Raw genomic sequence first — 72089 nt, 5'->3', positions numbered from 1 at the left:
ATTTTGATTTTATGTCAAACTGCAATTGTGCCACGCTAATAGATGTTTTTTCTCTTACGGCATCACAAAACTCTAGTGCAATCATTGATGAATCCAACAACACATGATTTAGACTCAGTTTTGAATAAAAACATGTATGTTGCTCAACATGCTTAGTGATCTCGAACAAGCCATGGGATTTTTACTTTATTGCATGAAGTCTCCATTTGCAACCTTCTTCCCACTTCTTACACTGAATTCCAAATCGTCGATGTCGATTCCACAACCTCATATGGTGCATCACATTTAATAGCAAAACATTTGACCGTGTGTTGTAGCATTTCTTTGTCTTGACAAATCATCCCCTTATATAAATTGGGTATTGACAACATTCACATGGGCTACAATTGGGTCGCGTTCTCGAATGCTATCTATTACATTTATATCCAAATCGTTGAATGTATCTGAAAGTAACTCATGTTCACGACCATCAAAATTCAACTCTTCACATTCATCGTCTGTTTCTGTTCTGAAATCTTTGTACTGATTGTTAGCCGTTATATCTTCATCATCACATGACAATGTAACTGATTCCAAATCAAGATCAATACATTGATTTGAATCTTCAAACCGACTAAAGGGTACATTCAAGTTTATATCCAACCTTATCCTACTTACATTTACATACAAATGCACTAAATTCGGGAGTGGCATCGCGATTGAGAACATCAGGTTCATAGCTTGTTTGTTCGGAATAGGGAATGACATAAACCTTACTGATCCTGATGGGTTCTAGATTAGGATGTCTATATATTATTTTTAACTGATTTGTTCTCATATGTATACTAAGTGACATCCCAACAATTTCAATGAATTGTTCAAATACAATTCTACTGTTCACATTTATGCTAAAACCCCCACATGGTGATTGGTCATAATCAACTTCATTAATACCATCAATCATATCACCATTTGTAAACAACATAAATCCCAAACACTTGTCCGTCATTTTCTAAAAAAAAAAAAAAAAAAAGACAAAACAATATATTACTAATTGTTTTACTAATTATCAAACTTAAACAAAAACAATAAAACAATAAAAAAAAAATCAAATATCATAAGAAATATATTTAAAAAATCACAATAAGGTAAACTTTTTTAAACTATAAACATCAACTTTTAAACATAACAATAAGGTAAACTTTTTAAAACTATAAACATCAACTTTTAAACATAACAATAAGGTAAACTTTTTAAAACTATGTTTTCAAAGTTAATACTAAAAAAATCAAATATAAAAAAAATATATAAAAAAAATCATAATAATTTTGTATTAAACTAAAAAATACTAAAGTTGTTAAACTATAAACACTAACTTTTTAAACATAACAATAAACTAAACTTTTTAAAACTATTTTTTAACGTTAATACTAAAAAATCAAATATCATAAGAAATAATTTAAAAAATCACAATAATTTTGTATTAAACTAAAAATACTAAAGTTTTTAAACTATAAACATCAACTTTTAAAACATAACAATAAATTAAACGTTTTAAAACTATTTTTCAAAGTTAATATTAAAAAAATCAAATATCATAAAAAATATATTATAAAAATCACAATAATTTTGTATTAAACTAATATTAAAGTTTTTAAACTATAAACATCAACTTTTTAAACATAACAATAAACTAAACTTTTTAAAACTAATTTTCAAATTTAATACTAAAAAATCAAATATTATAAGAAATTATATTAAAAAATCATAATAAATTTGTATTAAACTAAAAATACTAAAGTTATTAAACTATAAACATCAACTTTTTAAACATAACAATAAACTAAACTTTTTAAAATTATTTTAAACTATTTTTTCAAAGTTAATACTAAAAAAATCAAATATCATAAGAAATATATTAAAAAAATCACAATAATTTTGTATCAAACTATAAACATCAACTTTTTAAACATTACAATAAACTATACTTAAATACAAACAAAAATATAAACAAAATATTAAAAATATTAAAATCTAATAAAAAAATTTAAACATCAAACGTAAATACTAAAAAAATCGAATATTATAAAAATATATATTAAATAAAAAATTTGTATTAAATAACAAAAACAACTACTAAACTTTTTAAAATGTACTAATACTAAAAGAATAACACTAATACTAACAAAATCTAATATTATTTAAAATACAGAAAAAAAAATATTAACATGGTAGGTCTAACATAATATAAATAAGATTAATAAAATATATAGAGAAAAAACTACTAACATCAATATATAAATATTAGTGAATGCAACAACTACTAAAAAATTAACATGATAGATCTACTAAATATAAAAAAACTAGTAATAAATAAAAAGTAAACTCATAAATTCAATAACGTTTTTACTTTTTTCCCTCCAAGTGACAATGGTCCCTCTTTTCTTTGTTATTTGTTATCCAACAACAAAAACTACGAAAAAAATAAAATATTATGAGAATATGGATCTATAACTTATTTTTAATTTTTTAAAGAAAAATGAGTAATTTTGTTAAGTGGACGTTACCTCTTTTCTATTCTTTATTTCTCAAACATCAACAAAAACTATAAAAAGAATATAATAATATGAGAATGGGAACAAAATTTACAATTATTTTTAAAAAAAATTGAAATTTTGTATAGTAAATATACGAACCTCACAATTTGATGGACGAATGTGGGGGAAGAAGCATATTTAGAACCAGAAAGGGAGAATGATTTTTTATAAGTTTTCGAAAGAGAAGAGAAACCGGTAGAGAGAAAAACTTTTGAGAAGTTTTCGAATGAGAAGACGATGGGCAGAGCAGCGAAGGTAGAGAGCAATGGAAGGCAAAGGGAAATTATGATTTGAGAAGCTGAAGGTGGGGTTTAAAAGGTTATAGGTCGAGTTTCGAAAACTCGACCCATGAATTAATATGCATGCAGGGGCTGACGAAGAATGTTGGGAATTAAAGGTTGGAATAAAGACTAGCATTGGGAAGATTAAAAGTACCTGACGATGGGACGATTCGGCAGCTTGTCGAATATTGAAAACTCGACATACAGAAAGCTGAAGGACATCGAGGGTTGAACCCTCGACATGTGCTTTAATTAGGTCGAGGGTTGACCCCCGACTTGTGCTTTATTTATTTTTAGGTCGAGAGTTCAACCTTCGACATAATTTTTTAAACTTTTTTTCCTATCTCAAAATCTTAAAACAACTACAAATCTCTAAATACTTTAAAAACAATCTCATTTTCCTAATTAGTTTTTCAATCACGATATTAAAATAAAACATCCTATGTAACCACTAAAAAAGTCAGAATAAGTAAAAAAGAAAAAGAATATTAAAAAATAAGATATACTTGAAATAGAAATGCAGTAGGCAAATGCCTATACCTTGATGAAAAAAAATTCATAATGTTAAAAGAATAAGAAAAAAAAACAAAGAAAAATGTTGGAATAATATTTTTTAAAAAAAACCTTAAATGAAATAAAACAAAACTTCTATGAAAAACTGGTTAACAAAATTAAAAAAAAAAAAAAAAATAAACAAATAAACAAATACAGCATGAAATTGGAGGTTTAACTTATTTATAGAGGACGTTTCTCCCAATCCTAAATAGATTCAACGATGTGAGTTTATACCAAAATCTATAAGTTTATCAAATATTCAAAATTTACAAGTGAATATATATTAAAAGGGATAAATGGGGAGAATCTTTAACTTCCTATTTTGCCTTTTTGCCTTTTTTTCCATTATTTTATTTTTTCTCTTCACATAAAATGTTTTTAAAGCCTCACGTTTTGCTTTTCACATCACTATTTTTTAAAATCTCATGTCTCTCCATTTTAAGCCCTCTCAAGCATAACCAATTTTTTATAATACGACAATAACTTTTTAAAACATAAAAGTTTCACAAAATTAGTTTTGTTCAATTTCTTCGTTAAAAGCCATTGAATCTAGATTTCTCAAAAGGTTAATGATTTGCTCATGATTCTAGATTTTATTTCAACTTCATTTTTAGTTCGTTGTGAATTGGTGATTAGTTGTGGAGTTGTTACTTTTTTTCTTCCTCATTTTGTTTCCATGTATATATAAGCATTTTGATTAACTTTATCATGTTTAATTTTTATTTGTTTGTTTAATTTTGGGTTTTGAAATTTTTTTAGTTTTGGAGAGGTTTGATTTAGAGGTTTATTTAATTTGTTTGAATTTATAGAGATTTAAGGAGCATCATTCGTTCTACAATTTTTTTTAGGTATTTCGATGAATTTCTTTTTTAAAGTCTTGCATGACAATTTTTTTAAAAACTATTTCGATTTTGTTTTTTAATGGCTCTTTGTTTTGTTTGTGGCGGTTGCGAACAGTCAGAGTCATCAATGAGAGATTTTGTTTTTCTTTGATGGTGAAATTACATTTGTCGACATATAAAAGTAAGTAAATTTTTAATTAAATGGGAATTGGTGATTAGTGGGAATTGTTATTCTTTCTCTTCCTCATTTTGTTTCCTCTATTCATAGACATTTTGATTAACTTCATTATCTTTGATTTTTGTTTATTTGTTTAATTTGGGTGTTGGGTTTTTTAATTTTGGAGAGATTTGATTTAGGGGCTTACTTGTTTTGGTTGAGTTGTAGAGATTTAACGAGCCATCATTCATCTATATATATTTTTAGATATTTTTATATGTGAATTTTATGAATTACTATTTTAAATTCTTGAAGGATAAATTTTTTGAAAACTATTTCGATTTTGTTCTTTAACGCTTCTTTTTTGTTTTGTTTATGGTTGTTGTCACAACAAGAATTTTGGTAATTCTTGACGACATTAATCCCGACGACCAAATAATCGTCGGTAGTTTCGACCTCTCTCGATGGTCTAAACAAGGGGTCGGGATAAAAATTTAATCCTGATGGTCCACGAACAGACTGTCGAGATTTTAAATTCGCTCGATGGTCCCCCTAGAAACCGTTGGGCCTATTGTACTTTAGCCCGACAGTTCTTTCATATCGTCGGACGTTTTAATCTCTCCCAATGGTGTGCAAACACTGTCAGGCATTCTGGTTTAAACCCGATGGTTAATACTCGACCTCGGGCACGATGTGCAGAATCTATTGTGATTTGTTAAGCTTGCCCGACGGTAAGCACGAAACCGTCAGATTTTCATTATAAAGGCTGACGACTCCATGGAACCGTCGGGATTCTAAGCTCTAATATAAATATCAAAAAGTTTTTATGGGAATTGGGGAATCATTGGCCGACGGTGAGACAAGAACTATTGGGATACGTTTAAGAATTCCCGATAGTTTCCTCTAATGGTCGGCCAAACGTTGAACTCTCGACAGTGTTTAGTCAACTGTCGAGAGTTCTAGGAAATATAAAAATATTTTTTTGGTAATTTGGGAAGATTCCACCGACGATTGTGTCAAAAAACTGTTGGGACTGCCTCGTTCACCCGACGGTTTTGAGTGACCGTCAGTTATTATTAGATTTTCGATGGTATTTAGTCAACCATCGGGGATTCTAAGTTTCCTTTTGGGAATCGATAAATTTTTTTCGATGGTCGTGTTAGAAAATCATCGGGCTTGGTAAGTTCGGCCAACGGTTCATAAGTAACCTTCGATTAAAAAATCCCTCTTCTTCCTCGATTTTTCTTCTTCCCTCTCTCACTGATTCTTCTTCTTCTTCTTCTTCCTCTCGTTGTCATTGCTTACATATACCAACGTCGTCGTTCTCCCTCTCACCATCTGCTACCATTCGTTCCCCTCTCGCTGTTCATCGTCATCCGTTCATGGCCCATTGGTTGATCTTTTCATTAACAAGAATCGCCCTCGCCGTCCGTTCATTCCCTCTGGCAGTCGTTCCCCTCTCGCCGTCCATCGCCAATCGTCTGTTAGTCTATCATCTGTTGGTTCCCCATCTTGCCTGTTGGTTCCTTCTCTCACCGTTCGTCGCCACCTTCGATTTCCCATCCGCCAGAAAGGTAACTCTTTTTTACTTATTTACTTGATATTCTTGGTATTCTTGGTATTGAGTACTACCATAAACAAATTACTTGTAATGTAGATTTGTTGTGATTCTAAATTCAACAAAAAAACAGAGGTTGATTCTAAAATAGGAGAAGCTAATGATCTTAGTGATTTGTTAAGTAGAAATAAATTGGTTAGAATTGGATGTTGAGTTTTTGTCTATTAGATGGTTGATTGTAATGTAGATTTTTTGTGGATCATAGAATAAGGGTACTCTGTTAGCTAAAGAACCATCAATTTCATATCATGTGATTTGCTCTATTTTTGTAGATAGCCAATGAACTATGGTAGTTTTTTTTTTTTCCTAGATTTCTCACTAAATGAATTTGTGTCAATAACTTAGGATATTCGAGTTAGTTTATGAGACGATTCGATTAACTCTATATAGCGTTAAGAATAGGGGATGTTTTCTATATTCTTTAGTTTTTCTTTCTTTATTCTTTTTGTGTTTGTATTTATATGTTTTGTTGTTTGAGGAATCTCCCTCCGTTACTCTTGTGGTTTATTTAGTGCAACATGTTTCTATTCTAATCTTAGATAATTTTGTCTGGGTCTTTGAACATTGATTTTATCATTTTTGTGTTGCTGAACTACCTATTCTTCATACATACATGGAGCTAAACATTATCAATTCTTATGATAGGACTTCAACTAGCACTATCATAAGAATGATAGCACTAACATTGACTTTGTCATCAATTTGGCTTCAACTATAAATCTCTATTTGAGTGGATATCATTTGGTTGTCTTTACAATAATTTGGCTTCAACCTCTAGGACTTCAACTAGCATTTTGAAACTATCTTTAAACATCTCAAGCCTTTCTACCCTTAGATCTACTTTTATAAGAGCAAATTGTATAAGATCAAAAGAGGAATAAGGATATGTTTAGGAGTGATTCTAAAATAGTTAAAATGACTTTTATCATTTTCAAAATCATACTTAAACATACTTTTAATCATTCAAAACCACGAACAAGAAGTAAATGAAATGAAATTAAAAATTAGAAATTGGAACTATATGTTCTAATATAACTAATTGTCTAAATCATATAGATTCAATTTATTGCATATATTATTAAGAATGGATAAAGAGTGGATTAAGATTAGGAACAAGTTATCAACTGAGTATGCAGAAGGAGTATGTCGATTCCTTGATGTTGCAAAACTTCATGTTAATAAGTCAGAAAAAACAAGATGTCCATGCAGAAAATGTATGAATGCTAGGTGGGAGCCAATAGATGGAGTTGAACAACATTTATTCATTAATGGAATTTCTCCATCTTATCATCAATGGGTATATCATGGAGACCCAGTCGACTTGTCTAGGGGATACGATAGTCACACATCTCAGTCGACACATGATGATGGATTAAGTACGACAGAGATGAATGTCATAGATGAAGAAAATGAAATTTTGAATAATATAAATGATCTACAGTGTCCAATTGTTGATGTAAATGAAGAAGAAAACAATGATGAGATGCAGACTGCCTAAGAAAGAGATAACAATTCAAACTTATTTGCAGACTTAATGAATGAAGCACGTAACCAGTTGTACCCTGGTTGTACAAATTTCTCATCATTATTATTCTTGGTGAAGTTGATGCATATTAAGGTTCTTAGCGGTTAGACTAACAATTCATTTGATTTGTTACTTGAATTGTTAAAAGAAGCATTTCTCGTTTGAGTATCTATACCTAGTTCATTTTATGAAGTTGAAAGAAAATTACGTCCAATTGCATCCTATGTTGGAAAGAATTTGTTGAAGATACATTTCTAGGCAAGAAGCATATTTAGGTTGTACATTGTTATCGTGTAATTGTGGATGTTATAGAACTCGTGGATTAAGATTGTACATTCAAACGTGTTTTCAATATATTATTACTCTATTATGGATATTTACTTCATTTTGACAATCTTAATTTAGTTGATTGATATTTATAAGATTCAAATAAACAGAAGTATTTAAATCTGTTTTTTTATTTCAAGAAATCATAACGGCATGGAGTCGGGCAAAGAACTCCCAACGGTAACTACATACCGTCTGTATTTAAAGATATCCCGAAGGTCTCTATGCACCGACGGGACAAAGACATTAATCGTTGGGCGTTAAATATATCCCGACGATCCACATCACCGTTGGCATAAAATAAAATGTCCAATAGCAACACAACCGTCGAGATAAAAAAACAAATCCTGACGGTTTAGAAGACCGTCGGGCTTATCTATAAATGTCGACACTCAATCGTCAAGCGAAAGAATAAATCCCGACGGTCGACCGTCGGGCTAACGTATAAATTTCGACGACTGATCGTCGAACGTTGTCTCTTTTTCCCCAACGGTTTCCTTTAGGGTCGGGGAAAATGCTCCATTCTTATCTGTTGAGATAATTCTATTCCCCTACGGCAGGACTTCCCAACCGTCGGAAAAGGTTTCCCCGACGACGGTATCCCGACGGTGTTGCCGACGACTTCTTTACTGTCGAAAAAGGTTGTCCCGATGGTATTTTTAACTTATTTCGACGCCCTCAACCGTCGAGATTTAACCAAATTCTTGTAGTGTGTGCACAGAGATATCAATGAGAGATTTTTTTTTCTTTTTACAGTGAAATTGAATTTGTCAATATATTAAAGTAAGCACGATTTATTCATTTCTCAAAATTTTATGTCGATTTTATTTTTAGTTCGATAGAAGTTGGTGATTAGTAGTGAAATTGTTGCTTTTTTTCGTTCTAAGTTTATTTTTCCATTGTTTGTTTTGTATTTTGATTAACTTTATCATGTTTGGTTTTGCATTTTGATTAACTTTATAACACTTGATTTTGCTTGTTTGTTTAATTTTGTATTTTGGATTTTTTTTGTTTGTTAAGAGATTTGATTTAGGAGTTTATTTATTTTGTTTAAGTTGTAAACATTTGAGGGGCCATTGTGTTTTTTTAAATATTTTGATAAATAAATTTTATGAATTCCTTTTTAAAATTCTTGTAAGAATAAATTTTTTGAAAACTATTTCAATTTTGATTAATTGTTCATTTAACGTTTCTTTGTTGTTACTTTATGATATTTTTTTTTCTTTTAGAAATTGAATGTGTCAAAATATATATGAAAGTATGATTTAGTCATTTTTTAAATTTTATTTTAATTTTAGTTTGATGAGAATGGGTGATTAGTAGGGGAATTGTTTTTCTCTTCCCCATTTTGTTTTCTCACGGTTTGTTTTCATAGGTATTTTGTTTAACTTTATCACACCTTATTTTATAGAGATTATTTAGTCATCATTCATTCTACAATTATTAGATATTTTGTTCTATGAATTTTATGAGTTTTTTTAAGTGATCTTGCAGAGTTTCTAAGTTATTTTATTCAATCTTTTTTTTTTCCTACAATATCATATACGTTTGTTAGTTCTGTTCGCACGAGATTTTAAGAGAAATTTATTTCGTGGAACTTGAACTTTGTATTTGTATTAATTTTGTGGAAAGTGAGTATAATCTCTAATACACAATATTTGATGCTTTCAAAATAAACTATAAACTTTAAGCTAGTTGATCTTATGGGGTGATCGGCCTTTGGGCTTGTTGATTTTCTTGGGTGATCGGCCTTTGGGCTTGTTGATCTTCTTGGATGATCGAGATCGGTCTTTGGATTTATTTATTTTTTTGGATGATCGGCCTGTGGGCTTGTTGATCCTCTTGAAGGATTAGTGTTCGCACGAGGATTCCGGAGAAACTTGTTTCGTGGAGTTGAACTTAAATTGGTGTTGATGTTGAAGTTTATTTGATGCGATGTGGTTCGATCTCTAGTACTTGATCCTCTAATTCTCTCTCAGTTGAATGCGTACACTTGATTTGAGGAGTTGAAGTCTTAGAAGAATACTTGTATCTTCAAAGGACTTCAGTCTTCTAAGAGTACTACTTTAGGAGTCTTGGGAGTCTTCTACTTGTTGATGAATTCTCTTTGGACTCTCTAAATGTAAAATTTCTTGGATAAGGACTCCAGTCTTCAGAGTGTTTGTATCTTCAGTCTTCAGAATACTTGTATCTTCAAAGAACTTCCGTCTTCAGAAGGACTTCAGTCTTAGGATGCTTGTATCTTCGAAGGACTTCAGTCTTCAGGTGTGGTTAGCTTCAGGAGTCAAGGAGTCTTCTGATTGTAAAGAATTCTCTATAAGCTCTCTGGAGTTGCTGACCCTCACAAATGAGGAGAACTCCTCTATTTATAGAATTCTCTGCTGGAATTCATGGGCTTGGGCTTGGTCAATCCATGGGCCTGACTAATTGGATTTGGGCCTTATTTGACATTTTGGTCAAATTAAGCCTATTTATGGGTTAAATTGGACTTTTAGCCCAAATAATAATATCAAATTGGACCGAAATAATTTTATTCAATCCAACGGTTATGAAGGAAACATGTGGCATCATCGGATTTCGCTAATTTATGTCTGCAACTTAAATTTGGGACAAATGTCAACTTCTAATTAGTCTCGACTTCAATTAATTTGCGATTGGTCCAAAATTTCTCATTCAACAAGTTCATTTTTTCAATCTTTTAAATTTGTGTTTTATCAAATTGCAATGTATTTCAATATTAACACACACTCCCATGAAATTCATTTGAAGCAAATAATGTTTTGATTTTTTTCATGAGATATTATGAAAGAGAAATAAGCAAAAGTCGATTTAGGTAGAATGGAGAAAAATAAGAAAAAGAGGGATGTAGAAAGTTCCAAAAAAATTAGGAAATATGGAAATATGGATAGATAAGTTGAGAAAATTGGGGAACATAGGATTTGTAAAATTGATTTAATCTTCCCAATTTTAATTTTAATATTAATCCCACTCTATATGATGAAATATAAGTAGTAACAACCTCATTTTAATAAAATAAAATAAAATAAAAATTTGTTTAACTGAAATATCTTCATATATTTAGAATCTTAAGTTATAGGTTGAATAGATATAGTTGGTGCATACTATATATAATATTTATTTGTTACATACTATAAATTCACTATTTCTTACCAAATTTAATTAAACTACAAGATTTCACATGTATTGTACGTGTTTCTTTAATAGTATATATAATCATACCAAAATCTACAAATTTATCCAATATTAAAAATTTACCCATGAATATACATTTTTAGTGATTTTAATATAAAATTACTTTATATAACCTTGTAACCAATCACTAAAAAGAATAAATGGAAAAAATGAAGGTAACATTTTTTTAGATATAGTATAGAATCTCTCTAATTTTTACACTCTCCCTAATTTTCTCTCTAAAGTCTTATAATCTTTATCTCTAATTTTATTCGCTAATTTTTACTCTTTAACTTTTTTTTGTTACTCAATCTTAGGTCTTTTTCCTCTATTTTAAGTTATTCTCTAAATCAATTTTGGTCATTTTCCTCCGAGAAAAACTCTCATTTATATCTATGTAACTTTATTTTTCTATTTTCAAATTTTCGTCCTCTCTAAAATTTCATAACTCTTATTCTAAGAATCAATTCCAAACATATATGTAGTTTAAGTAATTGAAAATTACTTTTGATTGTTGAGAATCACTTGTATGAAAATCACTTAATAATAAATCAATTTTGTTAAATATCATTTTCTCTAAGTATACTTCTAAACATGCCTTCAATAATGTGGTTTATGGAGTATGTAAAACTCCAATTAGATATAGAAGCTCACTACTTGAGCTTTGTATTGCTAAGTATCGTATTGATGAAGAAATATAAAAAGTCTGTATATATATATATATATATATATATATATATATATACAAGTACTAATAAAGAATGAGATAGGACATTATAACATAGTAATATGAGAATAGATTCATGGTATAGGTGTTGGGCCTGCACACTTGAAATTATGAATTGTGAAAGCCCAAATGATGAAATGTTGGCCCTGTTTGCTGATTCAAATCGTGATCCACCAAGTTATTTTGCCCCAAAATTAAATTGGTTTGGTAGAAAACTTGATCTTCCTTTGTCCACGATTTTCCAGCTGATGTACACCACGTGGAATAATCCACTATCTTTTGCCTGATGGAAGTGAATGACTATTCTGTTTCTGATGGAATTTTCAGAACAATTAATTTCTTTCTTTCTCTCATTCTCTCTATCGTTTTGCAGAATACTTTGCTAACCCTTTCTTTCTTTCTGATTGTTTCGAGCGATTTCCGTGTGAATGAAGAAGATGAAGAGCATGCAATCTTGTAAAAGAAAAGAGAAGGAAGAGATCTGCACAATGATATACGTGGTTCGGCAAATGATGCTTACATCCACGGGAAGGAGAAGAGTTTTTATTCAAGAGCTAAGTCACACTTTTTCGTTACAGATTACTAGCTTTCTTGTAAGCCTTTATATGTTGTTTCTACAAATTGTAAATGATGCTTATTTATACATTTACTTGATACAAGTAGTTACAATAACAAATTGTAAAGAAAAAAAAATGTGAACGACTGTTGAATATATGGTTGAATGTTTGAGCTTATTTTACTTCAAATCTCCACCTTAAGCTCAACATGTAAGTTCTTCTCCTTTCAGATTTGACATGTCTTCACCCTTTTTCAGGAAACTGGAAGTCAATCTGACCAAGACAGTTTGCTAGCTTGAGCTTCGACACTGGTTGGTAAGAATATCAGCGACATTCTCGCTGGTACGAACTTTTAACACTTCGACTTCACCTTTTTTTATTCTGTCTCTTACAGAGTGATATTTAATATCTATGTGTTTGGTCCTTGAATAGTATTGAGGGTTTTTGGAAAGATAAATGGCACTTTGGTTATCACAGTAGATCTTTACTACTGTTTGATTAATACCAAAGTCCTTCATCAACCCCTTTAATCATAATGCTTCTTTTATTACTTCTGGTAAAGCCATGTACTATACTTCTGTGATTGATTGCAAATTTGCTTTCCAACATAATAAATTTGGACCATATAAGAATAGATAACTTGTTAATGATCTTCTGTTGTCTTGGTCGCAAGCAAAATCTGAATCAACATATCCATATAGCTCTAAATCTGTTTCTTTTGTACTTTGGTATGTTAATTTTGACTATTTAGACCAAATTTGAAGGAAATCGAAAACGAGATTTCCATGAGCAGTGGAACAAGACTATTCCAATTTACAATCATGAATTAACATATGTTTATAGTCGACTTCAAACAAACGGTTATACAATTACAATGCAGAAATTACAGCATGAACAAATACCAAATGTACACAGAGAAACTCTACACACATATGCAGAAGCGTCTCCACGCTCCGATGCGCGACCGCTCGAACAACAGTGACCACGAACACTCTATCTACATGACTGAAACACCGCAATGAACACCGCATGAACACTTCGCGCTCATCCTTGACGATCTCCTCGGTCACGATCTCCTCCCAACAGCGAATAGCCTCTAGAAAACCTCGACGATGTCGAGTTGAGTCTGACACCACTAAAAAGGCGACCTTGGTATTTTCGATGTGAGAATCCAAAGGGTGGGCTCTGTTTGGACTTGGTATGAGGCAGACGAACAGAGGAAACACAGATTGTATACACGACTGGGCAAGTGGGAGAAGTTGAAGGCCTATCGTATAGATTGATGCCCAATTGTTTAGATAAAACTATGCGATCGTCTAGAAAAAGCTATGTGATCGTTTAGCTCGGTCTTTCACCTACAGACTCTACACGATTGTTTATCTTGGGCCAGCAATCGCCTAGCAAAACTATGCAATCGTTTAGCTCACCCAGCCATCGTTTAGTAAATCTGTATTTACTTGATGACTTTGTGAGTTTCTTTTCGCGGAGAGAAAACTCAAAAAACCTTTTCAAACTTTTGAAAAAAAAACTTCTTTTCAAAATAGGAAACCACTTTCCTTTTAAACTCACGATTACTATGATCCAATAACCACTCATTACTTTGGTTATTTAAAAGAAGAAGTATTAATTATCTAATAATTAATATTATTATAACCATAAATGATAACCAACTTAGCATACTATATTTATAACCTATAGTTTTAATATTTCATCTCATGAAACATATAAACCATAGTTCTTTTTCTATTCCGTGGTACTTAATGTAAATCTCATTTACATCAATCCTCTACTAGATGTATCTTATACATCATACCGATTATATCAGATATAATCAAAATACCTCTTGTGAATTTGAACATTTCAAATCAACACCAAGAACTGATCCTCAACAGGATCCAAGCTACCAAGGGGACCTCATGGACTTATAGATCCGAAGCTCCAACGGTACATGAATAACTGACTAAACTCTTTAGTCACGGGATCCACCATCTGTTAACTGCTAGGCACTCCACTAAAGACCGACAGCTAAAGTCTCCCCACTACAGATATATTATGTATCCATCTTAACTAATCAGTAGTGCGACAACACTTCACAGATCGCTCGTAAGTACAGCTGGGCCAATAATCATTATGCCCCTGTGGTTAAATCTGTCTCCTTAAGTACCATTGATCCTTTTAATGAACATAAATCATAGTCGTACTATGACTGAATCTTCTCTTCCAAAGAGAAGTTGTGGCCACTATGTTCAAGTCCTGGAATCAGCCCTTAAGGGAGTAATCTCTCTACTTATCCCTGCTTCGGGAAAGGAGTGAATTGTATCTTGTGGATTGAGTTCCCAACTCTCTGATCAGACAAGTCCCCAAAAAAGTAGGCATGTTAAGTTGGCAATCTGGCCACTCTCACCCATACTAATCAAAGGACCGCCCTCAAAGGTAGGAGTTCATAAAACACTCAGGATTAAGGTAGTATCACCTATGAAAGTTTTGGTGAGATGCAAGTCTCTAGTATCAACGGCGTTATATACAGAGTCTAGTCATCTGGTGGTCTAGATCTTATACAAACTTTTTATATAGGACACCCCCGCTCCACGTCTCCACACAAATGGTTAGGATCAACCATCTGTAGTAGTTTATAACACTTACAAACCTCTACAAAGCAAGCCGTATCCGTAGTAGCACCAGGATCAAGTATCCCACCTTAATCCTTATACTACAGACCGATTTAGGTTATCACTTAAGGCATGATCCTCTTATGTATCACATATACATGCTTAAGTTCACATAAGATAACCAAGAAGCTTTGTTTATTGGATATGAGTAAATGTCAGAATTAAATAACATTTATTTTATTCATTGAACAATGTGTATCTTTACAAAACAACGAGACTCCGGGAGAATTAGGACATCAATCCCAACAAAATTAAGTATCTTAAAATCCATTTTGTTGCTTCCCAATGCCTTTTTCCAGGGTTAGACATGTATCTACTAACAAGACTAGTGTTGTATGATAAGTCTGGTCTAGTAGATATCATTAGATACATTAGATTACCTACTACTTGATTGTATGGAATTAATTGCATTTGAGTCAAATGTTCTATGTTTGTTTCCTTTGGTGAGTTTTCTGAAGAAAGTTTAAAATGATTACAATAGGTATAGTGACAGGTTTTGCATGAGACATATTAAATCTATTAATAACTTTTTCACTGTAGCTTAAATGACTAATGGTTAGAATAGAGAAGCCCTATCTCTACGTATTTCAATCCCAAGAATCTTTTTAGACTGACCCAAATCCTTCATGTCAAATTCTCTCTTTAAGAGATCTTTGACATGTTTTAAATCCTCCTTAGATTTTCCTGCTAGTAACATATCATCAACATAGAGTAGTAGATAGACTTTGTCCTTATAGGTTGTTGAATTAATATAAGAACAAATGTCATAAGAACTTCTTTGAAATCCAATACTTTTTATGTAATCATTAAATCTTCTGTACCAACATCTAGGGGATTGTTTAAGACCATATATAGATTTGTTTAGGAGATAGTATAGGTCTTCCTTCCCTTTTTCTTCAAACTTTTTAGGTTGAACCATATAGATAACCTCTTCTAGATGTCCATGAAGGACAGTTGTTTTAACATCAAGTTGATCTAGTTCAAGGTTGTACTGAGCAATTAGAGATAAAAGAAGTCTAATAGAGGTTTGTTTTATTACTGGTGAAAAATTTTCAAAGTAGTCTATGCCTTCCCTTTGGGTAAACCCCTTAGCCACTAGCCTTACCTTGTACCTAGGCTTTTCTTCTTTGGTAGAACCCTCATTTAGTTTATATATTCACTTAGAAGCTATAGGTTTTCATCCTTTAGGAAGAGGGGCTAGGGTCCAAGTATTATTGACAGTGAGTGATTCTATTTCTTCATACATAGCTTGAATCCAAGACCTAACATTAGGACAGTTTACTGCCTCTTCAAAAGTAGCTGGTTCTTGGTCATTAGCAGCTATTGTGACATTTAAGACTAGGTTCATGTAATTAGTTTCAGTATACCTAGCCGGAGGAACTATCACTCTTCTTTGCCTATCCCTAGCCAATGAATACTGACTTAAATTAGGTACAACTTCAGTATTCTCAGTATGCTCATTTGAGTTTTCCTCTTCCTCTTCTTCAGTTTCATTAGGAAGGTTATGACTAGTGGAAGAATCATTAGGTGTTTCCACCTCAATCCTAGCAGTACTAAGGCTTTTAGAAACTTCATAAGTTGTCTTTTCTTTTTGCATAAACATCTATTTTTCTCTAAAAGTGACAACCCTGTTTATGACAAATCTTTTCTCAATAGGATTTCACATCTTAAAGCCTTTAACACCTTCTGAGAACCCAACAAACATACAATTTACTGCCCTAGACTTTAGTTTCCCCTGACTTTGGTGAATATAGCCAACACATCTAAATACCCTTAGATTTTCTAGGTTAGGTGGATGTTTTGTCCATTTTTCTTCAGGAGTTAGAAAGTTTAGGGAGGAATGAGGACACCTATTTAAGGTGTATACAGTGTAGCTTGTTGCCCCAGCCTAATATTTTTTACTAAGGATTGCATCTGAAAGAAGACATCTAACCCTTTCCATAATTGTTCTATTAAGTCTTTCAGCAACTCCATTCTGTTGAGGAGTAAATCTAACAATCCTATGCCTAGTTATTCCTGTTTCTTTACAAAACTTATTAAACTCTTCACTACAAAATTCCAGTCTATTGTCAGTTCTTAGGTATTTAATTTCTTTAGAAGTTTGCTTCTTTATCATGAGTTTCCACTCCTTAAACGTATCAAACACTTGGTCTTTAGTTTTAAGGAAGTAGACCCAACTTTTTCTAGAAAAGTCATCAGTAAAAGAAAGTAAATACTTTAAGCCACTTAGGCTAGGTGTAGGAGCTGGACCCCATAGGTCAGAGTGAATATAATCTAGGATAGCTTTTGTGGTATGTTGTGCTTTGGTGAAACTTTGCCTTGTGGCCTTTCCTAAAACATAGTGTTCACAAAAGGTTAGATTTTCTGAGAGACCTTTAGGTAGAATCCCTTGTTTAGATAGAACTTCTAGGCCTTTAGTACTAATGTGAGACAATCTCTTGTGCCAAACGTCAGCATTTGTGATCTCATTTGTGGTGGCAACATATGCCTGTATCATCATTTCAACTCCTTTGACCACAAATAAGTCATTTATCTTTTCCCCAACTAGTATTACTTTAGAATCTTTTAGCACCTCAAGGGTTCCTCCTTTACCCCTGTACTCACACCCAATTGTATCAAGCATTCCTAAGGAGATTAGGTTTCTCTTAAGAAGTGGAACATATCTCACATTCCTAAGAAGTTTAATAGTTCCATCCTTAAGTTTCATAGAAACAAAGCCAATGCCTTCTATCCTACAACCTTGGTTGTTTCCCATATAAATCATTTCTCCTTCAATTTCTTTAAAGGTGTTGAACCATGGTCTCATTGAGGTCATGTGGTAGGTGCATCCAGAATCTAGGACCCAATCATGTTTTCCTAGAGGATTTACATGGTTGGATTTGTCTAAGGTTGAGGCTAAAGCATCTGAGTAGATAAAGTAACCTTCTACAATAGATGCTTCGGGCTACTTGCCTTTGGAGTCCTTTTCTTTCTCTTGGTTTTTCCTCTTTAGAATAAAACAGTCTTTGATTAAATGTCCTTTCTTTTTGCAATACTTACATTTTAATTTGTGTTTAGACTTATTATCTTCTGAATTATGTGGCTTTCTATCCTTTGAGTGATTTGGTTAAAAGTTTCCTTGAGCAAATAACCCTTCATCACTAGGATGATCATTTTTTATCAATCTGTAACTCTAGCTCTCTAGTTCTTAGGGTTGATATTATAGTATTAGTACTTATACTATCCCTTCCATATTTTAGAGCATTTCTAATTTCCTTATAGGGTTTAGTTAAAGAATTAAGAAGCACATAGGCCTCATTCTCATCACCAAGTTTTTCTCTTAAGGTTTTGAATTCAGCAACAATTTTCTTGAATTCATCTAAATTATTAGTTAAAGATTTTGATGAATCCATTTTAAATGTAAAGAATTTCTCCCTAAGGTACATTTTACTAGGAAGATCTTTGGTAGCATATAATTCTTCCAGTTTAGTCCATATCCTATAGGCTGTTTCTTGATCTAAAACTTGTCTTAAAACACTATCACTAAGGATTAGGACCAACGTACCATAAGCTGCCAGCTCCCAATCTTTTTTTTCTTGAGCTGTCACTGTGACTGGGAGAGTTCATGGGTCAAAGAGAGCTCTGTGAGCCTTCTGTTGGCCGAGAATTGCCTTGATTTTGGCCTTCTATAGGCTAAAATCTCCTTTGCCATTGAACTTCTCTACTTCGAATCTTGCTACTAACATCTTAGAGTGAAAAACTTGAATCTTGAATCTTCAAGAACTGCAATTTTGTAAGTCTTTTGCTCTGATACCACTTTGTTGGGCCTGCACACTTGAAATTATGAATTGTGAAAGCCCAAATGATGAAATGTTGGCCCTGTTTACTTATCCAAATCGTGATCCACAAAGTTATTTTGCTCCAAAATTAAATTGGTTTGGTAGAAAACTTGATCCTCCTTTGTCCACGATCTTCCAGCTGATGTGCACCACGTGGAATAACCCACTATCTTTTGCCTGATGGAAGTGAATGACTATTCTGTTTCTGATGGAATTTTCAGAAACAATTAATTTCTTTCTCTCGTTCTCTCTATCGTTTTGCAGAATACTTTGCTAACCCTTTCTTTCTTTCTGATTGTTTCGAGCGATTGCCGTGTGAATGAAGAAGATGGAGAACATGCAATCTTGTAAAAGAAAAGAGAAGGAAGAGATCTACACAATGATATACGTGGTTCGGCAAACGATGCCTACATCCACGAGAAGGAGAAAAGTTTTTATTCAAGAGTTAAGTCACACTTTTTCTTTACAGACTACTAGCTTTCTTGTAAGCCTTTGTATGTTGTTTCTACAAATTGTAAATGATGTTTATTTATACATTTGTCTGATACAAATAGTTAATAACAAACTGTAAAGAAAAAGAAATATGAACAACTGTTGAATATATGGTTGAATATTTGAGCTTATTTTGCTTCAATAGATTATACCAACACAGAGATTTTAACCATTAAATAAAATGTATTATTACCAATAGTGTAAAGTTTGGGTAAAAATTAGAAGAGAATTAAAAATATAAGCCAAGCCAGATGGACAAACAGGCTGCAAGAAATAGCAATTATTTGGATAAAGGCAAGGAAAGGAAGGGATCTCGTGTGATGGAGAAAAGACAAATGCTCATAATAAGGTTACCAAAGTAATGGAAATTATAATTGGACGAACCATAGTTTTGTTCAACCATGGTAATTAACTTGGTCCCTAACTTTCATATAATTTAACTTCAAATCTAATCGCTTCCAACCTGTCCCTCTCATTCATCAAAATCCCCTTATATTTACACGTGGAACCTCTCAACAAAACAACAGCTTATTTACGTATGGGATCAATCATTCCCTCTCTGCTTTTCTGTGTACAAACACACAGATTCTTCTATTCCACCATACCAAAGCAAGAACCTCAATTACCCAGGCAAACAAACTCAGGAGGGAACCCTAATTTATCACCCACCACCTAATATTTTCATATTATTATATCATTGTGATGCTTCACTTTCCAAGGATATATGAACAAATCGAGATCACATGAAGATGAAAAAGATATATTGAGAATTTAAAAATATCGTTAAAAAAGATTTTAAAAAATTGATCTCGTACATATTTTTTCTCGGTAGCTCAATCATAACAACTCCAAAATTTTTATATATAAAGTTAAGTGTGACCTCCTAAAAATTTACTACGAAGGATATGAGTAAGAACAAAACATATTGAAACAATCTGTGTTGGTTTACTTTCAATCAAAACATGTCGTTAGAGTGTTGTATTGGGAAAAATCTTCCACTACCACCGCAAGAATAAGCAAACAAGATAATAGAAAATTAAAAAAAGAAACCCACAAAACTAGAAAACATAATCATTTAAGTAGGAAATTCAAACTCAAAGAAAAACCAAGACCCACAAGAAAGAAATCTACTATGTGAAAAATTATTACCAATCACACAGAAAAATTATGTACTAAATCCCAATTTAACTAGAATTAGTGCACTCAAACTTAAAAATGTTTCTAACTAATACAATTTGAAACCAAAATTGTAAGCTATTTTTATAATGCTTAGATCATATCACTTCCTTGAACCTTTCAAACGTGGAACAACCGGTACTGTTGTAATATTCTGCAAAACTTATACCAACAAAGATATTAGTGGTGTTCTACTAATAATTAACATTTGCATTCAACTCTGTCTCTCGAGTTGTAGCTTAGACTGATGATTTTCCTTTTTGTCTCTACTTGAAAGGCCAATTTGTCCATTTATACTTTAATTGTCAGCCTTCCAGCTTGTCAAATACATCAGTTTTTTTTAAAGATTTTCGTGCACCCATATGATTAATCATCGCTTTCCTAAGGTGAACTTCCTTTCTCTCTCTCTGCTTTTCGAATCTCTCCCGAATGAGAGCCCATCAAGTGAATATATAAATATACTATATAATGTGAACCTTGTTTATATATACTATTTTAACTAATTATTTCTTCATCTCCCCAAGAAGAAATTAAATGGAGTCTCATCAGATATGGCGTCAAATGAAAAGCCATGAATATGATCACCACCGTCGGTTAATTCATTCAGAAAATCAAGTGGATCTGACACTCCGACTTGGGTTCCCCGATGGCAGTGCCGTTGAACGTCCTGATATTGATCATCATAATAACCCATTCTTCTCCACAGCATTTCATAATATCAACCATCATCCTCTTCAAACTCATCAGGTTTTTAATTTGCTTCTCATTTCTTTGCTTTTGTTTTCAAATATGGTTTTTTTTTTTTCTTTCTCACTCTCGATATAATAAAATAAATAGCGAGGGTAGGATTTGAATTTCCAATTTTAGAACAGGATTAGATAATAACTCCATCCATTTGCTTTCAAATGATCTCGTAATTAATTTGAATCTAGCCTATGCATTTTCCAAAAGCTATTATTGTGCTCTCTCTGCTAAAACCCTAATTAGGTTTTTATTTTTTCTAATTGATGAATGATTTTGATTTGACTAGATTTTATGAATACAGAGTGTACATGATCTCTTACTATATTAATTAACCTTCCATCTTAATTAATACTATTTCTTACCATGATTTTAACTATTTTATATCCTAATTTTTTTCTTTGAAGGTTCCAACCTCTCAGCGATTTATATAGCTATCAATCACACCTCAATTTAGTCAAATTCAAATTTTAATTTAGTAAAGACATGTTTAAGTGTTTAAATAAGTATTTCTAAGTGAAAAAAAATGTTTATAAACACTTAGAACGTCAATCTAAATATGTCCTAAATATCAAATATATATAATAATTAAATATATATATATAATTCTTAAATTTGTAATGTGTGTGCAAATTCAAATTAGAATTATATAGATTTAATTATAAATTTGGTCGTTAAGGTTAAAAAAAAAACTATAATTTAATCTATGTGATTTTAAAAGTTTTGAGTTTAATCCTTATCGCATGATAAAATGTTAAATTTAGTATTTATGGTTTGATAAAATCTCATACATGGTCTCTATCAAAAGAACTATTAATGAAAGTTTTATTGTATCATAGGAATTAATTTTTAATTATAAATTATAGAAACTAAATTCTAATTTTCTCTATGTATTATTAAATTTATCATTTAACCCGTGATATTTTACTGATTGATCTAATACAATATTATATTTAACCAAATTAACCCAAATAATGGAATGAATTAAATCAGGTGATGGTGGACAATCATGGGTCGGCGTCCTCCGGAGGCAGAAATGGTGAGATGATGAGTGAAGCAAATTACAACCCTCACCAAATTGTATGGTCAAAAGAGCTGAAAACCTATGTTCTCAAGTCAAATGATTTTGGGCAGCTTCATCCAAGTTCATACAGTAATACTCATCAAGCCAAGCCCATTGCCACCACTCCAAATAATTCCCCCAATCTTCCTCTTCCAAAGTACAATAATGACCTGTACACACTCCTAAACCCTGCTTCTAGAATAACAGATGATCACGAAGCGGAAGCTTCCTCCGGTGGTCGGCGGAGAGGTTCCCGACGGCGCCGAGTTTCGGCCAACAACGATGCCGAGAGGAGGTGCACTAATTACAATTGCAACACAAACTTTACGCCCATGTGGCGTAAAGGCCCTCTTGGTCCCAAGGTATCCGTTCACGTTTGGAAGGGATTTTGAAATTAAAATCACTTTAAAATAAATATTTAACTACTCAAAATCAGTTTAATATTCATTTAATACTTTTAAATGTGATTTTTATATCACTAAAATTGGTTTTTTGATAATAAAGAGTATTTTTGAAATCTTAGAAATGATCAAAGGTGATTTTAACAATTTCAAAATTACCACCAAACATGTCTTTAATAATTCAAAGGTTAATTTTGATGATATGAAAATTATATTTAAAAGTGTAAAATTAAATCTTCAATTTATTTTACGTGGATTTCGAAGTGATTTTAAATAAGAGAAGATGATTTTAATTAATTTTAAATTACTGTATGTATTTACTATAATAATAATGATAATGGAGGTAATATAACGGTGGATTAATGAGTGTAATAATATTTCAGAGCCTTTGCAATGCATGCGGCATAAGGTATAGAAAGGAAACGCTGAATAGGGAAGCAATGGCGGCAGAAAACAGCAGCGGCTAGCTAGCCAACAGTGGGAGCGAAATGGGGCAATCAGGGAACCTTTTTTCTTGAACATTCGGCATTGCCTCGGGTTCTTTTTTTCTTGAAGTAATGCATATCAAGAATTAGGTGTCAATTGGCAAATAATTTGATTTCTCTCTTCATCCGTTTTTAATTGAAGCTCGGTTTGGTTAAATGGATTTGTCTACCCTTCAATAAATATTTATTCATTATTAGCATTTATATAAGGGGATTTGCTCACTAATTTGAGTAGGATTGAGTTGGTAAAAGTCATAACTTAAATGTTTGACCTACCAATTCAAATGTTGATGAAGTTAAGTTGGTTATTTTCAACCAACTCAATCAAATTCGCTCTAACTCACTCCAATTCATCCTGATCTCTTTCTTCCTCCGATGTTTGACTCACATGCTGACCACTATTGCCAACTATCGTCGTGCACCACCTCACTTTACCGTCCAACTTCGATGACCACCTTCATGTGTCCAACTATGGTGACCAGTTCCGACAACCACCTTCAATGATCAACTCCCACAACAACCAACTTCGATGATCGCCTTGAGTGACCATCTCCGATTACCAATTTTGTCGATGATTTCCAACGACCAACAACTCTAACGATCATCTTAGCGCCAATCATATAGTTAAAAAGAAAAATGCCCTATAAAAGTGTTTTTACATACAAACTTAAAATTATTAATCCATAATGTTTATGTTTAATATTAGTCTTTTATAATAATTTGACATCAAACACATAAGAAAATAAAAATGATTTTTTGATAAACATCTTTCTTTCATGCAATTGCCCTAATTCAATATATTTTTTTTTTAATGTTAAAAGAATATCAAATACCATGTTAAAAAAGAAGGGGAAAACAATTTTAACCATAAGCTTGACAGGTTTTATCAACTTTAGCCATAAAAACTTTCAATTTCATCAATTTAAACTTTAAATTTGGTGAAATGTATCGGTAACATTAAACTTTCAATTTTATCCATTTAGACCTCAAATTTTGAAAACTATATCAGATTTAACCCTAAATTTTCAATTCTATCAATTTAAACCTCAAACTTGGATAATTGTATCATTGAAAGTTTAGGGATAAAAATTGATATATTTTTGCCAAGTTTTGAGGTTTAAATCGATGAAATTAAAAGATAAGAGTTAAAATTGATACAACTTGTCAAGTTTAGGTTAAAAAAAATGAATTTTTTCTATTAAAAAAAAAGAAAGAAAAAGAACATGCATTTCGTTTTTTTTTTTTTTAGGACAATTGTATTAGGTAGAACTTTTAGGGATAATAATTAAGTGCATGTCAATAGAAAAGGGGCTTGTTTAGGTTACCAAAAACTACATCAGATATCCCTCGAGTCCCTAATAATATAACTCAACCCAACATCTCAAACACACAAACTTTCTAGCTTAATTCAACTCAATTCTATACTCTAAACATAGACTTTTTAATTTTACAGGTAATCATTATCAACTCAACTCATTCTATCCATCGAACATCTCTTCAATTTCTTGTTATTGCTTATATTTTATGTTTTATGAACTTTTTTTTATGATATAATCGAAATGTTGATTTATCTATCACGTTGATGACAAATTCATGAATAGGGTTGGAAATTTAGTTGAACAAATGATTAAGAATAAAATATCTACAAGTAATACCAATGGAGAATCGAAGTATATAATTATGCATACAACATTGCATATTTTATAGGATAAATCCTACACAATTGGTGTGATTATGATGCATAATTAATGTTTCTACTAATTAATCGATAGTTTTAATAAATTAAATCCATTACTATTAAGGGAACTAACCTACTTATAAATATAGTAAAATATCATTATTTATCAGTAATAGACCGCGATAGACATTTATCAGTATCATTAATAGAAGTATATCACGATTTGTCACTGATAGACATTGATATTTTCCTATACTAGAAAATATTTTCAGCAATTTTACTATCACTACAAGAAATATAGTCTTCAGGGATGAAAATAATGTCTCTAAATTTATTTTTTTCATTGCAAAAAATGTTCGATGACGAAAACTTCTCGTAACATGCATTCATTTCTAAAGCCTAGTACTGAAAGGTTTTTGCGACGTTTTATAAAAAATATTGCAAGAGGCGACAAATTCTTTAAACGTCACATTTTTCATGACGTTGCAGGATGCGGCGTTTATCCAATATGTCGCAGGTTGCGACGTTGCATTGTTCCTTGCATTCGGCAAAATAATCTTGCTATGTTTTACGTTTCGTGGCAAATTTTAATAATATTAAAAAAAGTAATATTTGTTTTAGACATTTTTTATAAATATTATCCCTAATAACACTTCTGGTGCAAATCTGTATACAAACCACATGGAATTAAACAAATATGAACCAAATATCGTACTATATTAAAATATGTGTATAAAATTTTTAGTTCAGTACAACAAAAATAGGTTCCAACAAGGTTTGAATATTGCTACCAACAATTTCAATTTAGTCTCCAAACAGTAGAAGAATTTTGGGCTTTAATGTCTGTTTTAAACCGACATTAAAGATAGTATTATTAAAGGGCTTTACTACAAGTGAAAAAATTTATGAATAGTTAATGTCGGTTGACATCCTCGAATTGCTGAAGGCCAAGCCTTTTATAGGCCTTCAACGTTGAACCGTAGGGAGTGAAAAGGGGCTCTTCGCCACAGAACGTGCGCAGACGAAACAGAATGGGCGGACGGAACGGACCGTTTCCTCCTTTTTTTTCAGTTAATAATAATAAAATAAAATAAAATAAAATTTTTATTAAAACTAATCATCACACGCGCCTCGCCTGACCAGACGGACGGCAGCACACGTGTAGGACGTCCACCGAACCCACATTGGTCTATCTCCCCACTTCCTTCAAAACATGGGTACCCCTTGGAACCCAAACCCAAAACTCAAGATTTGAGTACATAAAGGAGACTTCCAACACCAAATTTTTCAATGTGGGATTCTCCAACTAAAAATATTAGTTCCCTCTTATTGTGAAAGTTAAATTTTCACCCAATAATCCCCCACTTAGAAATTTAAACAAAAAGGAAAAAAGAGAGAAAAGATTTTTATCGAGCAGTTTCAGTCTATATAACACTGTGTATAAGCAAAGGGGTCTTATGACTTGAACCTTTACATAGTGTAGATGATTCAGAATATATTAGAATAACCTTTTTGGTTTTGAACTCTATCTCTAACAGCATCTCACACGAAGTGTTATTAGGGTGTAGTATGAAAGCCCGTGCTTTAAGGCCTAGCACGTGAATCCCGATTTAGTGAATGCTCTAGAGAGTTTGCCTAAAAACTCCATAGGAAGAGGCCCTCACTTCCACATTCACACAGGTGAGTCTATCAAGAGTACTCCTATAGCTAGGTACCCCACTTGTCATCAAGTATAGATCTCATTAAGAACTGAGTTTAACCTTTCTTACGCTTCAGGATATCATGCTCAGACTTTAAGTCATAGGAATGGAACTCTGTGTTTGGTTTAGCATGATTCACTATATATCACTCATGATCAGTTATTACCCGTTGAACCTATTCTTGGGATCTCCAGTCTACAGGTTGGGTTTTCCTTACTGTGATTCATCTTTCGATAGATATGAGTCCCATCCTTTCTGAGGCTTTGAAAATCTTTTCTCTGGTCAGACCTTTTGTCAAAGGATCTGCTAAATTTTCATCAGTCTGTATGTGATCCACTCTAACTACACCAGTAGTGAGAAACTCTCTAATGGTATTGTGTTTACGACGTATTTGACATCTTTTTCCGTTATAGTAACGGTTCTGAACTTTTGTGATTGCTGTAATATTATCGCAATGGATCAATATGGCTGGTACCGGCTTTTCCCATAAGGGAATCTCTGATAGCAGACTTCTAAGCGAACCTGCTTCTTCACTAGCTGTCGTTAGTGCTATCATTTCTGACTCCATCGTAGATTAGGCTAAAATGGTTTGTTTCTTGGACTTCCAAGAGACAGCCCCGCTAGCTATATAAAGATATAGCCACTTGTAGCCTTTGAATCATCTAAAAGAGAGCTCCAATCAACATCGTTAAACCCTTCCAGGACAGCGGGAAACTTTTGATAATGTAATCCTAGGTTTTGGGTTTTCTTCAAGTATCTCATGGCTCTTTCTATATCATTCCAATGCTCTTTACTATGTCTGCTTGTAAACCTGCAAAGTAATCCTACAACATAAGCTATGTCAGGCTTAGTGCAGTCAGCAGCGTATCTAAGACTGCCTATGATGCTCGCATACTCAGATTGATTAACACTGTCACCAGTGTTATTGAACAACTTGACATTAGGGTCATAAGGAGTACAGGCTGGTTTACACTCAAAGTAATTATATTTCTTTAGAATATTTTCTATATAGTGAGATTGATCCAAAGAAATTCCCTTTTCAGACCTATTTACTTTTATGCCTAAGATTACACTAGCTTCTCCTAAGTCTTTCATGCCGAAGTTCGCACTCAATATTGATTTTACATCATTTATGACGTGCAAGTTCGACCCAAAGATCTAAATCATCTACATATAGACATAAGATAGTGTAGAGTTTATTATCAAACTTATGTCACTTTCATTGACCTTGAAATCTTTAGATAGGATAAGGTTGTCAAATTTTTCATGCCATTGCTTAGGAGTTTGTTTTAGTCCATAGAGAGATTTGTCTAATTTACACACCTTATTTTCTTGACCATGGATAAAAAAACCCTTAGGTTGTTCCATGTAAATCTCTTCTTCAAGTTCACCGTTTAGGAAAGAGGTTTCTACATCCATCTGATGTACTACGAGGTTATAAAGGGCAGTGAGAGAGAACAGGACACGGATAGAGGTAATTCTAGTGACAAAGGAGAAGGTGTCAAAGAAATCTACGTTTTCTCTCTGTCTAAAGCCCTTCACTACTAACCTGGCTTTAAACTTGTCGACAGTCCCATCAAGTCTAAGTTTCCTCCTTAAGATCCATTTGCACCCTATTGCCTTACATCCTGGGGGTAGATCTACTAAGTGTCAAGTCCTATTTGACTCAAGTGAGTCTATCTCATCATTTATGGCTTCTTGCCATAAGTTTGCATCTACTGAGGACAGAGCAGCTCTCAGATCTTTAGGGTCTTCTTCTACATTGTAGGTCAGGAAGTCATTTCCAAAATCTTTGGCAGTTCTAGCTCTTTTGCTTCTTCTAGGTTCTGGGTCAGTTTCCTCTCTAGGGTTAAGATTTCTAACTAGGGTTATACCACTTGATCCAAAGCCTCCATTATTCCTTGATTTAAAAGGAAATCTATCTTCAAAGAAGTCGACATCATTTAACTCAATGATCACTTGGTTCACTAGATCATAGAACCTGTAGGCTTTACTATTTAAGGCATAACCTATAAAGACACACTCGTAAGCTCTACTAGCCAACTTTCTCCTTTTTGGGTCTAGAATCCTTACAAAGGCTAGAAACCTCATGTTCTAAAGTAGGACAAGTTTGGTTTCTTATTCTTGAGAATTTCGTAAGATGAAGTTTTATTTTTAGATTTCGAGATTCTATTTAGGACATAACACACGGTAAGGATGATTTCACCCCTCCAATAAGACACAGATCCTAAACTAAGTAAAATAGCAACTACTAGCTCAGCTAAAGTTCTATTTTTCCTTTCGGCTTTTCCGTTCATTTCAGGAGAATAAGGTGCGGTCTTTTCGTGTATTATTCCATGACAGTTAAAGAACTCATTAAAATTGTCCAAGTCGTACTCGGTTCCCCTATCACTATGAAGTCTTTTAATCTTTCTATTAAACTGATTCTCTATTTCATAAACAAAAAGTTTGAAGGCTTTAAAAGCATCACTTTTGTTTTCAGCAAGTATACAAAAGTAAAATCAGAGCAGTCGTCAATAAAATTAATAAAATATCCTTTACTGTTCATCAACGTAAGGAAGCACATCATTTACATTTTGAATGACATAAAGATGAGCTTGATCCAACTCATCCTTACTCGGTCTGATAAAAGAAGTAGCTGACAATGCTCTATCAATGTTTGAATTCGCTTTCTTTGTTGATGAGTTTAGCCCAATAAAATGAACACCAGATAAGAATTCAGAATAAAACTCTATAGTCTTTTCAACAATATAATTTTCTCCAAAACATCCTTATGATCGATTTCTATTTCGTACATAAGTTTTCAACACTTTCATGAATCATTCTCTTCAACAATATAATTTTCTCCAACACATCCTTCTGATCGATTTCTATTTCGTACATAAGTTTTCAACACTTTCATGTATCGTTCAAAAGGATACATCCACCTCAAATAAACAGGTCCACAAAACTCAACTTCTCTTACGAGATGCACACAAGGTGTACCATTATTGTGAAGAATGATGGTGGAAAATACTTCTCTGAGAGGCATAGAGTGACAACGATATCCTCTTGCATACCCTTTAACTGAGATGAATCGATCTCCTTGCAACATATAGCATTAAAAAAGAAGCATAGGCGAGTAATTGTAAGTCTTACATGTTTAGGTAAAATATCACAAATGGCTATCGATAATAATTGTCACATAAGAACGTGATGGTCATGCGACTTAAGTCTGTAAAGTTTTAAATATATGAGCGACACTAAACTTTGAATGTTCGATGAATAGCCTTCAGGTACTTTAATTTCTGATAGTACCTTACAAAAGCTCAATTTCTCAGCTCATGTTAATGTATAACATGCAGGAGGTAAAAAGACTTTTTTCTCTCCTACTTGAGGGGCTAATTCTGATCTAATGTTCAGTTCCACCAAATCTAAACGGGTTTTTATTCCATCCTTCGTTTTACCAGGAATATCAAGCAATGTACCAATAAGATTTACACATACATTCTTTTCAATGTGCATCACATCTAAACAATGTTGTACATCAAGATACTTTCAGTATTCTAACTCGAAAAGAATAGATTTTTTCTTTTAATAAGTTGAAGTGCTATCTCCACTGTTCTTTTCCTTGATAGTTTTCTTACTAGATGAATATTGATACTTGTTTCTGCAAGAATTTATTCCCCACTCAATGGTTTTGGACCAAATTCTAATTCTTGTGCTCCATTAAAAGCATTCTTTCATTGCCTATATGGATGATGGCAAGGTAGAAATTTGCGATGCACGAGATATGCCATCTTTTTTCTTTTTGGTAAATAAGTGGATGAAGTATTCTCTCCACAAATTGGACATGCATGATATCCTTTAACTGTACAACCACACAAGTTACCATACGCAGAAAAATCATTAATGGTCCATAATAAAATGGCTTTAAGCATGAAACGTTGTTCTTCATATGCATCGTAACATTCTACCCCATCTTTCCAAAGTTTTTTCAAGTCATCTACTAACGGAGCTAAATAAACATCTATGTCATTTTTCGATTATTTAGGACTAGATATTAGTGCAGTCAACATAAAAAAATTTCGCTTCATGCACAACTATGGAGGTAGATTGTATGTCACTAACATCACTGGCCAACTATATCTACTACTAAGATCTCCATATGGATTTACCCCATCTGTCGAAAGAGCAAAACGAAGATTTCTAGGTTCTGACCCAAACTCTGGCCACAAATTGTCTATTTTTTTCCACAATAGGGCATCTTTTGGATGTTTTAATAAACCATCTGTTTCTTTTTTTTTTTTTTTTAAGCATGCCACGTCAATAAACTTATTGTTTCTATACTTCAAAACATTCTTTCAAATCTTGGAATTGGGGGAAAATACCACATGACTTTTGCTGGGATATTCTTAGCCCTTTCATTTAAATTTTTTTGAAGCTTCCATCTTGACGTACCACAAATGGGGCATACATTTGCATTAAAGAGTTCTTTTCTAAACAAGCAACAATCATTTCTACATGCATGAATCTTCTCGTACTTCATTCCAAGAATACCCAACATCTTTTTTGCTTCATAAGTAGAAGTTGGAATTTCATTAGGACTAGGTAATATGTCATGAATTAATTCCAACAACTCAGTAAAACTCTTATCGCTCCATCCAAATTTAGCTTTCAAATTATATAAATTTATCAATGTAGATATTTTGGAAAAAGTTTTACAATTTGGGTACAATGGTTTCTTTGCATCATCTAATAATTCTTCAAAATTATCGGATTTTCCACTAAAATAGTTATTGTATGCAACCTCAAACATTCCAATTCTATCATCAACATTAACATCATCCTCATCAACTTCATCTCTTTCACTAGTAGACACATTTTCATTATTTCTCTTAATCAGTAATGATTCACAGGGAAAAATCCATGTTTGATAACTTTGATCTATACCATTAAAAAATAAGCGATCTCTTATTTTGTTCACATTTAGTCTTTGCATTCACACACTTCAAACATGGACAACTCATGACATTCGGTATATTTGAATGTTGTAGACCATTTTTAATAAACATCTCGACCTCTAAATCATAATCAGCTGACATTCTATTCATTTCCATCCATTACTTATCCATGATTGTAAAATATGCAACTTAATCTATAAAAAAAAACAAAAAAAAAAAACAATAACAATGGAAAATTTAAAAGCATAAAATTGTGATTGTAAAATATGCAACATCAACAAATTTAGAACAAATAGAACAAATAGACTTTTAAGATAAGCATCTTATAAATATTACCTTGTACTTGTTATTAATGTTGTTATGAAGTCCTTTTTGTGTTGGGTGCACCTTCTTCACTTGTCAACCTTCTTAAAACATGTCAAATGCAATCTTCCTATCTTCCTTCCAAATCCCCAAGAATCAAAATTTAGCCTTACACGTCAAACTTGAACTTAACAAATGAAAAACTTCACTCAAAATCATTTCATTATTGCTCAAATGAGTTGGCTCAAAGATTCTAATTCAACTACTTTCCTAAAGAACCTTACTCTGAAATAGTTTAATTCTTATCTTAATTTAACATATGCAAATAATGAATCAACAATCCTAAAAAGAAAGTCTAAGAATTTATACTATCATGTAATGTTTGCCCAATAATGGAGGGCTTGAGGATAATTTGTTGTCATGAACCTGCATATAAGAATCCAAAATCTTTCTAAAGAAGAAAAATGCCTTATTTTTTCACAGATTTATATATCATGATGGTATTTGTCAATAATTCACAAATTCAGCAAACGGTCTCATGATATCTAGACATGCTATGCGTACATCCATCAAGGAAGAAAGACCTACATTAACCTTTCGGAGTTCAGAAAACACAAATCAAATAATCTGTTGTAAGTTAAAACCAATTCATGTTTAAATGAATACCTCTTAGGAGCTAAGGATCCGTGTAAATCTTATAATATCAACAGAGTACTTGATTTGTGGCAGAGATGAGCAACGTGGCAGAGATGACCCATGACAGAGATGACCCACAGTAGAGACGACCCACGACAGAGACGACCCACTGGTAGAGACGACTGACAACCCACTGGCAGAGACGACCCACTGCTATAAATCTGAACATTGACGCAATGGAGACTGACGGACGTATTGGATTTTATGTCCTAAAACTCGTAGTTTGTAAATTAATAAACATATTCTGTTTTGTTTTTCGATAAAGTTGTTATTGAAATTATAATCTTGAATCCAATAAACTAAGGTCCTGAGGCTATTTAATGTAGTTTGAACTTTATGTAGTGACATAAATGTGGATCAAGTTCAAATATATAGCCAAAATGATCTATAGTATATGAATAAGGTTGGGCGTCTTATTATGGGGACACTATGGATGCGGCCCACTTTGTAGTTAGTACAAACAATATGATTCTGAATCATTCATATAGAGATATGTGAGTGGGGACATTCTATGCAATGAGTTTGCATAAGATTGAACCATGAAATAGTCACTTTTTACGTTCTAAATGTCGTTTTATGTATAAAACTGACTATTTCGTTAATTGATGACCTAGGTAACTTAATCTTAATCCTGAGCTAACTATGAGCTCCTGTTCGCTCGGAATTATCCTTAGATCTGCATAGATGAGGGCAACTCATCATCACTAGCCCAATAAGCCTTCCATTTCAAGGGTAAGATCAGGTAGATAGCTGGGAACATAGGGTGCAAGATGGAATTCACTCCTACCCGTTATAGGGATAGTAGATAGGTTGTTCCCTTTAGTACTGAATCCAGGTCTTGAACAAGGGGCCCCACCCTCTCCTTGGCCTGGGAGGGGTTCGGTTTATAGGTTGGACCTTAAACCAATTGTTCATTAGAGGATCAGTGGAACTTAAGGAACAAGATGTAGTCTTGGGGGTAAAACAGTTTTTATGATCCAGCCGAGATTACGAACAACCTGTGAAGGATTAACTTACTGATTATGGTTAAATCAGATCGACAGAAATATATCTACAGTGAGGGGAGTGCAACTACGGGACTTTAGTGGAATGACCCGTTAATTAATAAATGTTGATTAATTAGGTTAAAGAATTTTACCGGTTAATCTCGGATTATTGGAGCCCATGATCTGTAGGTCCATTAGGTTCCCCTACTAGCTCATATGGAATAAACTTAGAACAGTATGATAGAATAATTCGAATTATTCGAATTAGGTGAAGAGAGAGAAACCGACAAGTATATGTGATATAGTGGTCGATTTTTCAGTTTAGAGATACAACTTTAATATTTAAATGTGATTTAAATATCAAGAATATGAATATGTTCATATTCGGAAGCTCGGAAATAATGGAAATGGTCAAAGATGTAAAAAGTCAAATAGTTGACTTTTGACTTTGAAAAGTCAAACTTTGACTGACCTTATATTCAAATGTGATTTGAATTTCGAGAAAATGAATGTGGATTCATGCTCAGGAGGTCAAAATTAGTCAATATGGGAAAAATTATAAAAAGTCAAAATGTTGACTTTTTGGTCAAAGTTTGACTTTGAGAAAATGACTCTTTTGCCCTTTGACTAAAGTTAGTGGGAAAATCCAAACTTTTGTTGGATAATTCCACTAACAAAATAGTGGGCTAGGTGTTGGCTTATAGTGGAGACATTAAGCCAACTTAGATAGTGGATTCTAGGTGTTGGGTTTTTATGAATTTGTTTCATGCAATTATTGCATGTTTTTTTTTCTAATTGGGCTTTTGAATTTGGATTAAAAACTTTTGCCATTTTTGTAAAAATTGGTTTCACAAAATTGGGCTGAAAAAAATTAAAAACCCAACCCAAAAAAATCTCCATCTTTTTTCCATCTCGATTTTCTTCATCCATCGAGTCCTACAACCCGGTTCTGAGTCCAGAGGATAGTAGGTCAATTCTAATGGTGGTCCGGAAGAGTTTGAATCAAGATTTAGCGAGGAAAAGTGGTTTTCGGGAGCTTCAAAGGTAATTTTCTAATTTACTGTTTTTTCCTTCAATTGTATGTTTTTTTTCTTTAAATTAAAAGCAATTAGAGTGTAATTAGATTCTTTTTTCTGCTGCGTATGTCTCATGTTCCATCATGACGAACAAAAAACGTGATGGAGACTAACAGAGACTGACGGACCGATGGTGGACAACCACGGACAGATGGACGATTCACATGGCCAAGGAGAGATAGGGTTTGGGTAAGAGAGAAATGAAAGGGGGCCAGTGCATGCAAGATCTGTCGAAATATATATAAAAGGGATTTTTTTATAAAGTAAGAAAAAAAATAATTAGACCTTAACCGACATTAAAGCCCATCTTCAATGTCGATTTTAAACCGACATTAAAGATCCATTTTTTTTAAACCGACATTATACATCCGATTTCACTTTTTCCAACCGACATTAAAGCCCAAAATTCTTGTAGTGAAAATGTATTTTTCTAAAAAGATTGAATATTGTCACCAACAAGTTTTGTTTTAGTCCTGCAAATATAAATATACACATATCATAATTATTTTTAAACACAAGTCATATATTTTCAAACATATCAAAAGGTAAATATTAAACTTAAACATATTCACCATCAACATAAAAAGATTTATCCATTTTTTAATATCAATCATAAGTTAGTCTAAAATATAATTATATAAAAAATATGTGCAAAATATATATAACTTTCAGCATCATAATGAATAGAATAATCATATACATTCAATGCAATGCAAGAATCTACAAACTCTCAAGGAGCTTAACCAAGAATAAAATCAAACTAAGGATTCCACACAAATCATGTAGTCTTCTAATGTTCAATAGGCACGATAATAGTATAAATATCATAATTTAATTTTACACAAATCATCTAAAACAAACTTTTTTTTTAGTACAACAACTACGGAGTAGGGGATTGAACCTCCGATCTCTAAGTTTGAGGTAACTCCAATACCACCAAGCCAAGTTCAACATAATAGCTCTTTATACTATATACACTTTGAACACACAAAGTAACTTGATCTGAAACCTACTTCAAACATATACAATTTAATTACACAACCATTCTCCAAAAAAAATATAAAATAAACTTAGATATCCTATATAAAAATAGCCTTTAATAGCATCCAAATCACCCTTTAAATCTCTCCATAACAAAGTTTCAAGGACCTTAATTGAAAAGAAAATTAACCCTTAAATGAAATCTCTGAACATACGAATAAGTAATCATAAAATCCAATAAAGAGAACAACCTCTAATCACACAATAAGCTCCATATGAAATTTTGTTAACACACATAAACAAACTTCAATTTTGAATTTATGCTCTGTGGAATGGCCTTGTGCTAAAAGAACAACCTCTATTCACACGGTAAGCTTTAACTTTGTGCTATGTGGAATAACATTTAAATATGCCATTTGAATTTCAATTTTGATTCAAGACATGCCACCTCCCATCTTGTTAAAGTCAACCAAAAGAGTACAAAAAAGAAAAGAAATGGAGAGATTACAAGAAATCCACACTAAAATCTCGAACTAATTCATTAACTTAGAGAATATGATCAATGATTAAAAAGTAAAATTTTTATATTCAATAAGTTCAATAAGATGAAAATCACAAAGCAAAATCAAATTGCAAGATTAGAATCAAACTTTAAACTAATCACACATTTGAACTTTAACATCATGAATTAATTTATACAAACCACACTTAAAATCATATAAGTAAGCTCCAAATCAAATTTTAATTACATAAATAACCTCCAAATATAATTAAATAAACTACAATTTCATCAATTTAGTCCAACAATAATTTCGAAATGAACATAAGTCATATGCAACTAAAATTGTTTCATGCATGTACACTGCAATGAATTGAATTTTTATCGCAAGAGTTGCGACAAATTTCTATTTCATCGCAATTTGTTAGCGTCAAATTCATGTTTCATCGCAACGTTGCAACGAATTCTATTTTTCTTGTAGCATTAAAATAATTACCCTACTATTAATTTGATGTAGTTTATTTGTAAATGTTAGGATTTGTGCCCTAAAGTCTCTTAATTATCTCTTAATTATGATTAATTTAATATTAATTATGAAATATTAGTTTATCAATTAAACAAAAAAAATCAAGGTTTTGTTGCATGAAGTCTTGAACAATCTATGTACTTGACATATAGGTGGATCATATTCAATAAATAACCTAAAAGTCTATAGTATATGGATAAGTTTGAATGTCTTATCCTGGTGACACTATGAATGTGACCCATTTTGTAATAGTTACAAATAGTTTGGTCCAAACTGTTCTTGTGGACACATGTGAGTGGGGGTATCCTATACAAAGAGTTTGTATGAGACCATATAGGACCACAAAATAATTAATCTCTTCCGTTAATTGATGAGATTAATATTTCATAGGATGATCGTGTGCGACTTAATCTTAATCCTTGATTTATGAACTCTTATCTGGGAGGTCGGTCTTTTGATTTGCATGGGTGAGAGCCATCTGAGTTGTCGACTTAATAAGACTACCATTTTGGGGATTTGACTAAATGGGGAGCTGAGAACATAATTTCACAAGATGAAATTCATCATTTCCCATATAAGGTAAGTAGATGAGTAGTTTCCTTAAATGCTGATTTTAGGTCTTTCCTTCCCATATAAGGTAAGTAGATGAGTAGTTCTCTTAAGTGTTAATTTCGGATCTTAAACAAAGGGATCCTGCCCTCTCACTGGCTCAAGAGGGACTTAGTTTATGGTTGGATCATAAACAAATTGTTCATTAGAAAAATCTGTGGAAGTTAAAGAAAAGATGTAATTATAGGGGTAAAATGAACATTTTGACCCAGTTGTAATTATAAACAATTCGTGAAGGATCAACTTACTTATATTGATTTATCCATGGACACAACTTGTCCTATAGTGCATAAGAGTTTGATTACGTTCATAGTGGTTTGCCCTGTAGTCAATGAATAAAGATTAATTTAATTAAAAAGGTTAATTAATTAATCTTGGATCACTAGAGCTTATAATTTGTACATCCACGAAGTCCCTTTGCTAGCTCATCTGACCAACAAGGATCAATTATGATTGAAATTTTTTTTAAAATGTTCAAATTTTATGATGGAAAATATCAATTGTATTGGATACAATTAATTACATGATTTATTATAAACTTTATTTGAATGAGATTCAAACTACTCTATTATATGGAGAATTAATTTATTTGAATATGATTTAAATAATTATTTATTTATTTGGATGAGATCCATATAAATAAATAAAGTATTTAATTTGAATAAGATTCGAATTAAATAAATGATGGGACAATTGATTATTTGAATATGATTCAAATAATTAATTCATTCATTTGAATTAGATTCAAATTAAAGAGAATTCTACCGATAATAAATATTTAAATATGATTTAAATATTTTAAATCATTTAATATGAGATATTATTTGGGTAGATATTTATTAAGGTAATTGCAATTGGTAGCATCTTTAGGAATAATAACCAAGTGTATAACATCGTTTAAAAAAAATTGCAAATATAGCCAAGTCTATCGGTGATAGACTTCTATCATTGATAGACTCTCAAGTCTATTAGAGGTAGACTTCTATCGTTGATAGACTCTTACCCATGAAATGGTTATCACTAATAGACTCCTACCAATAATATGGTCTATCACTGATAGATTATTGAAATTTAGCCATATTTGTATTTTTTTTTACATTATATTATATCTGCTAATACTTTGGATTTAATGTCTATATTTGCAATTGTCCCTGTTTATTAATATCAGATATTATTGAATATTTAACTAAAATTTTTTGCATAAAGGTTATCTTAGTAGGATTGGGAGTAACCCATAGGAATTTCCAATAGAGTTTTGTAAATAATCTATACGATTACTATCAAACTCTCCCTTTAGATTATTCTAAAAGAGTTTTATAAATAGGTATACACTCTCTATAAAAAATAATCTATACATTACTATGAAACTCTCCCTTTAGGAATTCTCAATTTTTTTTGGAAAAGTTTTAATAAAATTCTTCTTTTCTATTCCCTTTATGCCAAAGTCGTAGCAAGGATCTTGTTTATTTGTTTTAATTATTTCAAGAAATCAAAAAATACGCTTCCATCGAGATTCAATTCTTTTCGAAAAAAAAAAAAATAGATATTCTACCTTAACTACATCAATATTTATTATTTGGTTACGGTGGAAGAATTTGATGAGGTATTTAGGCAAAATATACTTTAATTGATTTGGTTGCCCCCACATATTTTGTTCAAATTGGTGAGTTCTTACACCAAATTATTACTTTGTTAATTAATGAACATTTAATAAGTGATATTGATAATTGAACACTAAAAAGGTAAAAAACAATCATCATTAAATTAATATTAAAAATTGATACTATCAATAATAGACCTTATAATCATGTCTATCACAACTATAATTAAATTTTATTATTTGTATAAATATTTGAAAATCCTTCTTAAAAAACTATTAATTATTTTAATTAAATCAATATCATTAATAATTAATTACTAATATCACATTATATTTTTAGAATTATTCTATTTATAAGAATTTCCCGAATATTTTTGTCACCAATGTTTGTATCGTTTTTCAATTCCAATGCAAAGAATGGACGCACAATCTAACAAGAACTTTCTACCCTTTTTTTTTCTTCTTTCAATTCCATTGCAAAGAATGGACGCATAGTCTAACAAAAACTTTCTACTTTTTTTTTTCTTCTTTTTATTTTCAAAACCAAGCCTTTTATTATCTATTTTAGATTTTTATTTTCTTTTGATTTCATCCAAGATCAAACTAAGGTTCGAAATGTCGATGTTGATGAAAATAGCAAGGTCTTGATTTTATTAAAATAAATATTGATATCGATGAAAATTTTGAAAAAGATTATGAAAATTGATGGAAATTATTATAATTAACTAATGAAACTTTGATTGTGGCTTAATTAGACCATAATTGACCATTTTTAATCATAATTTTTATAAAGTAAGACAACATTTAGATGTCTATTATAAATGTCTTAGTAAATGTTGATGCGAGAGCAAAAATTTTAAATACAAATAGAAAATAATTACAAAATAATATAAAGTTAGAAATGTTTTAAGATGAAAGGATGTGAAAATTAGGAAAGTTTTGGATGATTAAAGAAAAAACTCACATTAATTCAATTTTGAGGTGAAATGATATGAAAATTTAATGAAAAAGTTTGAATGAGGTTAAAAATAAACATATGTTATTTTTGTGGTTTTTTCAAATTCAAATTTTTTAGAAATGAAAGTTTTGAGTCGAAAATAAACCTAAAAATTGAGAAAATTTGGAAACTAGAAAAAGTAACACATGAAAAAGACTTAATCCTAGGTTAAAAATGACATTGACATGTGAAACTATAAAATTATTTGGAAAACTTGAATGGAGCTAATGAAATGAATTAAAAAAATCGAAATTTTCTCATATAACAAAATTTCATTGAAACGAAGGAATCATAATGTTCTTCTCGAAATTTCGAAATTTCGTCGAAATTGGAAAAAATGAAATTTTCTCCGATCAAAATTTTGAGGCTATTGAAATCTTGAAATTTTGAGATTTTAATGAAAATTTTAAACCATGGATAAAGCACAATTTTAGATGCACCCATAAATACCCATAAAACCAAGGATGTTTATGTGTAAGATACTATCAATATGTCTTAGGGAATATTTTCCACTTCTTTTTATTTTTTTAAAAAAGAAATGGTAATGAAAAAAATAAATAAATAAAGATTTTCAAAATTTTAATATTATTTAATAGAGATTAATAGAAGTCTATTACTATCTATTAATGATAGAAATTAATTAGAAATGTATTACTGATAAATACTTATAAAAATCTATCAATATCTATTTGTATTTTTTTCTATTTATTTTATCCGTAATATTTTTTTTCAAAAATTAAATATAATTTGTGATTATAATATTTTTTATAGATAAAATTTCAACCAAAGATGAATCAACACCAACGTGAGCATAGTTGTTATTATAATATCAGGGATAATTTGAAAAATTAAAAAAAGAAAAAACTAAAAGCGGAAATTGGGAGCATAGTGTATGCGCGATCTACTTTGAGACTGTCGACATCTTCGAAGCCCCCAACCCTTTCCATCATTGTTATCATCGAAGCTCTAATAAGCTGCTACTTCACCATTCTTGTTTCCAACCCACCCTTTCCTATTTCATTCCTCTTCCTACCTCTCGGGGAAACCCTGCTTTTTAATTGCTGCGAAATCCCATCTTTCTCTCTACATTGGCGTTCTCTGTCGCAAAGATGTAAGCAATTTCTTTCTCTTCTTCAACTCTAATGCCCAGCTTTTCACTGCTCCAAGAAAGAAAAGCTCGTTTCCCCTTTTTGTTGATTTATTTTCGTTTTATTTTCTGGCGCAAGCTTAACTGCTAGATCTATAGGTTTCTTTATCATTGGAATTTTCTCGCTCTCATGAATTTCTGTTTCCCAATGCGAGGCATGCAATGTAGATACATTTTGTTGTACTTCATTGGAAACCATGAGCAAGTCTCTTGTTCATTTTAGCTTACCATGACTAATTGCTTTGCGTGATTTGTTTACTGAGCGATCTAGATTTGATATGCCCATTTTTATCTACCATGGCGATGGAAATATTTAGTTTCCTGGATAATTTTGTGGACAACGAGTAGTTAAGGATTGGAAAACCCAATGCCATAATAAAATTGTGTCTTCTTGTTTGGAAATGAGTCTTTTACATATCGACATAAACAGGTTTCGTCCTTTTTTTATTAGTCAGGGCCATTAATACATAACTGGAACTGAACTTGTTTGGCAATTCTTGTTGCGTCTTGTTAGTTCGGATCCTGAATATTAGTTATATTAGTGGTTTACTTTTAAGAATATGTCAAAAGTGAGTTCCAACCACCAACTCTTAAAACAACTAAGCAGAGCAAGAAAAACCAGAATCTTGAGTTTTTTTTCCCTTTGTTTTATTTGACGTTCTGTTGAGACATTAAAAAAATATACAAGACAAACTTCATATAAATGTAATGGTATTTTATTTAACATTTGAAGCTCGAGTTCCTTATTGTTCCCATGATTAAAATTGGGCAGATCTCATTTATCATCTGCGAGATACCAGTTCCTGAAGATGGCAGCAGCAGCTTCTAACCTTCAGATAGCGACACTAAGACACTGCCAATTGCCCTCTAGGAAAGGCTTCGAGCCATGTGGAACAACCCTTGGCGGCAGTTCTAAAGTATCATCATGGGCTAAGCTTTCAAGTTCTAGCAATATATCATCCTTACCATTTTTCCAGCGGAAGTTTTTCTCGTCTTCTGTGAAGAATGAGAGAACGGTAACCAAAGCAATGGCTGAAGCTAATGATAGTAAGCCTGGCTCTGGGCTGTCAATTGATCTAAAAGGTTCAAGTTCTTGCGATTTATTTTTCATTATTTTGTATTCCTGATTTACATATGCTTTGTGTACTTTTATGCTTCTGTATTGGTTTCAGTCTTCTCGGTTCATTTGCTTTTAATAAACTGTGGTATTATCCATAGTGCTTCCCCCGGGATTCTTCCGCCACCCCTCTAAACTGCAACATAACCAGATTCTATGAATTGTACTCCCTTTCTGTGGGTGGATTGGTTTTATTTATTTATTTATTTTTATTATTTTCTTTTTTTTAATATGCCCCTGAAAACCTTTTCATTTCTCTCCAGGAAAGCTTAGTTTTTTATTTTAAAAAAAAAACTAGATTTTTTTAATTGTAGGAACAACTATTATTCACATTATGATATACGACCCTGTCACATTTGATGTACAAAAAGAATTTTGGATTTGCTGTTACTTTATTTTCATGTTGTGTATCTGGGGTTATTCTTTCTCATATCTAGGCATGAAATACTTGAAATTCACAATTATATGAAAGTTTTCAATGAACCTAGTTTTCTTATGTGTAGGCAAGAGAGCATTTATCGCTGGTGTAGCTGACGATAATGGATATGGTTGGGCAATTGCAAAATCTCTTGCAGCGGCTGGTGCTGAAATTCTTGTCGGCACGTGGGTGCCTGTAAGTGAAATAGCTAGCACAGATTGTTAATGTTTCTTCTTCTTTGCACTTCTTCCCAAGGAAAACATAAATCTTTTTGGTTCTCTGTTAGGCCCATGTTTAGTATTAGAAAATTTTCTTGTTCAGGCCTTGAACATTTTTGAATCCAGCTTGAGACGTGGAAAGTTTGATGAATCACGAGTGTAAGATATCATTCTTATTTTTTACCATATTTTTACTAGAATAAAGTTCTATTTTCATCCTAACATTTGTTGGATATTCCAGACTGCCTGGTGGATCTCTTATGGAGATCACAAAAGTATATCCTCTAGATGCAGTTTTTGACAGTCCTGAAGATGTTCCTGAAGATGTAATTTAGTAATCTCTAATTGACAAGGTAATTTTTTTACACTTTGATTTTGTCTTTGTTGAACATGTCTGTTTCTCCCATCCATGCAGATAAAAACAAACAAACGCTATGCTGGATCCTCAAATTGGACTGTAAAGGTATACACAACTTCCCTTCAGAATCCCAATGCAATACTTCTATATAGAAGAGCTAAATTGAACAATATGGTAGATTGTCCATGTGAATGAATTCGAAGTATCGTTATCTATAAGTTAGTGCTTCTCACAAAGCCAAAAGCCAAGTAGAAAGTATCTGTTGTTTTATATGCATGGGAATGTCCTTGAACCAAGTGTGCCGAAATTTGATCAAGTCTTTGAGTCATTGTTTCATTGAACCTATCTGATGTATTTGCATAGCTGCATGCTTCCATTTTAATGATTTGGCTACTCTTCAACCACCCTCTTGCAGGAAGTTGCCGAGTCTGTGAAGCAAGACTTTGGCAGCATTGACATTCTTGTGCACTCCCTTGCTAATGGACCGGAGGTATTTAGCTAGGAGGTTGCGTTCAATAATAGCTTTCCATCTCTTGCTGGTCTTCTTTAAAACAAAGTTGCTCTCTAAATAGGTAATAAAACCCTTGTTGGAGACATCTCGGAATGGTTATCTAGCAGCTTTATCCGCATCAAGCTACTCTTATATATCTCTACTGAAGCATTTTGTTCCAATCATTAATCCAGGCATGTTAAAATATTTCCACTAAAGACTTCTGTTTTTACCTTGCACACTGTTGTCCAATCTTTTATATTTCCAGTTATTTGTTAGGTGAGGCAATGAAAACAAACATGTAAAGGAAAACTTTGGTTTTTGTTATAGGTGGTTCTTCATTATCCCTCACATACATAGCATCTGAAAGGATCATTCCAGGGTATGTATGTAACATGTTTGCTTGGCAACCTATATTCAAAGAAAATATGCTTGGCCTTCTCCTTTTGCTCATTTTACAACTCTTCTCGAGTAGACTACAGTTCTCTTATAAAAAGTAATGTTTCTTTGGTGGTTTCTATCATAAAAAATTAACTTATATATCACTGTGATGGAATTCTTATTTCAGGTATGGAGGTGGCATGAGTTCTGCCAAAGCTGCTTTGGAGAGTGATACACGAGTAAGATATTCTCCCTCTATTCTCTCTTTCTGTGGGGCTGGAACTATTCGTTCTCTCCATGATGAGAGTGTTTTATGTTGGAATGTGATTACTATTCTTGTAGGTACTTGCATTTGAAGCTGGAAGAAAACACAAAATCAGAGTGAACACAATATCTGCTGGTATCTTTATTATTATTATTTTTTCCCTGAATTAAGTTGATAGTTTGTGTTTGTGTTCCTTCTGGGAATCATAGTATGACTTAAGTTGCTATATGTGAATTTCTACGTTGAATCTCTTGAAGTCACTACTCTAATATAGAATATTTGTTTCCTGCTTGTGCTCAGGTCCACTAAGAAGTCGAGCTGCAAAAGCAATCGGATTTATTGACATGATGATTGACTATTCATCAGCCAATGCACCTTTGCAGAAAGAACTATCTGCTGGTAAAAATTCCCTCAATTCTTATGTACATATTCCTTTTTTCACCTTACCATTTTTGGTTCATGCTGAACATGCTACCTTTTTTAAACAGAGGAAGTGGGGAATGCAGCTGCCTTCTTGGCATCACCTCTGGCTAGTGCCATTACTGGAGCTGTTATCTACGTTGATAATGGTTTGAACGCGATGGGCGTAGGAGTTGATAGTCCAATATTTAAGGATCTAGATATTCCAACAGACAAGCATTAGATTTGCTTGCAGATTGGAACGCTCAGCTAGTTCAGTACTCTTATGTTTTTTTCCCTGTTGATGGAATTGGTTCTATGAGAATTGGCTTGGGCAAGTTGCCTCGATTTTGGATTTTTGTTTCTAATTATGCTCTATGTATTCTTCACAAGGGTAGTTCAGAATCGCTCACATCTGGATGGCTAGCATTGCTATTATACGTTACACTTTTGAGAGTAGTACATCCTTGACGTTCATTTTTCTTTATTTGAGGTATCCTAGACATTCTGATGACTAATTAGAAACGTTTATTTATAACTTCTGGATTGATTTGGCTACAAATCGAAATGGGTATTTGTAGATTTTATCAAAATATCTTGGAAAATCTGAAATTGTTTCGTATTAGGCAGAAGCCTTTTAGCATATTGAGATAGTTATTCCAGAAGAAAGTACGGTTCTATGAGATGGCATTACTGCTTCGCGTAGAGTTTTTCATGCGATCAGTTTCGCCCATTAATTCTTTGATACTACTTTTACGATCTTATTCAATAATAATGGAGTGGTAAGAAATCTGATCTTATACACATGTTACATGAATAAAATAATAGTCGTCTTACAGCGACAAGAATCCATTTTGAAAACTCATTTTACTATTTTATTATTTGCGAAAGAACATTTATTTTATGTGGGTCATGATTTGGGTAAATTTTTGTTTGTTGCAACTCAAATGTTCCCTGGAAATATTTGAAAAGACATAATATTTCATTTTTAAAAGCCTTCTTTATTTTCTTAATCATGTCCATGATTGCAATCTGAAAGGCAAAAGTGAGCACGCCTTTTCTTGTTTCTTTTATTTTATATAGGTGTTTGAAGAGTATAAAAACCAGCAACCTATCTACTTATCTATATTATGATACAACAATTTATTATTCAATCACCCAGAAAAGATGATGTCAACTCTTATCTAAGTTGATGTCTAATTTGCCCTTATGATTTCTTCTTTCATGGCCAAAGAGAGAGGTGCAAGACTTGCTTCACTCTCCACTCTAACTCCAGGCATGGCTATTGCTCTGCTACCCACAAAGCCACCTTCTCCAATCTCAATAGTTCCAAACTTGACTTTCCCTCCTCCTTCATATATGTGTCCAAATAATAATGCTTCTCTTCCCACACTACCACCTCTATGGATCTTCACCATTTCAGGATTCAACAAAGCTCCCATACTGTCTACATAAGTCCCTTGCTCCAAATCCACATCTGAACCCATCAAATTCATTATCAGCACAAATATGAAAGACCCACTTGTCATTTCCATGAAATAATCTCCCACCACTGTTTTAATGGCCTGCCATATTGTGTCCATGAAAATCCTTATGCTCCAAATCCCTATTGTTTCCCCTTCTTTCTTCTTCTGCACCAGAACCCATTTTGCTACAACACAACAAAATGCAGCTATTATCCCAGAAGACACCCACAACAATGGAAGTGACCAATGCAATAGAAGTTTCTTGTTTTCCTTCAGGTGCATAACATAAGCTAGTGGAAAAAAGATGATCAAACCCATGATGAAATAAGGCAGAGCTGTTTGTAATAATGGTTGAAAGAATGTAAGCCAGAAGTTCTGATACCAAGTCCTGTCAAGCGCTGCCTTTTCATTGCCCCTTTCCTTTAAAACTGCAGCCACTGGACAACCAGAGAGATCTACTTTTGTATCTGATTGTTGAAGGAAGATTTTCCAGGCTTCTGGAAGAGGAGTTCCATTTCGCAAATGCTGGCAAATCTCATATATCAATGAACGGCCATGATCGATTGAAGCACTCTGGGAAACTGATGTAGCTGAAATGACATCAACCTCGTGACACCGGAGAAAGGGGTTGAATTCCAGTGCTTCAGATTCTTCTTTTGATAGACTTTGTTGGATTTCAATTTCTCCAATGTCTAGACATGGAAACTCAGTTTCATCCCAGGTTTTGGTGCAGTCAAGTGCTCTGTCTTGTTCAGCCTCATCTTGTGGAACTGGACGAGTTTGAAGCTGAAAAACGTAACGAACACCTTCGCGAGAGTTCACACGATTAAGGAAATCTTCAGCCAAAAACAGCAATGGGCGTTTGTCATCATCAGCTCTAGGAATTGCACCTGTCTCTGGTGGAAGAATTCCAATCGGCTCAACCTTACCAGAATCCTCATTGATTGTTTTATCGTAAGGCCTCAATTTTACCTTCACATACATTTCTTGTCCATCATTGAATCGGAACAATCGACATATGTTTGAGTAATAATGTAGCTCTGAATATGAGTTGGTTAATCGGAGAGAATTCCATACTGCATTGCGGATATGTGGAACTTTCTTGACATGCTGTTCTCTTGCAGGAAGTCCACACACTAGCCATGTTGCAAAGTCTGCAATGGTTCTTGCGTAGAATGCATTGCCTGTTTTCAATGTCAAGTCAAGGAGTGGGGTAGTGTCTGATCCATCTGAAAATATTCTCAATGCTGCTCCACGAGCATCGATTCTGGCATCGTCGTCGGCACTCAAGCTATTGCTATGTCTGATGAATACAGGATAACTCTTCCCAGGAGAGAATATCTTGTGATCAGGTAAACCCTTAATATTTTCATAAATTTTCAAATAACCCTTCCCACTAACACCAATTCGATGGAAGTACCTCGTTTTGACTTTCAACGTTGTAGCGGCTAAATTTGCAGCCAGGTTGCCAACTATCTTCTTGTATATCATGTCCATCTTTTCTATTCTTTCATCTAACATGTGCATAGTATTCTTGATCATGACTGGAGTTCGAGAACCAACATAAACACCTCCCCTTATGAGTGTTGAGTTCATTGGGGAAACTGAAAGTGCACCAAGAACAACGTCTTCTTGAATCACTGATCCAGGAAGGACTATACTTTGACTGCCTATAACAGAATTTTCTTGTATCTCAATCTTCCCACGAGTAAGGCCAGTCGTTGAATAGAATCCAGAAATAATCCTGCTGAAGTCACCAAGATGAACACCAGTGCGAATAGAAATTAGTTCTGGATCCGATACTGGATTGATGGCTCTGATTGAACAATGCGTGCCAATTACTGCACCCAAAAGGCGCAGGTATATGCAGAAGGCTTCTGTTCCAGACAAGAGTTTAGCAAATCTAAGGTGGCTGGCAGTGATAATTCGATGGCAAAGCCAAATTTTCAGGGGGTTTTGCTCCATTTTGGGTTTGTCGGTGAGAATATTTTTCACGACAAATGTGAGGATGCAAAGTATAATCCCATGAAATAAGTACATGGAGGAAAACAGGATGGCAAAACTAATTGCATTTGATGGAACTTCAGCAAATACGGTAGCATAAGCAATTACACTGAACGGTATCCAGTGGAAGGCTCCAACTAAGCAAAGAAACGCAAAATGTTGAAGTGAAGGAGAGCTTTGAGATAGCCAAATGTAGAAGTAGTAGACAATAGCTGCAGAAAGTGAGCCTAGAAAGCCAAGTATGTAGATTCCTAAAAAGTGATAAATGGCCTTGTGTTCCTGTCTTTTGCCAGCAGTACTCCGTGGCTTGCTACCCTGCTATCAAGTTGTTTTTTTCAACGAGGAGCTTATATCAGTACTTTAGCATAGAATAGAAATTGAGAGTTGCAAAATGTAAGATGCTATTTGATTGTGCAAAGCTTGAAAGTAAGATAAGTACTAAGTATTGAAGTAGGGCTTGATGTCAAAAATCTAGAAATGCAATATAGAATGAAATTATGTTGACCTGCTTAACTATATGACAACATAATAAAAAGAAATAAAATAAAAGGTATATGATGGAACTAATATCTGATGCAAAGAAAATTTTTACTTTTCTTGATATAGAATTAGTAGTAACAGAGATGGTTTTTCAGTTTTGCATATCAAATAATGCTTATGCATTATTATCAAGAAAAGATGTAGGTTAATCAATGTTTTCTTAAATATTACCCATGTAGAATAACTAGGCAGATGATAGTAGTTATTTGTTATGCATTGTACTAAAACAACTTTAAGATATGCTATACCTTTTCAAGACTTCTGTTACCGGAAGTTGTCACAATGCCTTCAATCTTTTGCAGAGCTGGAACTTCAACTTCTTCTCCTAAAATGGCACCTTTGTGGATTGAAGCATAAGGTCCCACCGAAGAATTTTGGCCGATTCTAATTGGAAGAAAGCTCAAGACTCCATTTTTTACCTCATGGCTTTGAATCAAAGCCCCTTCTGCAATAACAACTCCATCACCAATAGACACTAGAGAGGGGTCAGTGATATCTACGGTATCAAGAATAACCGAGGATCCTATCCTTGCTCCAAACATTTCATACCAGTATTTTAGGAACACGGTTCCTCTTAAATGCACAGCTAAAATTTTAGAAGAAACATCTTGTGCTTTATAGAGCGCCCACCACTTGACAAAATCCACTGACCAGATGGAGACTTCAGGGGTGAGAGCATAATTTGGTCTCAAAAATGAATTTCCAAAGAATGCGATGCAAATGCAAGAAGAAACTATGCAAAGGACCCAAGCTAGAGGAGCTAAAGTCAAAGGTAATAGATAATTCATGAAAGGAATGTCATCTGTCAAGTTGTGGAGAATAGGCAAGGAATTTATGAATGCTGAAATTGATAAATAAGCAGGAAAGGTCAGCATCATAGCAACAAATATGAGAGCCAGAAGTTGGAAAAACCAGATACCGAATTGGTGAGTCCAGGAAATATTCTCCATCCCAATCAATGCATGAGTTGTTTCAAATGTTGGATTATCTGTATTTTTTGTTGATTTTGCATGACTCTTGGCCAAAATATTTTCGGAGATACTTGCCAAATCTGCAATGCAACTTGCTGTGAAAATATCCACAGCCCCAACTGGCACTCCTAGGAAATTAGAAAGTTTCTGGGCTGCTCTAACCACAAGAATGGAATCAATTCCATATGACAATAAGCTTTCTGTGGCACAAATCTTGTTAATTGGAATATTTGTCAGTTCAGATACCAGTCCTTTCAAAAACTCTTCAATATCCTTATTACTTATTCTGGGACCTGGTTGAACAGAAGGCTGAACAGAAGCTCTTGAAAGATTAGATAGCTGAGGACGAGGTGTAATTCCCTCCTTACATGTCCCTGTACTGAAGGATCGAAGAAAAGTCCTCCTGAGCTTTATTGCTTCTGGTACTACATTAAGAGTTCCATCAACAAACTGTTTGAGGCATTCAAATCTCTTTATTTTTCCTGATGTTGTTTTACTGATGGTCCTAGGCTTAATCAACTTAATTGAAGCAACGCTAACCCCATGTTCTTCTGCAACACGATTCTGAATTTGGTCAATGATATCCTTAGCAACAGGCTTGCCATCCTTAACTTCAGCAATCACAACCAGACCAACTTGGTCAGAACAATCAGGAATTTGAATACCCTTTTCCATCAGGATTTCTTCTGGAACACCAATGACTGCACAACAACCCGGGCGTAGAAGATCGGACGAGCTCTCAACCGTCTTTTCAACATCTGCTGGATAGATGTTTCTTCCTGCTGCAATAATGAGATCCTTTATCCTTCCAGTTATGAATAACTTCCCATCAATTACTCTTCCCAAGTCACCAGTTCTAGTATATCTGCGTTCAGGATGGTTTTGGAGCTCATTTCTGAAAGTCTCTTGGCTCAATTCTTCCCTTCCCCAATATCCAATTCCTGCACTCTGACTACTGATCCATATCTCTCCTTCTTTTCCATCTTCAAGCTCCTTGCCAGTCCCTGGATTAACTATTCGTATGTCAATATCTTCATTATCTTGATCTACATATCCACAACAAACTCTCCCTTGCCAATCTACGAAGACGGGAATTCCTTCTCCAAAAGCACAACTCACAAATACACAGTTCTCTGCCAATCCATAACCAGGAGCCATCACCTCTTCAGTTAGGCCAAAAGGGATAGTTAGCTCAAGAAATTTTTTCAAGGTAGTTCTCCGAACAGGTTCAGCAGCGATCATGAGGAAAACCATGGAAGAAAGGTCATATGTCTGAACTTTGCCCTTGTTAGCCTCTAACCTTCGAGCCACTAACTCAAAGGCAAAGTTGGGACCTGCACTATGAGTAGCTTTATATGTGCTCATAGTATGTATCCATAAAAGGGGATTTTTTATAAATGTCAATGGAGAAAAAAGGATTGCAGTTCCACCACTCACAAGAGCAGTGAAAAGTCCACCAATCAGCCCCATGTCATGGTATTGAGGTAGCCAGCTAACAAGTACTGTCCTTGAGGTACTCTTGTATCTTCTGCGCATCAACTTCACATTATGAATGAGGCCACCATGTGTAATCATGACTCCTTTTGCATCACCTGTTGACCCAGATGTAAATTGCAGAAAGCTTACATCATCTGAATGAGGTTCAGATTGGTTAGCCATCACATATGGATCCAAATTAGCGAAGTTCTTTATCCAACTATCAGTGTGCATCCATGGAAGTTTAGGCCAGACAGCTGAAGATTTTCCATTTTCTCTCATCAAGCCAATCATGTTCTTCACCTTGCCTACTCTAACTGCTGAATGATAACTAACGGTTGATAGAATTGCGACTGCACCACACGATTTTGCAATGTATTCGGTTTTGAAAAGTGCTTGGCCACCTCTTTGCAAGGGGTCGGGAGGAAGAACTGGAACTGGTAAAACTTTAGCTCTTAAGCATCCAAAGAATGCATCAATGAAGTCGAGGCCAGGAACATATACCAGAAGAACTCGATCCCCTGGTTTTATTGGAGGCTTCTGGTTTGACAGCAGCTTATGAGCAATGCAAGAAGCATTGAGATGAAGCTCTCTGTAGGTTCGCTGGGCTAAAACTGACCCTTGTTCATTAAGCCAAGTGTAAAGTACTCTATCTCGAGTGATGTGATGAGAACCCCAGTGCCTTAAATAGCCATCGAGTGAGGACAAATCAGGAAACTCCACTCCTGGTAATTCGCCTAACTCCTTGGCACCCCTTTCTTGTTTTGATTTTACGAGAAACATAGGCTGCAAATGTGACATAGTTTAGTACAGATAAAAAAGAAGGGTCATAGAAGTGTTACTTTTTGTTTATTCAATTGACATTCATTATCGCGATCACCTTAGCATAAGAAAACGTTGGAGACGAGTTGTCATTTGCGAAGTGCTTGCATACTAGTGCCATGGCATATGAAGAATTTCTCTCTGTAAGTTCAAAAGCCATAAGCCCTCCTGTGTAATACGTATTCAATGAACCTTGTAGCTCCAATTCCAATCTCTTATAGAATCCATCCTCCATATCTGCGCAAGAGCTTCAACATATTAGCATCTCATCTTGAGAAGTGGAAAATTAATTAGAAACAGCAAATAGATCCTACTTACCTTTGCTACAAACATGGGGGAAATATTTAAATCTTCTTTGTAGAATCACCTTCTTAACTTCTCCTCCCATTTTCTTAACTGTGTTGACTGCCAGCTCAGTCACATTTGGGCCTGTAATGTCGGCCGAGTTACCATAAGACCAGAACAGGAAAATATCAGTGTCTGTGTAGAACTTCTGCATGGCAACTGGATATCCAATTGTTTCCGGATTGTCCATATGTTTCCCAAAGTAATAAAAACCAAGCGGTAAATGGTTTAGGCCATCTATCTTCAGAACTGTGGTGTAATAGTCAATCGTGTATACTTTACTGAACAACTCTTCTTCGAGGTGGCTCATATCCATTATCTCAGCTCCTTCTTCTGCAAGTAATGTCAATAGAAAGCCCATTAAGAAAAAGGAAATACAAAGGAGAAAGGAGAGATGGACAAAGCTAGTTGAAAGTAATCCATTCAAAACCTGATAGTTTTGTGGTTGAGGATCTGTAAGTTCTACAATTTCTAAAAGGGAATGAACCAGATATGATAATCTTATCAAACTCCAAACTTGTGAGATTTGTGTCGCGGTCCATGACATGAAGAGTTACACTTTTAGAACTCCTTCTGACAGACACAACTTCAGTGTTGCATTGAACTTTGATTGGAAGCGACTCACTGATCCTCTTCCAAAGGCCTCCATATCCACCTTTGAAGCGTCGAATTTTACCAGCCATTGAAGTGCGGGTGAACTCATGCACGTAAGCATAAGGCATATCTTGTACAAACCCATAACCAGAAGCAGTGTAGCCATAAGCCACAGATTTTGGAACAGTCGTCAGTCCATGAGCCTCAAGATATGCAGGACTTAAGTCAGATGCAAATGCACTCACAGCATGAACCCCAATATGTCTTGAATCCTTTGCTTTGTCCTGTACGGACAAACTCCAATTTACCACAATAAATAAGTGTAGTAATATTCAAGATTCAAACCAGAACCAGCCATAGAGGAAGCTAACCTGGAGTTCTAAGGTGAGTGAGATAATGGACGTATAATCGTCTGCAACACGTATGTCTTGATATTCCCCTGAAGTATCAATGAGAGCTAGCTTATGAGAGTCCAGTTCTTCTAATTCAGAGCCTGTTTCTTTGGCCAGGTGAAAGATTGTTGGAGCACTATTTGCAGCAAGAACTTGACCTCCCAAATCATATATTTTACCTGTAAGAATGGTGAATGCTTGTTGTTAATCAACTTCAATCTCCTAACAACCATGTCAACGTCATTGACTGTTAAATAACTAGTACCTTCAATTTCCACCGATTCGCACATGCCCCCGACATCCCGATGCTTCTCCAAGACTGTTACTTCACTGTAACCAAGCTTGGCCAATGCATAAGCAGCTGACAAGCCACTTGGCCCACCTCCTATAATCCCAATCCTAGTATTCAAAGGAAGAGAAGGGTGAAGTTTAGAGAACTGATCTTCTATTGACTTGCCTGTATCCATAATCACAGACAATATTCACTTCAACCACCAAAACAAGTCTTTACATTTCTTTTCAACTACCAACAAAGCTTGCTCAACATTATCATACTTTTATATACACAATTTTAAGGCAACCCACAAGAAGGAACATGAATTGGTTAGTTAAAACCTGATGACTGTCTTATTCCACAAAAAGGGTCATTTAAATAAGTGCCAAATGGCCAAGGACAATGGGAAAAATAGTTTCTTTGATGGTGACAACTTAAAATAGAACAATCTACAGAAACTAAATGACGAATCATAACTTTCTCAACTACTTTGGACACTCCGAGAATTAAACTCCAAATATTCTCTCATCTAATACATATCCGTTAGTTGAAAATGTTCCTAAAGAACAAATGGAATGAAGGATCGGCAGCGACAAGCACAAAGCAATCGTCTGCCCATTTGGCACTTTGCTCCCTCTTTCTTAGAGAGAATTTCTACTTCTGCCTTATTACATATCCCTTGTATTAAAATAACATTGATATTAAAATTGTATTAACACAATGGTTATAAATTACACATTTCTATTATATCATAAAACAATTAATACAAATATAATATAGATAAAACATTTTAACTGAGTCCTCAAATCATATTTAAAACCTCTAATACTGACGTATTAGGAAAAATGGAAATATTGAAAATTTTTATAGTCTGTATTTATTGGACACAAAACCTCCGTCAAGGTAACAAATCAATTAACTAATAATTTTTTAGTGCGTAAGGGAGGAGCAAGAGAACAAAGAACACATTGAAAAGGACAAATTTTGGTCGACTGCATCATCCAGTCTCAAAGGAGATATCCCTCAAGCCAAATCTCCGTCACTTATGCACTGATTCTATTTAAAAGTTGAGCTTTGTAATTTAAGACCCATTTCTTAGACCTCATCGACAATATAATATCCAATATTTATCTCTTTTAGAGTAAAATATTTCTCTTTCCTTTTCTACTTTTTTCCATTTTGTGTTGCTAAGCTTATGTTAATTAAATTGATTTAATAAATGCAATTTAATTTAAAGAACATGAATGTTTCTACAAGAAAGAAGAAGAAGGAGAGAGAACATGAATGCATCTATTAATTCTTATTATTAATTTTAGGAACTAAAATAAGTCTTACACTCCTCATAGTTTAGAATTTCTTGACTCATTATTTTATTTTATTTTATTTAAAAATTTTCAAATTTACTTGATAATAATTATATAATTTATTCAATTTTCTCAAAAAAAAAAAAAAATATATATATATATATAATTTATTCATTTTTCTAAAAAAAAAAACAATGGTAGAAACACCAATAAAAATGAAAATAAATACCAATACGGTGTCAGACCACTGACAATTCGATGTTCAAGTTAGTTAAGAGCTAAGACAAGTGAAAGTAGAAAGTAGTCGTGAGCATTTTCAACATACCTTTGACGAATGAATTTGACTACTTATATAGAATTGATATTGTGTGTTACAGGTGTCTTGCTTTATATTGATCCCTTTTAATTCAAAGCCACTGAATCGTTACATTTAGTTATAATGCTAATGCCACTCAAGTTAGTGTGGAAGTCTAATGGTGTTGTGGAGTACTACCACTATTTGGGTACCATTAAGCACTCCATGGCACCACTAGGCACTACTAGGACCTTCATAGTACTATTACCTAGCTAGTTCCTCTATGGTGGGTCTTCTGAGTTATCTCCTAAGTTTTCTGAGCTACATCTAAACTCCATACGGTTCCTCTAAGCTACCTCTAGATTCTCTCATGGGTCTTATGAACTACCTTTAAGCTCTTTGTTGGGTCTTCTAAGTTATCTTTAACCTCCCTCATGGGTCATCTTAGCTATCACTAGCCTCCCTCATGGGTCATATGAGCTACCACTAACCTTCCTCATGGGTCATCTGAGCTATCTCGAAGCTTCCCATAGATTCTTTGAGCTAACTTTAAACTCTCATAGGTCCTTTGAGCTACCACTAGGCTTCGTCATGGGTTCTCTAAGCTATCTTTAAGCTCCCTAAGGATCATCTAAGTTAACACTAGCTCCCTCTCATGGGTCATGAGCATTCCACTCGGACTAGTTTCCTAAAGTCATGGGAGACTATTGGTCGAATGTGGATCCCCCATTGGCCTTGGTCTATCATCTCGGGCCTCTATTCTATCTATAGGCTTTCTATCTCTCTAGACTCTAAATTTCAACCTATCTTGGTAAATATTCCCATAATAACTTATATTAACAAAATTTAAATGTTGCTTCCAAATTTTTTTTTTTTTTTTAATGTTATAGTTTTTCATTTTTCAAAAAGGAAGATTGTATATTAGTAGTTTTCTATTCTACTTTTCATCTTTTATAGTTACATTCAACAATTTTACCAAATTAAATGCCAAAAAAAAAAAAAAAGCATTTTTACCAAATTTCAAAAGTAAAAAGTAAACTTTAAAAGCCACACTTTCTTTTGGTTTCTAAAGCCATATATATATATATATTGAAAGGTGGAACAAATTACTTTGACCATTTGACCTATGCATAATTGGTATTTATTTTGATATGTTTGGTGTTCAACGTTGAATCAAACCAACTGCAATGACAAACTTGTTAGTTCCAACCTAGCTCAACAATTAATAAAATAATAAATAATTTTCGAAAGGCAATTTTTGGACAATCATTATTAATTTGTACTACTTAATTTGCTATTATTTAAAATTATTTAGAAGTAAATGGGTAACAAATATGATTTAAGGTTGGTTGAAATGGCATCCTCAACGGAAAGAATTTTATTTAAGTCATAAATCAATGACTTCATAGACATGGGAGCAACAACTTTTCTTGTAATCGTCAAAAACCAATGATTTCATATTCCCGTGGCTGATTCAAGCTGCTAGCATCACGTACTAACAATTTTACAATTGTATAATAACAACTACATTAATGATGATATACCTTAAAAAACGTCATGGAACCATTGAAGTTTGGACTGAGTTTGTCCGTCTCTCCAAATCTATTGAGTTTTTATTTATTTTATGAACTTATGATTTGCAAAATTATTTGGTACGAGTCTCCCTTTGTTAATTTCGGATATATTTGATTTAACTTTTTCAAGTGTTTAATTTTGAAAATGTGTAGTATTTAGCAACCATTCAAAATAATTTTCGAAACACTTTTAAAGTTTATTTCAAACAATTGTTATCGGAAGAGTTTAGATAAAAACGACTTTTACATAAAACTTTTCCTCTAATCAATCCAAAACAGTCAAGTGGGTCAGAGTAATTAAAGCATTAATAGAAGGAGACTGAAACTACTTTGAACCATTCTTCAACAATAACAAACAAACACATGATATATAATTAATTGAATGTAATTATATACCAATAAGTCAAATGGAACAGAAATTCAAATGAACTTCTATTCACAACAAGCTGTCTGATCTTGCAGGCAATCTCCTAAAGAAGGTTGAAGGAACTGAAGGAAGTTTATGGCGAAATCTTGGATGCCTCAGCACATAAATGCCTCCAACTAGGCAAATAACTTGAAATGGGGTCACGTAGAGAACTATAGCAGCAATCAAGCAAAACGTTACAAAGAGAGCGCTTGCTCTTGGATCTCTCCAGCTCAATAGTGACTGAAATCTTTCTCCTTGAGTTGCAAGATCCCCCACCACGGTTTGCACCCTCCCGGCTATGCTCCGTAGGCGGTCGTACCTCATCCGAACGATATCGGTAGATCGGGATGTAGGGAAGGTATCAAATTCTTCATCTAGTTCATCAGGATGAGTTGCATCAGCATGAGACAATCTGGTGTCCATGTGCTGGGGGTGTCTAGGCCTACGCCTGAAGTTCCAAATACCGATAACGAAAAGATAAAGAAAGATGGTTGGAAGTACGAGCTCGGGATAAATAACTAATATGATGAAAAGGATATGGATTAGTATTGTTGTAATAGGGTTCTTCCAGTTGCAAATATGATCAAACCATTTACCAAGTGCAATCAAACCACTTAAAACTCCCATTATTCTGAAGAAATTGGCTTTGCTTCTCCTCATGCTCCACATATGTGAATCCACATCCAACATATACTCCACAACCTCTTTCCTCAATGCAGGCTCGGCACGGGCTAGTCTCATCGAGACAATTTGCATAGCCTGGTGCCTTAAGCTATCAAGCTGAATCACGGATAATGGATGAATGTAATGCATTTTTGGCAACAATGGGTTGGAGTACATATGCAACATGTTAATCAAAGATGAACAAGTAAACCTTACAGCTAACTGCACTTCACCCATTTTCTTCACTCCTGAAGAATGAAGGACCAGAAGTGGATATGAATAAGTGTAAACCCTATCAGTTTCAAGGGTCGATAAACGAATCCGCACCTTTCCAATCCTTGAATCTTTTACTCCACTTCCTCCACCTATATAACCATTATCAAAGACCCCAATAGTAACAACAGTACAGGGATCAAAAACCTCCCAAGTGTACTGTTCATTCCATTTTGGAGCGAAACTGTCTACAACAGTCCTCGTTCGAATCCATTTCTGTCCATATTTTGCAATGCAGTACGAGTCTGTCGTCCCTCTGCCATCTTTGGTCTTCATCGGCATCAGCCCTTGAGCACTTAGAATCCCTAATTCAAGAATCCCAATACTAGACTTCCACAACTGTTTTGCAGTAGGCCTAAGATCACTACTGTAGTGGGTTGATTCATCCAACACATGATAACCACCATCCAAACAAATCCTTAGATGAATCCTACTGGCAAACTTGATTTCTTTTTTCTGTTCACCATCTGCAATAATGTGTTTCTCAAGATTGAACCATCTAGTGTTTACAGGTTTATGATCTAATCGCCTCTGAACATTTTGCAGGGGAATCAAACACCTCCCTAGAATTTCTTCTTTGTTTGATGCTACCTTGTCTTCTACTGTCAGAAGTAGTGGCTCTTCAAATGGCTCAGCAGCCACAAACATCAAGTCCTCATTCCACATTGGATTTATAGTCTTGCTTTGAGATATCCTAGTTCTTAAAGCCTGAGCCCCAAGAATAGCTTTCACAAAAACTTCTGGATACCGACTCTTATCACTTGGTAGTAAATCCTGAGCTTCAATGATATTTACTCTAACATACCAAAGTTTTGGAGAAAGATAAACCTTTGATCTGATGCTAGCAATGGTCTCAGAGCCCACAGTTGCAGCATCTGAATGCCAGGCGTCAGGAAATGCTTCATCTGCTTGAGTCCCCATCCACACAGCCAACATAAGCTCTCCTTTGACCTTATCCCCCTTTCGGTCCTCCAGCCTATACCACTGGGGTGCCAGTGGGCTATCGGGTGGGACACGTTTTGGAACATCATTGAGATCGAAAATAGCCCGTCCCATAAAATCATCTATTACAAAATCCTTGTCTTTCACCACCACTTCCAGAAGAGACGCTTGGATTCGTTCCCTTGAGAAAGCGAAAACTTGTTTCCACTCAGGGTTGGACTTCTTCTCGAAGTGTTTGGTTGTTCCTTTATAGTTTCCAAGCTTCACTTCCACATATGGATCACAACTACCAGTGACATCTTTTCCAGGTAAATCTTTAGCTTTGACGACATAAACATAAAGATATTGCATTTGCTCCACAAGGTCATACGTGCAAGAAAGCTTGTCTCCCATTATTGAAACCGCACCTATTTTAGGATAGGTCTCCTTTAGAACAAAATCATGATGTTGAAGAGACTTCTGCATCTCTCAACTCTGCCTAATGTCAAAAAAGCACTTAACTTTTAGACACTCAGAATAAGTATAGCCTTTTTAGTAAACTCAAATTCTACCAATCTCAATGCAACTATAGACACTCAACTCTTGTTCATCAAGAATTTTTAGGCGACATTTGTAACGGACCAACTTGAGGCGAACAAAACTTAGCAAAGGGATGGAATTCTAGAACACTCAGTTACCCTCAGTGGGATCTTCCAACTCTGTTGCACAATCACCTGCAGATGAAAAAACAGACCTCCATACTTTTACCATTTTTGATGTTGCTCACAAAAAGTTGAAAAAAGCACATACTCATGGAATTTGATCAATTCCTAGTGTAAAGTGCACTTGCAAATTTGTCTCCTTCACACTTTTTTCTTGGTAACCAAAAACAGTACACAGAGCCAATTTGCATGCTAAACATGAATCGCAATTTGTTGAAGTCTATTCCAAGACAAATTAGCAGCTTCAGTTTTACAACTAATGGGTTTTGTATGGCTAGAAAAATCCCAATAAGTTTAAAACAATAAGTAAGCTCCAAGTCCAGGGAAAGACACTCATTTTGTTTCAACACCTAATATTAGCCAGAACATGAAGAAAACAAGACCTCAAAAGTTAAGAGATTAGCTACAACCACTAGAACCAACCTGATAAAACAATAACTTGAAGGAGAAATGATGGGTTGTTGAGGAAAAAGAAGAAAAAGCATTTGCCTTTGTTGAACAGAGATGAAATGGAGTTGAAGGGTTGAAATGAAAGGTGGGTAAAGAGTGAAGTGAGTTAGAAAGTGCAAGCAATATCATGAAGAATACTGAATCTCTGAAAAGAGCACAGATTTAGCAACGAGATGCCAAGTTTTTTTTTTTCGATGACCAGCTTTTGTTTCCCTTCGGACTATTGCAGGTGCAGACAAATATCATAGCGCACTTATGGAAGGCTGTGGTCAGTTTTGGCACGTGCGGAGGAAGGTTGTCTGATGTTGTCCATTGGAGTATCCTCTCCAAAAGGGAAGAAGTTGCTAAGTTCCAAAAAAGAAGAGACAATAAGATCTCTAGCTGAGATTTTTATCCATATTACTTATCAAAAGTTAGTACAACTAAACACTGTAAAATATCTTTAGATGTCACCTCTTGCTCAATGTCAATACTTCAGTTTTACGGCTCACTATATTATCCAAGGATGTGGATTAGGCAATTCTCTTTATAATTGTCATTTCTATATATATAAATAAGTGATCAAATGAATATTTATATGAAAGGAAAAGATTTTAAGCCATGGTTATTTTCTCGAAGACATAATCCATCGATAGTAAAAATAAACAAGGATTAAGCATGTAAAGAGAGAAAGAAATACAACATTTGTAGTTTCCACAAGTAACTTCGTCTCCACGAGCAATCGGCACCACCAATGGTATATCCTTGCTATTCTTAGATTGAAGAACATGGTTGTGGGACCGAAACTTTAGCGAAAGATATGGAATTTCACTAATTAAATTGGAGAGTGAAAGAAAATTTGTGGAAGAAATATATTGAATATTCAAAGGAAGCATTAGTTTTTAAATTTTGAAAAACAAAACCTATTTATAAACAAAACACATGCAGAAACCCTTCTTGCATAACTTCCACCTCAAACTCCATTAGCATGAATAATGTAGGTGTCAAGCTTAGCATAAGCCACTTCAAAACCTACTTAATGGGAAAATCCAACAATTGGATTTTTCCACTAACTAATTTTTTTATTAAAATAAAATTATAATAAAATAATTTTTGACAAAAAATATGAAATACTATTTTCATATTTTAGAAGTTATTTAATTAAATAAAATAAACAAATTTAACATCACATATTAAATTGTCTTTGACATCTAGCTTTTGATTAATCACATTAATCAATTTTCAAACACTTTCATGCTAATATTTTATTTAAAACATACTCTCCAAAAATAATTAATTATATAAATATGAATTATATCTCATATAAAATACAATTTTCCCTAAAGACCAAATTTGAATATTTCAAATTCTCACTTCACCTAGTTCTTCAATTTTGTCCGTAGTGGGCTAGCAAGGAGACTTGATGGACCTACAGATCATGGGCTCTAACGATTCGAGACTAACCAGTCAAACTTTTTAACCTAGTTAATCAATATTCGTTAACTAACATGACTATCCATTATAGCCTGTAGTTGCACTCCCTATTGGGATTGATGCCCTAAAGTCTCGTGTCCTGTAGTTTGTAAACAGTTTGTACGAACGCTTGTATTGTATAATATGATATTTACTTCACATTTTGATTTTGCTCAGTTGTATGTTTTATTTACTTTACCACAAACCAATAAACATAAAATCCTTGGTTATCTGTATGTGGTGACATACAAGTGGATCATATCTTGAGTGATAACCAAAATGGTCTGTAGTATATGGATAGATAGCTACACAATATGAAATTCACTCCTTCCCCGAGGCAGGGGCAAGTAGATAGATAACTCCTTTAAGGGTTGATTCCAAGGCTTGAACAATGTGGCGCAACACATCTTCTCTAGGCCCGAGAGGTGTTCACACATAGTTGGACTATATTGTATTGTTCACTAGAGGAATAAGTGGTACTTAAGGAGTGAGATATAACTACAGGGGCAAAACAGTAAATTGACCCAGTTGTACTTACGAGCATTTGTGAAGGGTCATCGTACTCATGATTGGTTATGTCCGATGGACATAAAAATATTTCTGTGGTTAGAAGAGTTCAGTTGTTGGTATTTAGTGGAATGCCTGACAGTCAACAGATGGTGGATCTTATGGCTAAAGAGTTTAGTTAGCTATTCACGTACCGTTGGAGTTTCGAGCCACAGGTCCATTAGGTCCCCTGGATAGCTGGGATAAAGTCAAGAATCGATGTTTGGGTCAGTTTGAAATGTTCATATTGACAAGATGGAGTTTGATTATATATGATATAATTGAACTAGTTAATTATATATGATATAATTGGCTAAATGTATAAGATACACTAATTTGGAGAAAATTAGATACAAATATGATTTATATCATGTGGAGGAGAAATTACTATGTAGATATGTGATATCAAACTATAGGGTAAGAATATAATACGATTATATTCATTTATTATTAAATTGGTTAATTATGAGATAATTGGCCATATTATTCTCCTCAATCGTGCATTAATGGGAGCAGCCGCATTTGGTTATGGTAACCGACGAATAAAATGAAAATTGGTTTCATTTTGCAAAAGTTTGAAAATTCGCAATCAATGTGAAAACGTAAATGATTGCCTAGCTGGAGAGCCTATACGATAGTCTCATCGTCTAAACGATTGCACACCTGCATCTAAACGATCGCACGCCTTTCCCTAAACGATCGCTTAGATTTCCTAAACGATTGCATAGCGTGTTGCATTTTCTAAATGATCGTATATATTTATAGATGATTGCTTAGTAAAACCAACACGATCGTGTAGCTTTGTCTAAAGGATAAGCATTTCTGCTATACGATAGTTGTCTTCATCTCTCCCACTCGCTTATCGTCTACACGATCTGTCTTTCCTCCTATCTCTACCAAATTCACCAAAGACGACACTTTGGATTCTCATTCCGAGAATACCAAGGGCTTCAACTGGTGGTGTCGTTCCCGCTACTTACTTATTCATGCTTGTTCGTGTTGCTGCCATTCGTGTAGACGATCGTGCTGTCGTAGTCGACTGATTTGCTGGGTGATAGTTCGTGTAGAGGTTCTCCGCTGCTTGGAGTTCGACGTTTGAAGAGAGTCTTCAACAGGTATGAGAACTCTTTCCCTTGTGTTTTATCTATCTTAGCATGCCATTAATTTTTGTTAATTTGCATAACTATATGTTAGAATGTATATGTTGGATTTTGGTCACGATGAAATCGGATATATCCGAATGCTTATGGATGCTCTTCATTAATAGTTCCTTCACTCCCCTCACTGTAGATGTATTATGTGTCCATTTGATATAACTGTCAACGATAAGTCGATCCTTTATAGGTTGTTCATAACCTTAGGTAGGTCAAATACCGTTTTACCCCTAAGTTACATCTTTTCTTCTTAAGTACCACTGTCCCTCTAATGAACAATTGATTTAGGATCTTAATCACTAAATCCATTCCTACTCAGCCCAAGGGATCAACCCGTAAGGGAACAACCTTTCTACTATCCCTAAAATAGGTAGAAGTAAACTCTATCTTGAAAATTCTATGTCCCTAGCTATCTACCCAGTCTTAGCTCTGAAATGGAAGGCATATTGAGCAACGCTGTTGAGCTTACCCTCACCTATACAAAGTGATTGCCAGATGCATGTCTAGAACAACTTCCAGATCAGTTAGAAACTTCCTAACCTATACTGCTTCTTTGGCTGCTTCACATACAACAACATATTCTGCTTCCATTGTGGAGTTTGCAATGCAGCTCTACTTAATACTTCTCCACACTATTGCTTCTCCATAGTGAACACCGATCCCGATGTAGATCTTCTAAAGTCTATATCGATTTGAAAATCAGAATCAGTATATCCTGTAATGATCAAATCCTTATTTCCATATACGAGCACAGAGTTCCTCGTTCTCTTAAGATATTTGAGGATATTCTTAACGGCATTCCAATGTGCATAACCAGGATCCGACTGATACCTACTAACAATCCCTACCGTAAAACATATGTCTGGATGAGTATATAGCATTACATACATCTGACTTCTGACTGCTGATGCATAGGGAACACGTCTCATATCCTTAACTTTTTAAGGTGTCTTAGGACATTGTTCCTTTGACAAATGTATCCCATTCCTAAAAGTTAAAAGACCTCTTTTGGAATCCTGCATCTTAAACCTAGACAACACCTTGTCTATATAAGATGTTTGAGACATAGCTAGTGTTATGTTCTTTCAATTTCAAACTATTTGAATCACAAGAACATATTGTGCCTCTCCAAGATGAAATTGGGCTGCTAGCCAATTTTTTATGTTAGTTAGGTATCCTACATTATTCCCAATAAGTAGGATATCATCTACATACAAAACTAGAAATGCTACAGTGGAGTTGATGATCTTTTTGTATACACACAACTCATCAACATTTTGTTCAAAGCCATAAGATTTGACTGCAATATCAAATCTTATATTTTAGGACCTGGATGCATGTTTCAATCCATAAATAGATCTCTTCAGTTTGAAAACCTTTTACTCCTGACCCTGTTCAATGAACCCTTCTGGTTGGACCATATAAATACTCTCTTCAAGATTGCCACTTAAAAAGGCAGTCTTGACATCCATTTTCTAAATTTCATAATTATAAAAAGTGGCAATGGACAAGAGTATCCTTATTGATTTAATCATAGTAACAGGTGAGAAGGTTTCTTCATAGTCCACCCCCTCAACCTGGGTATAACCCTTTACTACTAACCGGGTTTTATAGGTCTATACCTTCCCCATGTAGTCTTTTTTACACATGTAGATCCACTTACAACTTATAGGTCTTACCTCATCAGGTTTAACTATAAGTTCTCAAACTCAATTAAAGTACATAGACTCTATTTCAAGGTCTATGGCTTTGATCCACTGATCTCGATCAACATCGTCCATTGCTTGTTTATATGTTAATGGATCCTCTAAGCTATCATCAGATATGGTGACTTTGGTTTTAGTTAAACTCATAGCAGTCAAGCTATCTCACAACCCTTCCACTACATTGAGGCTCTCTCAACTCTTGAGTAGGATGTGATGGACTAGATGTCCTTGATCTATCAACAACTCTTGTTGATAAGCGAGCCTGATAAAAAAACTTTTGTTGATCCGTCTGTAGCATCTTTTGAAATCTCTTCCAATACTATTTTACTGCGAGGTTTATGATCTCGTATATGGTCTTCCTCTAGAAATATGACATTTGTAGATGCAATTACCTTATCATCCTGAAGATCATAAAACTGACCACCTCTCTTTCCTTTAGGGTAACCCACAAACCGACATAATTTTGAACGATGTTCCTTCTTAGGATTCTATACCATTACATGTGTCGGACAACCTCAAATCCAGAAATGATGTAAACTAGCTTTACGCCTTGTCCATAACTCATATGTTGGGCAACCCCATGTCTAACAAGGTTCTGTTTCTTCGTTCAGATACACCGTTTTGCTGAAGCATTCCCAAGGCAGAGAATTATGACTAAATCCCGTGTTCTATCATATAGTCTTAGAATTTCAAGTCCAAATATTTCCCATCTCGATCTGATCGAAGTGCCTTAATAGATTTACCTAATTGGTTCTCAACCTTGGTTTTAAATTTCTTGAACTTTTCAAGAGCTTTAGATTTATAATGAATTAGGTAAATGTAACCGTACCTTGAATAATCATCAATAAAACTAGTGAAATATTCATAACCTCCCCATACTTTAACACTCATCAGTCCATAGAGGTCCAAATGCACGAGCTCTAAGGTTTCTCTGGCTTGATGACCTTTTTTCAAAAAAAAAAAAATCTTTTTATCATTTTTCCTTCAAAACATGACTCACACAGTGGTAAAGAGTTATCTTCTAACTTGTTTAGAAGTCCAGTTTGAACAATTCTCTCAATCCTATTGAGATTAAAGTGACCAAGTCTCAAATACCAAAGATAGGTACATTAAGAAATGCGTTGCCTTTTTCTTTGAGTTTCAGTTGCTTTAAACATTTTTGTCTTATATACAGCTTCAACTTTATATGGTTTTAACTTGTATAAGTTACTTTCTAAGTTTACGGAAGAGATTTATATACCTCTTTTTGTAATGAACACTTCATTATAACCAAACTTTACATTGTACAAACGTTCCAAAAAACAGGAAATAGATATCAAAATTCTTTTACAAGAAGGTACATAAAGAACATTTTCTAAATAAATATATCTATTTCCAAAGGTTAACTTAACCATTCCCACTACTTTTGCTGAGATACGCTCCCCTGATCCAACCTGGAGAGTAATCTTATCTTCTTCAAATTGTCTCCAGGAACTAGTTTCTTGAAAAGAAAAATAAACATGATTAGTGGCCCTTGAATCCAATATCCAGGTAGAATCTCCATTCTCCACTATACATGTTTTAATAACTAATAAATCTAATGTTGGATTTTATGTCCTAAAACTCATATTTTGTAATATCATATTCTTGTTTAAGAAAATTGTTATTGAAAATATTTAGTAAATTTAAATTTTGTAAATCTTGAATCTAATAAACTAGGGTCCTGGGGCTATTTAATGTAGTTTGAACTTTATGTTGTGACATAAAGGTGGATCAAGTTCAAATATATAGCCAAAATGATCTATAGTATATGAATAAGGTTGGGCGCCTTATTCTGGAGACACTATTGATGCGGCCCATTTTGTAGTTAGTACAAATGATGTGATCCTAAATCGTTCATGTGGAGACATGAAAGTGGGGGCATCCTATGTAAAGAGTTTACATAAGACTGAACCATGAAATAGTCACTTTTTACGTTCTAAATGTCGTTTTATGTATAAAACTGACTGTTTTGTTATTTGATGACCTAGGTAACTTAATCTTAATCCTGAGCTAATTATGAACTCCTGTTCACTCGAAATTGTCCTTAAATCTGCATAGGTGAGGGTAGCTCATTATCGCTGGCCCAATAAGTCTCCCATTTCAAGGGTAAGATCATGTGGATAGCTGGGAACATAGGGTGCAAGACGGAATTCACTCCTACTCGTTATAGGGATATTAGATAGGTTGTTCCCTTTAGTTCTAAATCAAGGTCTTGAACAAGGGGCCCCACCTTCTCATTGGCCCGAGAGGGGTTCAGTTTAAAGGTTGGACCTTAAACCAATTGTTCATTAGAGGATCAGTGGAACTTAAGGAACAAGATGTAGTCTCGGGGGTAAAACGGTTTTTATGACCCAGCCGAAATTACAAAAACCAGTGAAGGATTAGCTTACTAATCATGGTTATATCATGTGGACACAAATATATCTATAGTGAGAGGAGTTCAACTACAGGACTATAATGGAATGATCTGTTAGTTAACGAATGTTGACTAACTCCGTCTAAAGAGTTTAGCCAGCTAATCTCGGATCGTTGGAGTCCATGATCTATAGGTTCATTAGGTTCCCTTACTAGCTCATATGGAATAAACTTAGAACAGTATGATAGAATGATTCGAATTGTTCGAATTAGGTGAAGAGAGAGAAGCCGACAAGTATATGTGATATAGTAGTCGTTTTTTTTCAGTTTAGAGATATAATTTTAATATTTAAATGTGATTTAAATATCAAGAATATGAATACGTTCATATTCGGAAGCTTGGAAATAATGGAAATGGTCAAAGATGTAAAAAGTCAAAGTCAAAGAGTTGACTTTTGACTTTGAAAAGTCAAACTTTGACCAACCTTATATTCAAATATGATTTGAATTTCGAGAAAATGAATGCGAATTCATGCTCGGGAGGTCAAAATTAGTCAACACGAAAAAAATCATAAAAAGTCAAAATGTTGACTTTTCTGTCAAAGTTTGACTTTCACCAAATGACTATTTTGTCCTTTGACTAAAGTTAGTGGGAAAATCCAAACTTTTGTTGGATAATTCCACTAAAAAAATAGTGGGCTAGGTGTTGGCTTATAGTGGAGACATTAAGCCCACTTAATGAGTGGATTCTAGGTATTAGGTTTTTATGAAGTTATTTCATGCAATTTTACATGGCCCTTTTTCTATAAATATGGACTTGTCATTTTGGATTAAAGACTTTTGAAAATTTTGCAAAATTAGTTTTAAAAATTGGGCTGAAAAAATACAAACCCAACCCAAATATCACTCTACTATTTTCATCTTTTTTTCTCTCTCTCGAGTTCTTTATCCATCAGGTCCTACAACTCGGTTCTGAGTCTAGAGGATAGTAGGTCAGCTCTAGTGGTTGTCCGGTTCGTGTTGGAGCAGAGATAGACGAATTTTGGGAGCTTCAAAGGTATTATTTCAAAATAACCCTAATTAATTCATTTGGGTTGCATGTTTAATTTGGGCAATTAGAGTAAAATCGATTCTCATTTCCGTTGCGCATGCCGACGTTTCCATCATTTAATTTACCTTTTTTTCTTTTTCAACTTTCTTCTCGACAAGATATTTAGGACAATTTCTTTTCAATGCGTATTTTCGTTGCAATGGAAACATTTTCCTTCAGCAAATATCTTCTTCCTTATCTGTGCAGCTGGAGCCTTCCCTTTCCTAGTTTCCTTCTTTTTCTTTTGAATACCTTTATTCTTGGAGAAAGAAGGGCCATATTTAATTCCAGAAGATGATTCTTTCTGGGGTTTCCTCTTTGAGGTAGAAGCAACGTTTGCTTCTTCCTCATACCTTTATTTTTCAATAAAGATTCATAAATTCTGGAGTTCATTGAGAAGAGTCGTCAGGTTGTACTCTATCTTATTCACCAAAGCATTCGTTTTGAATTGAAAAGAGCTCTTCGGAAGAGACTGCATGATGAATCCAACTTGACTTTTCTCATTCATGACGGCTTCATTCACTTCTACAATATTGAAGTGAACCATCATGTTTAAAACATGTTCCCTTACGGAGGCTCCTTCCTTCATTCTGCAGTTGTAAATGAATTTAATTGCGTCATGCATGGAAGATGTGGACGGTTGTCCAAACAGGCCCTACAAAGAGTCCATGATCTCTCTTGCAATAGCTAACCTCTCGTGCTTCTTAGACAATATATCAGATATACTGGTTAAAATATAAACACAAACCTTCTCATTAGCTTTGACCCATCTGTCATACACAACCCAAACAATTCGGTTTGCGTTGGGACTAAGGGTTGGAGGACACTCCTCCGTTAAAACAAATCAGAGATAATCTATTACCAGTATCGTGTTGATATTCGATTTGAAAGTTCAGTAATTATCGTCGTTCAGTTTTTCTGAAGCTTGCAGTTAATAATTGATGTTGTCATTGTTGAAAAGTAAACAAATTATTAGTGAATTGATTTACTCTAATTTTTAATCCAATTTATTAAGCAAATAATAATGTACCCATACTCATTATTCTTTTGCTACGATACTTCAGTGAGTCAGAATAGCCACCCACCGAAGGGCAGTTAACTACTCATTTACTGAATCAAAACATTCTTGACTAAATACTAATACCAGAATAATTCTTACCCTTATAGTACTTAGCTACCGTTTATTTGGTCAAGAACTTTACTATCACTTAGTAAGTTTTGTAAGTGTATACCCGCCATTTTCGAATTACAGAGATCAAAATCAAACAAGCCCTCAAAGGAGAAACAATTATTTGAAAATAAACCTAAGTAACTCTATCCATTTATAGAGTTCACAATGTTCTGAATCCTATGTTACAACCCTCCGAAGGGATCACCACGGTTAACGACTAGCTAGTGTCGCCTCTAAAGGACAGCAGTCACAATATAGAAATCTCACGGTGTGACCTAATGGAAGAGACCGCAGGACGTGTTGACATACACCCTTCACCCACTTACTATGAACTACTTCTGTGACACCCCAAAGTTTTGTTAAAAAAAAAAAAAGAAGAAAAAAAAGAAAAAAAATGGGTGGTTAATTTGGGAAAAAGAAAAGGGAATTAGGGTTATAAAAGTGTTTTGGGGGGGGGACCTTTTCACACTTCACTCCAGCTTACCCTCTTAACCTGGATGGAATGGTGACTGCAGCAATTACCAATCCTTTTACTGGCACTTACTGCCTATCTACCCTGTTGAACTTTGCTCAAACCCTGATTACATGCATATCATCAATACACCAACATATTAACTCAGAACTTAATACATTTACATTACATGGTTTCGCAGCATTGTTCATTCCTAAATATTACAACTTAATGAGCCCCATCTAGAATACTAGTCACTAGACAGACACATGTGTACTAACTAATACAGGTCTTCAATTACACTTCCTTCAACCTGTTTCTTTGAGTGGTAGAGTGGCAACAGAAAAGTCTTTTGGGAACTGACTGCTACCCAAAAAATGAAACATTTGAAAACGTGAGCTAGAAGCCCAGTGAGTGACTTAATAAAATGTAAATCTTATGCTTAAACTGAAAGCTTGAATATATAATACTGTAACCAAAATATACCAAGCAAACGTGTACATAAAACCTTTAAAACCATTGTATTTGAAACCTGAATCTTAGTTAAGAATGAACATTCATCACTCTAATTCCCAATGCCAAGCCATGGCCAGGAGAGACCTCTACTCGACCTGCTCATACTAAACTATGGCTAGGCGAGATCCCAACGTCGATCTCTTTAAATAAACTGATGGCATCTCAAGCAACTTCTTTTAAACATAAACATTGATAACAACATTTAACTACTATTAAACATCATTATTCCTTAGTTGAGAACGAGCATACATCGCTCTAGCTCTCAATGTTCGTTACCGGCCAAGAGACTCATACTTCGGCCTCCCTTTGCTGGTATATAGCCTAAGAGACCTATACTTCGGCCTCCCTTTGCTAATATATAGCCTAGGAGACCCATACTTCAGCCTCTCATTAATAACTACCTACGTGCACATAGAGTTTTTTATGTACCGTCAATACCTTAGGTACATTTATGTTATCAAGTTCTCGAAGAGCATTAAAAGAATAGCTTTCACATATAGTATAGAAAACTCTTTAGGATACTTTCTCTACCTTCAGTGTAACGCCCTAGGCCCAGGATTTGGACTAGGATTCGGAATCCAAATTCGGCCTCTGATGGCACCGGCATTCCTCTGCGTCCTCTGCGACCTGGCTACGTCATCCTCACTTGCCTTGAATGCTTCTAGAAGGGAAAGTTGTCTCCACAAACCAATACGGGTCGTTACATTCAGTATCCCTTTTCATTATGTTTAGGAATACCAACGCATGTACTTTAACAACCTTAAGTATTTAAAACATAATACATTGAGCTTCATTCAACCTTAGCTTCACTCTAACGCATGCTTCATACTTTTTAAAATAAGTTGGCTTAAATCATGTTGAACTAGCTCGTAAAAACCATTAGCAGCATTAGACATGGATAACATACTTGAAACACTCATACATTAGTAAACATCACGAAAATGGAGTTACTATAATGCTGAAAGTATTTGGACAAGATAACATACTTAAATCATGTCTGTTTCTATGGAAAACATGCTTTACTTAGCATGAGAAATAACTTCAAACATAGGTTGCTTGGAACTTCATATAAACACTTAGCATGAGAAATAACTTCAAAGAAATCATGGTTTCTAAATCATTAAAACATTAAATTATCACATAGTCACTCACAACTCGTTGGCCTCTTAACGGGTTATACATCTCTCCTAGCTCTTCTTGGCTTGAAAGGACATAATTCCCGGTTAAACTACTTAGAATTCTTAGCAAAATACCTCAAATAGTTCATTTACTAATGGAACTTTCATCATCAAAGATAGCTTTACTAGCGAGATGCTCATCATGAGTGAATTCATTCTTATGAGCGAGATTCTCCTCATGAGCGGGATCCTCCTCATGAGCGAGATCAAGCTTTTCCTGGCAAACTTTCCTCCTAGCAATACTCACCTTACCAGCGAAATTCAGCCCAATTTCTAGCGAGATTTTCTTCTAGAGCGAGATCCTCATCACAAAATTAGCGAGATTTCTTTCATTAACAAGATCCTCATTCTCCACATCTCGCTAT

The 72089-nt window shown here is 33.9% G+C and overlaps 4 protein-coding genes across 5 annotated transcripts; 2 read left to right on the top strand and 2 right to left on the bottom strand.

Moving 5' to 3' along the window:
• Positions 1-21023: 21023 nt before the first annotated feature.
• GATA29 (GATA transcription factor 29) lies at positions 21024-23363 on the top strand. The gene is made up of 3 exons (XM_039046346.2): positions 21024-21259; positions 22247-22678; positions 23101-23363. Exons 1-3 carry the CDS (start codon positions 21047-21049, stop codon positions 23182-23184), a joined length of 729 nt encoding a protein of 242 aa, XP_038902274.1. The 5' UTR covers positions 21024-21046; the 3' UTR covers positions 23185-23363.
• Positions 23364-40616: 17253 nt separating this feature from the next.
• Positions 40617-45076, top strand: LOC120089455 (enoyl-[acyl-carrier-protein] reductase [NADH], chloroplastic-like). The gene is made up of 13 exons (XM_039046928.2): positions 40617-40907; positions 41716-42026; positions 42564-42673; positions 42800-42855; positions 42938-43022; positions 43112-43159; positions 43470-43544; positions 43627-43738; positions 43875-43926; positions 44113-44164; positions 44268-44325; positions 44491-44589; positions 44679-45076. Exons 2-13 carry the CDS (start codon positions 41753-41755, stop codon positions 44831-44833), a joined length of 1176 nt encoding a protein of 391 aa, XP_038902856.2. The 5' UTR covers positions 40617-40907; positions 41716-41752; the 3' UTR covers positions 44834-45076.
• A 563-nt stretch (positions 45077-45639) lies between these two features.
• On the bottom strand, positions 45640-53774 carry LOC120089454 (uncharacterized). Its single transcript, XM_039046927.2, has 7 exons — positions 53465-53774; positions 53179-53378; positions 52644-53091; positions 52187-52546; positions 51927-52105; positions 48848-51832; positions 45640-48377 (listed from the first exon to the last, which is right to left on the bottom strand). The coding sequence occupies exons 1-7, from the start codon at positions 53664-53666 to the stop codon at positions 45786-45788; spliced, it is 6966 nt and encodes a 2321-aa protein (XP_038902855.2). The 5' UTR covers positions 53667-53774; the 3' UTR covers positions 45640-45785.
• A 3169-nt stretch (positions 53775-56943) lies between these two features.
• On the bottom strand, positions 56944-60412 carry LOC120089489 (multiple C2 domain and transmembrane region protein 5-like). 2 transcript variants are annotated; one of them, XM_039046975.2, is made up of 2 exons: positions 60058-60412; positions 56944-59646 (listed from the first exon to the last, which is right to left on the bottom strand). In XM_039046975.2, exon 2 carries the CDS (start codon positions 59396-59398, stop codon positions 57083-57085), a length of 2316 nt encoding a protein of 771 aa, XP_038902903.1. In that variant the 5' UTR covers positions 59399-59646; positions 60058-60412; the 3' UTR covers positions 56944-57082. The 2 variants fall into 2 exon arrangements, with proteins under 2 accessions (XP_038902903.1, XP_038902904.1); XM_039046976.2 differs by having other exon boundaries at positions 56944-59411; positions 60058-60262.
• Positions 60413-72089: the final 11677 nt, after the last annotated feature.

This window comes from Benincasa hispida, chromosome 10 (assembly GCF_027475165.1).
Source record: "Benincasa hispida cultivar pf3 chromosome 10, pf3_genome.v1.1, whole genome shotgun sequence".
In the NCBI taxonomy this organism is placed as follows: Eukaryota; Viridiplantae; Streptophyta; class Magnoliopsida; order Cucurbitales; family Cucurbitaceae; genus Benincasa; species Benincasa hispida.
Note: the sequence above shows the minus strand (reverse complement) of the source record. Positions and strands in the feature narration are given on the sequence as shown.

Excerpts from the sequence above, each read along its gene's own strand:
- GATA29 (XM_039046346.2), top strand. The coding sequence starts at position 21,047 with ATGGAGTCTCATCAGATATGGCGTCAAATGAAAAGCCATGAATATGAT. Across the intron at positions 21,260-22,246 it reads ATCCTCTTCAAACTCATCAG|GTGATGGTGGACAATCATGG; the intron begins GTTTTTAATTTG and ends GAATTAAATCAG. Across the intron at positions 22,679-23,100 it reads AAGGCCCTCTTGGTCCCAAG|AGCCTTTGCAATGCATGCGG; the intron begins GTATCCGTTCAC and ends ATAATATTTCAG.
- LOC120089455 (XM_039046928.2), top strand. The coding sequence starts at position 41,753 with ATGGCAGCAGCAGCTTCTAACCTTCAGATAGCGACACTAAGACACTGC. Across the intron at positions 42,027-42,563 it reads GCTGTCAATTGATCTAAAAG|GCAAGAGAGCATTTATCGCT; the intron begins GTTCAAGTTCTT and ends TCTTATGTGTAG. Across the intron at positions 44,326-44,490 it reads AGTGAACACAATATCTGCTG|GTCCACTAAGAAGTCGAGCT; the intron begins GTATCTTTATTA and ends GCTTGTGCTCAG.
- LOC120089454 (XM_039046927.2), bottom strand. The coding sequence starts at position 53,666 with ATGGATACAGGCAAGTCAATAGAAGATCAGTTCTCTAAACTTCACCCT. Across the intron at positions 53,379-53,464 it reads CGAATCGGTGGAAATTGAAG|GTAAAATATATGATTTGGGA; the intron begins GTACTAGTTATT and ends CCATTCTTACAG. Across the intron at positions 51,833-51,926 it reads CAACGTTTTCTTATGCTAAG|CCTATGTTTCTCGTAAAATC; the intron begins GTGATCGCGATA and ends TCACATTTGCAG.
- LOC120089489 (XM_039046975.2), bottom strand. The coding sequence starts at position 59,398 with ATGCAGAAGTCTCTTCAACATCATGATTTTGTTCTAAAGGAGACCTAT.